This window comes from Tauraco erythrolophus, chromosome 6 (genome assembly GCF_009769465.1).
Source record: "Tauraco erythrolophus isolate bTauEry1 chromosome 6, bTauEry1.pri, whole genome shotgun sequence".
Classification (NCBI taxonomy): Eukaryota; Metazoa; Chordata; class Aves; order Musophagiformes; family Musophagidae; genus Tauraco; species Tauraco erythrolophus.
In genome coordinates, this window is record NC_141470.1 from 909,169 (window position 1) to 975,882 (window position 66,714).

A 66,714-nucleotide genomic window follows, 5' to 3' on the forward strand; every position below is an offset into this window, starting at 1 on the left:
TTCCTGGAGGGAAGTCCAGTTAAAGAGGAGTCTTGCATTCTCCCCAGTCTATTGTTCAGTCAGACTTGGACCCTGGCCTTTTCTGTTTATTTATTCAGACAGCCCATCTCCTTGCATACCAATCTGTATGTGTACAGTAAACACTGGAAGCTCACTGTAGTGGTAATAACACACTGCACCTACAGGAATCCGCATCTTCCTGGGTCAGCTGCTCATCTTGGTTCCTTCTGCCCTCTTTTCCCTGCTGCCAGGCTCATGCAGGAAGAGAGATGCAGGTGGTCTGTATCCTGTGCGTACAGATTGTCATTCCCCTGAACACCGCTGCGTACTGCAACTTGCATCACATGAAAAAAATGCCTTTCTGTCAGCAAAATGTCTTTTTCAAGGCTAACGGAGGTGACAGAAGAGTTCATTGCTTAAACTTACATATTTATAACAGCGGAAGACTTTTTTTCCGGTTAATTTTATGACCACAGGGTGTAGAAAAGGGGACAGTACGGAATCAGATTATGGCGAGTTAGAATTGACTTCATTGACTTTGCAGTTTGGGCTGGGGCTACATACTTGGCAGCAACATGGCTTAACTCATGTCAACCTGGTTATTTCTCTTTGTTTCCTCCCTGGAACGTGTACCATCCTTGAGCCACAGAGTTTTTCCCAACGAGACATCTGCTCTTCGCAGACTTTGGAAAACATAGATGTGAAAATAAATTCAGACACATCTGCAATTGTAGAGAAGGAGTGATTGAAGTGCAGAGAGTGCCTCTTGCTAGCTTCAGTTTAATACAGGTAAAAATAGTGGTGGAGGTGACTGAGAGAAGTCATCTTTCCATATGTTTTTCCTGCCTCTATGGTCCATCCAAGGCATCTACTTTTGGCTACTGTTGGAGACAGAAAGCTGAGGTAAAAGGGACCCATCCTGGCCATTAATATGTCACATTGCCTAGTAACCAAAGGCAAGCTGACTGGGGTCCCTGCTAGCCTGCCTGAGCTGAGATTTATGCCATCAGACAGGTTCCCTATTTCCAGTTGCTTGTAACAATTGTACTACGCAAGCATTGCTTAGTGGTAGAACCACTAATTTTTAAACAGGTTGACCATTCCTGGTGAAAATGGATCTGTCAGACAACATGTAGCTGCACTTGCTTTTGCCTCTCACTTCCAAAATCCCCTGCTTGGGCCTGAACATCACCTCCCCCTCCCTGAGCAATCCCATGCACTAGGTGCAGCCTAATACAGTGTCCCTTTGTAAAGCATGTTCCTCCAGGTGAACTCCACAGCCTGTTGCTTTTCCCATGTGTGCCTCATTTGGTAGACCTCCTGGCCCGTGATGTGATGCAGTGCTAGCCCAGGCATTGCTTTACTGAGGTCCCATTAAAGCTATTTCTCCCAAAGTTCCCTTAGCCATGACTTAGCAGATGGATTTTCTGTTGCAGAGGGAGGATCTGAGAGAGGATGCCTGCCTGGAGTAAATTACTGTTTACTTGGAATGTTTTTGCCATTTTGATTTCACGTTTCAGCAAGGTGTGAAAATGGTGGGGAATGGAGGGAGGGAGAGAGGGAAGGAAGGAGAAGAGGCAGGCTGTTTTATTTGTTGATTTTTTGTTGTTGTTTCGAAGCCCAAGTGTTGGCCCTGTGTCTGTTCCAGTGAGTTGGCACTACTCACACACACACACACAGAAAATCTCGGATTTCTTTTATGAACGGCTGAAATTCCAGTCTTGCCTGGCAGAAGGGTAGGATCCACATTAAGAACAGTCTCTGTGGAGAGTTTTTGAAACTAAATCAAAAACCTGAGAGACTGAGAAAAATCCTGAGAACTGGAGATGTGTCAAACCCATTTGCCCAGCTTCATATTGGAAGAATATGGAAGCATATCCTTCAGTTAGGATATGGCTTTTCTTCCACACAAATGCAGAGCCCTAGACATATATTCCACAGCTGGTGTTCAAACACCTGTGTTAGCTTTCTGGAGGAGAGTGTGTCTACACACACAGCCATTTGGCCACCATACAGTATTACTCTTAAGCAATATGAACACGTGCACATGGAATTCTCCAGTTCAATACATTTATTCTGGCAATCACAAGCTGAATTCCACAAGTGCGTTCCTATTGGCTTGCAAAGACTCATCCTAAGCAGAAGATTGATACATAGTCTGCACCTTCATTTAAGCAGCACTTTTAGCAGCCTATATCCTTCCTTCTGCTTTAAGGTGCCTTTGTGGTACAAAGGCTGTGTCTGATAGCAATAGATAATTTGGGATCAGAGGTGTCTGATAACACGGAGGAATGCTGCATGAACACGCCTTTTTACAAGGGTGTGTAGTGACAGGACAAGGGGCAATGGCTTTAAACTGAAAGATGGTAGATTTAGATTAGATATAGGGAAGAAATTTTTTACAATGCGGGTGGTTAAACACTGGCACAAGTTGCCCAGAGAAGTTGTAGATGCCCCATCCCTGGAAGTGTTCAAAGCCAGGTTGGATGAGGCTTTGAGCAACCTGATATAGTGGAAGCTGTCCCTGCTTGTGGCAGTGGGGTTGGAACTAGATGATCTTTGAGGTCCCTTCCAACCCAAACCATTCTATGATTCTATGATTCCATGAAGTCCTTCACTTTAACATCCACATAACTACCTCAAGCCATGCATATTCTGGGTATTTGCATCTTACTTTACATAAGTACATAGAGTATACTAGGTGTATTCAAATGCAGTCCACCTTTCCAATGCCCCTATTTGTCCACCAAGCCTTCTCAGCCTCTCTAGTTTTATCCTGCAGTAGAGCCTCACAGTACACATCACTTGTATGCTGTAAGTCACTGACACTCCTATGCCAGAAGAGAGCATCTGTTCAAGGAGTTTAACTGGTCAAGAAAGAGGGATATAGTAACAGAGTTATAACTCACTAATTCTGCCAGTCCCTTTCTCTGTGTAGACAAGCTCTGAACGGCCAAGGGTTTTCTTCTGCTCCCTGACATCCCCCAGCCTTCTTCTCCACAGCACAACCACATTCCTGGACAGACAAAATAAGATCCTTTAGCTACTAAAGGCATCTTCCAGTTTGGCTCAACCTCAGCAACGCTACATTTGTAAGAAATGACTTGACATTTACAGTGGGAGTCAAGAGCAGATGAGTAAATAAGCACCGAGCTCTAAACCTGTAAATTCAGACTATGGCATCTGGCTGCGTTCTGTCGTTCCTCCCATGATCAAGGGATCCAGGGTCACCCCTGGGAGGTGAGGCCAAGTTCTCAGTGACTGCACCAAATCAGTGGCATACGCTACACAACAACAAATGAGAAACTTGCTCCGAGGGGAAAAGGCATGTCTGCTCATCATCCCACCAACTGGGAGGGTTCAAGTCTCTCCCACATTCTTTCTGAATATAAATATAGGCAGAGCCACTGTGATCACTTCTGGTGCAACACACGATTTTTTCTTGGCCCCTGACTAAACTGTTTCTTGCGCCAGGCAGCTCAGGAGGTGAACGTGTCCTTCTGCTGTGTCCACACAGATCTGTTAACTTCAGCTGGCTCTGAGACCTACATCAAAGCAATGGTGCTGAATGCATTTAGGTGTTTTAAGGAGGAAAGCCTGTTTTCTCTCACTAAGAGAGCTTTACCCCGGTAGTGGCTTTCGCTGCGTCCGAGTGCTTCCGTTCCACAGAGCATAGCATGGTCAGTAAGTGAAGTGTAGGAAGTGAAAAAAACAGACTGAAGACAAGCAGATGAATCACAGCAAATCAGGGATGAATAAAGGAAGGCACCTCAGAAACCTCCTCTAATCAGATCAGTGTGATTTGGCTCCCATTCACCAACAAGAGTCACCTAACACCTAGTGATTCACTTGTTTTGCCATAAGAAAGACGTCTGACACCACGCGCATGCTCCTTTGGGTGTGCAGCTTTGAAAGACAGTATAACCCAAAGCTGCTGCCAGCAGACAGCTGACACATGAAATATCAGAGCTCTCTGCAGTTTGTAACTGAGACGTTGGTCACCTTGCCAAAATTACCTACTGCGGTGACCTCTTCACTGGCACAGCCTGCAGATCCTGACTAACCTGACAGAGAGCCTCATGGAGCAGGCTCACAGCAGGACGGTGTGCATGGCAGAGAAGCTCATGGTGCTGCTTTTGAGGTTTTCCTCACGCTAAGGGCACACACTGATGTTCTCCTGGGCTCTTAGGCTGGTGTCACTGTGTGATCCACAGAACAATGGGTTCAAATGCCTTTTTCCAATGTCATCAACAGAACAGAGTCAGTCAGGTCAAGCATGGGGAGTGAGGGCAGTGTCATTTTTGTAACCCAGTTCATCTTCCTTACCCAATTTGCTGTGCAGTCGCATAGATACTTGGTGGTAGAAGGGAGGGACAGTGCTAGGCAGAGCTAATGGCCAAAGCCAGTGTTGAGTGTGAGGTGGACTTTTTCAGCGGCAGTCACAGCTAATTTTGGAGAAACTATGATGTGAGAAAGTGCAGTAACAGGCTGAGAGCTGTGGTGATGAGTAGGACGGACCAAGAGAGGGATGGAAAGTAGAAGGTATTGCTTTCAACATGAGAGGCAAGGGCAATGACATTTTGTAGCACTATTCTGCATAGATATGAGTGGAGATTATATGTTTGAAAGCTGGAGGAAAAAATATCACAGTAATTTTGATACGAAGTGACTAAAGTCAGGCTGAAATATATTGCTCTGTGGATAAGTAAGGACATTATTGGAAAGAAGACATACAGAAAAGTATCTACAAAATGTAGACATTGCCTGAATATGAGGACCTAGAGAAAGAAAGGTCTCAGTTAAAAACAGTGCCCAAACACATCTGTATAGGCAGGGGGGTCTGAGGGGGCATTTATAATACAGTACAGTAAACTGGAAATGGAAGAGATAGGACTGAAGTAGAGAGTACAGCCATGCATTGGTAGTTAAACTGGTTTTGTGTATGTGAAATTACCTGGAGACAAGGCAAAGGAGAGGAAGGCACCCAAATGAAAAGGTCATTCCTTAGGAAGCTGAAAGAGGATACAATGACGGAGCAACTAAGGAGGTAGAAGAAACCACAAGAGGACCATTAGGGAAAACAAAAGGCAAAAGGACAGCTGTGTGTTTCAAAAGTGGCTGACACATCAGAGAAGATGGGAACTGCTCTGGGAATTCACTGAAACATGGTATTTAGAAAATGTAACATACCACTCTGATGCCTAAGGTATAGAAACTAGATTGGAGAGGGTTTAGGGTGGATGTATAGGATTCCAAGTAATGAATTTAAACATTCAGTTTACTGACCGTCGGGATGAAAGGCAAGAGGGAGATGGAGCGGATGGAGATGCTGGAGAGGCAGATGAAGTGTGATAGGAAGAATTAAAGCAGGAGGATGGAAAGAAGAGTCTGTTCTGCTTGCTTGTATCCTTTGGAAATTTATATTGTGGTTTCAAGCAGAGGTCAAGATAAGGAAGACTAGTTGGCACTGCCTTCGCCTGGCTCTGATTTGTGGTGTGACTGTAAAGTATCACATGCAAACATGCCTCAGTTCTTTTCTTCATTTAGATCTTCCCTCTCCGTGGGCTAGTTTGTTTGTCTTCTCCTTGGAGGTTTGCCACTGATGGGACAAACAGTGCTCTACAGAGGAGGAAGCTTTAGAAACACAGAAATTAGGGATGGGAAATTCCTCTGTAAAAGATCAACTAGCCCACTGTGACTAGTAGGCCAAGGGATAAACACTAGCGTGGGGCTTATTTAAAACATCACAAGAAGTCTCCCGGAGCAACTGCTCCACCAGCCAGTGGATCTTACAGCCAAGCCGTTGTAACAGTACTCACCCTCATCTTTTTCCCTCATTTCATCCTAGTTTCTCCTTCCTCACAATAATAACGCCCTCACTTCTGCAAACCTAAATAGTTGTTCTCCCACGGTGCCTACTTTTCGCTGCTTTGTGTCCTACATGCCGTGCACAGTTGCATTCAGTTCTTTCAACTCATATGACAGTGTCTCTAAATCAATCCTCACTGCTTCTATTTTTTAAAAAATTTAATTCTTTTATGTTTGCTGATGTCTTTTTGATGAGAAGATGTTCAGGACTGAATCCAGTATTCCAGGGGGTTTAAACTATAAAACCACTAACAGAGGCCTTTGTTACAGTTTCTGTTTATGAACTCTACTATCCCATTGTTTTCTTGTTTCTGTTTTTTTTTTATTTCCTCCTCCTGTCATCTCAAATTACAGGCATGTCTAATTTACTGTCTGCTCTCCTGTTATTTTAAGTCTGTTTCAGCATTACAGCTTCTGAGAATCCTTCTTCCCAATGAATAGCTGTGATCTGAATTATTTTTTGCCAGATGTAGCATAGCTGCATTTTGCCCTGTGGAATTACATTTTGTTTCCTCAGCATCATTTGTGCCAGAGCTTTGACTTGTAAAATTAACAGAATAATGTACCCTCAGCCTCACAGCTTGGAGGTGTTTCCCTCCTTCCTCTTCCCTCCCCAAGCTTGAAAACATAGAAATGAATATTAAAAGGCAATTAAAGAAAAAAAAAATTTTTTTTTGTTCTCTTTGCAGGAGTTGTTTAAGCTTCATAGCATCACTGATACACGGAATTTTCTCACTACAGCTCCAAGAGAAAGGTGAACTGCATTGCTAAACAATTTACACAATGTCACTGGGGACTGCCAGGCTTCTTGTCCTGTCTGAACTGGGATAGGAGGTTGCTGTTTCCAGCTCGTCCCCAGCTGTTTGCCCCACACTCCTTGCTAGAATCTGCAAGATGACTTCAAGGGTAGCTACTGCCTAATCCTTTGCATCCACTTCAGTTGAAGTCAAAAATAATCCACTTTTGCATCAAAAATAATCCACTTCAGTTGAAGTCAATCCTTCCTCACTTGCTTGTGTCCCTGCTCTCTCTCCCCTCCACCATTGGACAGCTGGAGCAAATACATGCTATCCCAGCAGATGGAAAGGGGAAGAGATTTTTGATGGTTAAGAATACCTGGTTCAGCTGCAACCCTCAGCTCTTTGAAAATTAGTGCCAGAATTAGGAACACTCTTCAGAAATGATGACTCTTCTCAATGCCCTCCTCATAGACCACACTGTGGGTCTCTTCCCAGAACTGGGAAGCACATGTGTCAAAACCAGGACAACGTGATGCTGAAAACCTGTCAGATCACACAGCCAAAGCAAAGGCGGTGTGTTGTGGATTCATCCCATCATCAAGTGCGTTATAAAGCAAACCAACAAAAGGTCGTATCTGTTAGTCACAACTCTTGTGGTTTGGCTCTCACTGAACAGCAGGCAGTGTGAGAGCAGGACATGTGTGTGCTCAGGTCTGTCTTGCTACGGAGCGCGCTGCGGAGAGGATGTGTGGTGCTGAGGCAGAGTGTCAAAAACAAAATGAGGGCTGTTGCTATTTTTCACGTATCTGTTCTTTATATAAATGTCTGTAGCAACACCACTGAAGTTGTCGATTTGCCTGCTTTTCACTTCTCTGAGACGATGCTATAGACTTCAACAAGGCCACAGAAGAGTCAATTCCTCTCACACAGAGTGCATGGCAATCCATTTTCACCACACATTGGCTTTGGTGCCGAAAGTAAATTATCACTCATCTCTGTAAGGCAAGGAGCTTTCTTTGGAAAGCATATTCTTCTCTTCTTGCTCTAACCAAAGCTAAGAGGGAAAAGGGAGCTATTAAAGGTGATTTTTCTCATCTGTCAATATAAACATAACTCTCTTCTCTTCAGATCCCTTTCACTGCAGCCCTATTCCACTCGGGTAAGATTTAGGGCAGGATTTACCTGCCCCAACTTTGAAAGCCAGGTACGTTTTGCATAATCTCGGATAGCCAAAGTTAGGTTAAATGAATCCCACCTAAGTCTTTTCTCTCTCTCTGCTGGGCTAATGCTTCTAATTGTCTTTCTTGTCTGCCCTTACCATATATAAAAGTACCCTTCCCAGTACCTATGCTCCCGTATAAGATAACTGGGGACCCTCACTACCAGTGACAAGGACTCTTCTTTTCCACAGTAACCTCACTTCTTTCTAATGAGGAAATCAAAGACAACCTCCCACTTTCTCCTGGTACAGTGGCAGGGATCTTTTCAGCTCTTTCTTGCTCTTCTCCCACAGGTGGAGTCCAGCGTACATCAGGATGGTCACAGTAAGTCTGTGTTGTGGCGATGACGTTCGTCAGTGGACATGCTGAAGCTAGAACCATGTGAGTATGGTGACCAGCTTCCTCCTTGAAAGCCCAGAGTTCCACAGCTTCGTATGTGTAGGTATTTCTCCCACACCTGAAACATATTGTCCAGTTTTGATCCATAACCTTGTGAGTTAAAATTTGGGGAAAGATGCCAACTTGTGTGCTGTTGGTTTTTTTTTTTTAGAAAACTTGAGAATTTCTCCAATGGAGCATGCTACCTGACCAGGTATGTCAGGTCACCATTCTCTTCACCTCCAGATTCCTTAGGATCTTTGCTGGCCCACGGAGAACAGTTGAACTATGATAAATCACATCTTTGCTCCTGCAGTCAATCTACCTGTAGTGGCGGTCGCTTCCTGGCCATATCATGAGCCACAGATCGAGACCACCACTCAAACTCCACTTCAGCAACACTGTCTCTGAAAAATTAGTGACTGTTGGCTTACAAGCAGGTGCAGAATGAATGAAAATACGCACTTTTAATTGTCATTAGATTAACAGACGCACTAAAATTTTGTGTGCTGGATAGGTATCAGCTCTCATCATCTGCCACATCAGTCTGTGACAGGAAACATGTTATCGTATGTGTTCCTATAGCTTGCAGTAAGTCCTGTCTGTAAGCCCCAGGTGCTGATTTCACGTTCATAATAATAAATCCTATTTGTACAACTGGTAGTAGCAACGGGCAGCAGGTATGGCTCACAGTACCTCAGTGAGTCTCTGTTTTACCTATCTAGAGAGAGAAAAGGAATGAGAACACTTCTCCTACACACAGCAAGCGTTCTCACCTAAGCTTGCTATGGATATCTACAGAGCAATTTAAAAGTGCTAGAGGATCCCAGCATGGGCTGATGCATTAACGTACTGGTTCCAGAGCAGCACCACCTTCTCTCATTGTAAGACCCAATGCGACTCTGTGGTAAAGTGGCGGTTTGAATTCTCTTAACAAGCAGTGCATTGGGTGACCAAGCATCAGCAGCACCATGCGTAAGCCGATTCCAAACCGCCTCTTAAGCAGTTAAACGATACAAATTTGCTCTCTCTCCTTTAGACGCTTAAAAATCTCAGAGTTTTAAACTAAAGAGTAGCTCTCCAGAAGTCAGCGTCGCTATTTGAGTTACACGTTCCATGCGATTGCTCGCTGATTGCAACTAATTGCGGCTTTTTAATCTCCTTAAGAGCCCCGAATTACAAGCGATTTAATTTTTTTTTTCAGCAGTTTCCTGTCTGATTGATACCTGCTGCAGACTGCGACAGCTGAACCGAGCAAACTGCCCGGGGCCGAGGCTGCCGGAGGAACCTCGAACCGTGAGACCGAAATAAAATAAGCCCTGTCTTCCAACGGCACATCCCCTTCCCCGGTGCTGCACGTTTTATCGGCCGTGAGGACCCGTTTCTTCATCTGCAGCTCGGTGTGAAGGCAAATCCCGCCTTTCGAGCCAGGCGGGACCCCGGGGAGACACCGCGGGGGGCGGCGGAGCGCCCCGGGAAGGACCTCCGGAGTTCCTCCATCCTTTCCCTTCCCTTTCTTTCGCTAAAGGTCAGAAGAATTTAAACTTCCTGACTCTGCCGGGACGGGACGGGGCGGGTCGGGTCGGGTCGGGGCGGGCTTCCCCCAGCCCGCAGCGCGGGGGGAGGCCGGGGGGGCAGCCCCCGCCATCCCGCCATCCCGGCCCGGCCCGGCCCGGCTCGACCCGGCCCGGCCGCCTTTTGTCTGTGCTGGGAGGAGCCAGCAAGGGGCAGACTGTAAAAATAAAGGCTGGCCGGCTGGTGGCAAATTTCGCCAGATCGCGGCGAGGAGGCGGCGGAGCGGCGCGGCCGTTCCGCAGCCCGGCGGGGTGAGTGGCGAGAGGCGCGCGGAGAGGGGCTGCGCGGCCGCGGGGGCTGCGCGCAACCCGCGGAGCCGGTAGCGCTGCCGGCATCGCGGCTGGCGGAGCGGAGGGAGGGGATGTTGTTTTTGCCGGGGGATGTTCAGCGGGGGGCGGCTGGTGGAAGGCAGCGGGCGGAGCCGGCTCCTCTCGCACGGCGCTGCCTCTGAAGCGGAGTGCGGGCGTAAAACCCGGGTAAGTTCTCCATTTAAAAAATATTAAAAATAGACCCTCCGGCTCCGCAGCGCTGCCGAGTGAGTCATTTCCAAACCGAATGTCTAGGTCTAACCCTTCCCCCAGGAGACACAATAATTTTGAAACCGAGGGTGAAGGGAAAGAGATTTTTCTCCCGTTTCTCTAAATACATTGAACTAGCACGTAGGCGCTGCAAGAGGAGGCAAAAGCCATGAGTAGCAGGCCGCCCGTTGAAATAAGTGAAGTGTAGCTCCGTCCCTTTCGGTGTTCCCTCGGGCCTCTGCCCGATGGAGATGCCACCCGTGTTTCCCCGACGAGAACTCAGAGCCTCTCTGCCCTGTTCACAGTGCTTTTCGTGGACATAGCCTGCTTTTTGGTTCCTCCAACTGCCAAACCCGGCCGCTGCCACCTTCTCTGCAGAACATCAGCCACAGCCGCGCGCCGTGCCAGCAGATACCCCAGTCGATGCCGGTCCTGGCTTTCTGTGCTGAAAAGAACAGCTATTTTATTTCTGCCTTTTCCAGTCATATGATGATTTGTTCATGCAAGTGGGCTGTCTTGACTAGAGGGATTTTTTGTTTGTCAGCAACAAGTGCTGGGCGTATTTATAGGCAATGCTGCAATTTTGTGGTAGGGAAGGTTTCAGTTAGGCAGAAGGCATCGGTACCTGGATCAGTGTGCAAGAGCTGTTTACATCTTGCTTGTAGTGCTGTATGTGCATGCATATTTAATGTATATATATACACTCACAGATCGTATTTCATGGTGAGACAGCATGCACAGGACACAGAAGCTAGCTGATGTGTTGGCTGTGTATTTTTTTTTCTAAAGCAGATGCCACAGTCCAACTGTGCCGTAGTCCCTAATGGTACAGATAGATTAGCAGAGACAAGATGTTGTGCTGCCCTGATAAATTGACTTTCTTGAAACTAGGAAACCACCTAGCTAGGGGCAAAATCCTGTCCTCTGACCCCTGGGAAGAACTTTGTTAGCATTTTGGCAACAAAAAATGACCTATAGCTGAAAATATGCGCAGTAAGTTATGCCAGCTATTTTACAGCCATGTGAAGGATGTTAGGTTTGAGAACATGATCTGTGGTAGCAATCCAAGTCTAATGGCATTTCTGTGTAGGTTAAGTGGAGAATCACGACGTAGAAGCATTTGCAATTTTATTTTATTTTTTTCTTTTTAGATTCGTTTTCTCCTGTTAAACCTATTTATACCTTTTACAGCCAAGAAAGACCATTGTGATTGATTGACCTGTCACCTGGGGTGCAGCGTGTGGAGATTCCCGCAGGTTTGCGACTTTTCTTTAAGCTGTAATATGTAAGAGATCCATGAGCTTAAAAGTACTACCAAAGTACTGAACTAAAAAAAGAAAGTATGATTCTCTTGTCTTCCAAAATATAAGAAAAAGCAGACTTTGCATCCCAAGTAAATGAAAATTTCACGGTTCATAGACAGTGTCTGGCATTCTTGTTAAGATTTTAGTGCCATGGACTTCTATAATATATTGAAGGAAGGAAAGTTCTTGGACTTGGGTTGAAAAACAGCTGCTTTTTGGTGAAGCTAGGAAGAAACTTTTCCAGAGGTGGATTATTCCATGGTTCTTTGTGATGGGGGTGTCCTGAATCCCTGACTGAAATAGCTGTCAAGTCACGTACGGTGCATTGCTCTGAGTTCTACATGGATCGTATCTGCAAGTTGGCAGTGCCAAGGGTGGACAGGGAAGTTCAAGTGCATTCAAGCTCATATGGGAGTCTTTTTTGCTGTGTCAATTTAATGGCAATATTTCCTTTTGACAGTTTTACAGCAGAGTTAAGGGGACAGTTTTGCATTTGTCTTCAGCCTTCAAGATAAAATTCTTTGTAATTATTTTTATGCAGTGTGTTTATGGGCTGTCTGATGTCAGCTGAGACTTGATAAGACTTCCAACGTTCACTTTCAAAGTTCAGCTGGAACACAGGTAGTGTTTACTGACTCTCTATCCCTTTTGGAAGAATTTAAATTCCTTAAATTTCCAGCAGCTAAAAACACAGAATAGGTGATATAATATTGGTTTGAAAAGTAAGTAGATGCAGCTTCCATTGTTATGGAAAGAGTGGAGGAATGGGACTTGAATTCATCATCAAGGGCTTAGAAGCAACAGGCAAGTAAGTACTAGAATTGCATCCTTTTTTGCAATTCATTGTCAATGAGTTCACTTTTCATATGTGACATTTCTAGACACCTGTAGTATATGTGGGTTTTTTTCCCCATAATGTGTGGACTTTTGTATTCATTGTTTCTGCTGGTATGAATTCAAGCCTGAGTATACACTGACTAAGTATGTGCTGGGTTCCAGGGCTTATTCAGTAGGGCATAACAACCTGGTTTTACTACACGAGATGGGGCTAAGTGCAACTCAGAGGATGGCAGACTGTGCTGAGGATTTTAGCAAAAACTCAGTTATACTAGTGCTGGCTGAGGGTGGGCTGTGATGCATAAGCGGGCTACTTAACTGCCATGTTTTGTAGCCCCAGGGTTAAAAAAGTGGGGTATACTTATGTTTTTAATAACAACGACAGGAATGTGAAAACAAAAATCAAACAAAAAGGAATAAGCGCGAAGTGCAAGAAAGCACAAAGATGATAGATTGTCCTGCTCGTTGCAGCAGAGAGAGTTCCTGAAATAATTGACATTTTGATTGATTTCGATGAAGTATATCCTGCGTGCTTTCTGATTAACATTCCTAGAAAATTATACATGTCATTACATTTAGACTGATATGACTTTTTGGCTTCCGAAACTGTGTTCTCACCCCTCTCCATGCCTTTCCCTGGCATCTTTAAGAAAGCATCCCTGTGGCTCTTCCTTGTCTGTTCCCCTTTTGTAACTTTATGAATTAGTTTGTGAATTCCACCACATTTGACCAAGGAAGGAAAGGGCTAAAAGGATGAGGTTTCTCTGAGCTTTGTGAAAATGTTTTTAGAACCCATGCTGAAGGAAGGGCTCTTGGTGGGGGTTTTCCCCTCCTGCATGTGTGAAATTCAGAAGGGAGCGTGATGTGGGAGAGCAGGGCTGGTTTAGTTCTGCTGCTCATGTAACTACTGAATATGAACAGTTTACTTGCTGAGCAGCTATGGCTTTTGTTCCTTTTAAATACAAGCCAACAGCTTCTCCGTATGCTAAGCAAAGCTACTGTGATCTCTACAGACTGTTCGATGCATTTTGTAGTTTGTTTTGAACGAGTTAATACATGTGTTTCCTGAATTTTGCAGCAGATGCTACTTGGGGGTTATTGGAAACAGGTTGAAGCTGCTAAGTTAGTTTCTGGATTTGAAAACACATTTGTCAATTCAATCCAAAGGCCTTTTCTACAGCAGAAAGTTTGATAGCTTAGTCGTACTTGTGTCATTTAAGTGATGCATTCCTGGCCTGTTTTGCTCTAGTAGGGATGTGCTTACTAGTGCATCTGTTTAATGCTATTCCTGACAGTGGAAGGAAATAGCTATTTATGTGCGTGTCATCTTTTTTCCTTGTTTTCATGTTATGGCTCGATCCCATATAGCTGTGCTGATTAAAAGTCATTCTAGTAATCAACAGAGTTTGACTGGTAGGCCTGGGAGTAACATAGGCCACTGAACTGGGGTCCTGAGCTCCTCGGAATACCATTTTGTTATTAAATCAGTTGTCGTTTTTAAAGTGTAACAGCTTGAGTAAAGCCTTGCTGTAGGGTTGGAGACAAAGCAATGGTGATTTTAACTCTGCTGTCTGAAGCGAGCTCCGTATCGGTGGGTGAAATTCGAAAGAGCAATGCGGATAAGCTTCCTGCTTAAAAAAAATCTGTGCTAGCTGCCCTGGAATGGGACAGCACTGCACTGAGCTCGTTTTGAAAGGATGGTTACTGTAGCTGTCATTATGGAATGCCTAAAAAACCCTAAGGCTTTCAGTTAATCCGAAAATGGTGATATATCTCCAATTTCCCCCCATTATCCCTTCCTCCTCTTTACTGGATGGGGTTCTTATTTAACCAAAGAAGTAAGTGTATTTTTTCGGTCCCAATCCAGTCCATCGGTTTTATGATTCTGAAACTCCGCTACATTTTTGCTTCTTCCCTTTCGTAGTTAGGTTTTTGGGGCGGTAGTTGCTTATACAGGGAATACAATTTGTTTCAACCAGATTAAATCAGTTGTTTGTGCATCTAATTCAAATTTGTCTCTAGCTTCATCCTGATCGGCTGATTCTAATGAGTTGTTCTCCTCTATTCTCCACCCAAGCATTTCGGAGTGTTTTGCAAACATGTGGCGCCTCTTAATAGCCATAACAATTTTCTCCATTTTTGAATGATGTGGGTCCAAAGAATTAAGTAATGTTTTTGAAATAACACGGAAAACCTGTGTTAGAGAACAGAATAACTTTGTTGTCTTAGATGCCACTCCTACATTACAGAATGTTTTTTTCTATATGTTCTTTACTATGACCTGATCTCTTTAGTTCACATTGAACATTACTGATGTCTTACATTTTTTAATGAGGAATTGTACTCTCATGTATATAGATGTGAAGCAGCAGTCTTATTTCTAACCAGCCGTCAACTCCGAAGAGGGTTGCAGTGGTCTCTGAATTACAGAGAAGCTTCTCAGACCGTGGTGGAATATAAGCAAAGGTTTTTCCCCCTCCTCTTCTCATAGATTTCCTCACACTGTAAGTAGAGTTTCACTTTGAGTTTCAGGTTTGCTTTAACCTCAGGAACTCAAAACATAACTAAGTGGAAACCACTGAGTTTCTTTTCAAATATTACATGGCTCTGCTATCAAAGTCAAGTTAGATCTGTTTGTGAATTTGTTTGGGATGTATTATGAGTAAAGGCATGATATGGGTCCACTTTGAAGAGAGAATATGCAAAAGATAGGAGAGGAAGGCCAGGATGGTCTCATTTATGGAGGTGGGTGTGTACTAGGAATATAGGGAAGGTGAGATCTTGTTTTGGGTAATCAAAGAGTAGCAGTAAAATTTTTGGCTATATGGGTGCATACCAGAGTGTCAGCAACTTTTCACTGAGAGGCCTGTTTTCCCATATTCTGTTGAGGACACTTCTTAGTTGAAATCTATCAAGTTTAACTGAGGACAGGTCAGGCCAGTAGAATACCTCCAGACTATTTATGGGATACCAAGTTGCTGCCTGCATGGTGGGGTAGCTCAGCAAAAGAATAATAATTTAAAAAAATTGACACCTTTTGGTATTGGGTCAGCTTTGGAAAGGAGAGGTAGATCAGATGAGCCCTTGTTTTCTCCAACTCTGTGGAATAATTTGAAAAGCTTCATTAAAAGAGCTCAGAGGGATATTTTTGTTTGGTGAATAGGATCCTTGCTTGGGAGGTGGAAGACATGGGTAAGTCATTGCACTGGCTTTGCAACTTCATTTCCTCAGTCAGCAAATGGAGATAATTATTTTTATTCTTATTAGCAGTTCTCCAAGAGCTCTTGATAAAAGGAGTGTTTTGCAGGACTGAGTGGCCCATCCTGCCGGGGCTGAGCCTGCCTGGCATATCTGAGATATCTGGATATCTGGGGCACAGCTGAATGAGGTGCTCATGGAGCACTGTCCTCCTTCCCACCTGGATCCTGCCCTTGGGCAGAGGAGCAGGGGCATGGCCCCTGAGCATGCCTCTGTTTTGCGGTCCCTCGTCATAGTTTCACTGCAAAATTTCAGAGCTGGTTTTGTCAGGGGGATTTCAGAAACGAGTGGCATTAATATATGGGTGGAAGAAGCTATCTTTTAAAGTCTGCACCTTGAATCAATCCTACTGACAAGACCAAGACCTGAAGGCTGTTCTTGCTTTCTTCCATTGACCTTCCTGAATTGGAATGTCTCTTAGCACAGGGCTGTGCTCCTGGTGCTAGCATGAGCATTCCTGAAGATATACTGTTCCCGATGTGAGGGGCTGCTCACAAGAGAGAGTATCTGCACTTTTCCTTGCCATTTCAGGAAAACCATATGAAGACCAATATTTAGATTTCTGTTGTTTTTGACGGGCTCTGGATTAAGCACTACAGTTTTCCTGAGTCAGATTTCCAAAGGTGTGAAGGTATGAAAGGATAAGGGTGTAGGAAGGACCACGCCTTGAGGTTGGGCCTCAGACTGCCTTCAAAATTTTCGACACTCTTACTTTCAGTAACTTCGACGTACATCTAAGACACAGCTTCTGATCAATGTTAACCAGAAAGGACTTTTAAATAAATAAATATCCGTTTGCTCGTCTTCTCGCCTTCTGAAAAGCAGACTTTTTTCATTAAGAAACTGAGCAATCGGGAGCTCTAAGAGGAACTGAATGTGTTTTAAATTTAACAGTGGCAAATGCTGTCTGTGTTTTCTGAGAATATTAACTAAGTTCATACATGTGCACGTGTAGTTGTGATGACCTAAAAGACTTGAAGTTACAGGTCATGGGCTGCTTTTCCGCTTCTCAGCATGGCTGTGTAGCAAATAAATGTGGGATTTTTGTCAGAAATAGTGTCTTCAGATCTTGTCAGTAACTCGAAGCAAGGATTTTGCCAATCATGTACTTTGTTAAGAATTTACTGGGCTAGATAAGAGGAATCTAGATGGTTCTCTGCGTATTTTTTGTGTCCGAGGTAGGATGAAACTGCTCGTTATGAGTCTGTAGACCTAGTACAGGGGGGATTTTTCTTAAGATTATGCTTCTTCCACACCCAAAATCATTTAAAAAAATTCTGGTGCACTTTGCAGTATCCAGTTTGTGTGGTTTATGGTCATAGGTCATCAAGGTCACAATTGCACAAAGCATATAAAGGAGAGGAAAATGGGCAAGTGGACATCTTTCTTCATGAAATGGCTGGGTTTTTTACTAACTAAAAAAAATCACTTATATCTGTATAATCTCTCATTCTCTGTTGCTCTGTTTCAGGAGACCTGGGAAATGTTTGTTTGGATGAATTGAGGATCCTGTGATTTCTCCATTCTTTCTTTCCCTCCCTTGCCATCGGGTTTAAAGTTACTTTTTGACTTGTGGCTTTTTGGTGTCAATTTGGTGTGAAGTGGTGTTGGTGCAAGTTTGCCTCTAAGAAGCAAGAACAGTTGTAGTTTTTGCTGCCCCGTCGCTTCTGTTAGTGGCTATTGTTCTGAGCCTTGCAAAGAAGGCATCGGAGGAATTTAAAACGGTCCGTTCTTTTGTTAAATCTCAGTTACCATGGGATTTTTGCTTGTTTGGCCCAAGATTATCATGACGAGTCATAATTTGGAGGAATTGCTGCCAACTTTTTCTTTGGGTTTTTCTTTCATTAGTAGAGAGAGAGATCTAGCTATATTGCCTGATTTTGCTTTTCCTCCAGACAGTCAGATGTATTATGGTGTGTGGGATGGAAAGGTCTTTTCATGAAATCATTTTATAATGATTTCTCCGTTGGTTTTCATGGCTAACAGAAAACAAACAATAAAAAATTCCTAGCTTGATGACTGTAATGTTTTTATAAATGCCTGCATCTATGTGTGTTGGAAAAGGATTTGTCTCCATGCTTAATTCTTCTTTTTAAAGATTCATATTAATCCTAAAAGTGTTTACTCAGATGTGATGAATTACAAGTGGATGAAATTACATTGTTGTCAGATTGACTCATCATCCTGCTTCGCTCCCCTAGTTGAGAACATTTGACTTCCAGCTCTGAAGAGTTTGCTCACTGGAAGACTTGGATTTTACACAGATGACGTATCTCTCTTGTTACAGATCTGGAGAGGTTTGATAACTGGGTTTTGAGAGGATGATCAAGGATAAGAGAAAAAAGAGACCAGGGTGTAGAACAGCTGGAAGGGAAGGAAGAGCAATACCTATCATTCTGACTTACTTATGGCACGCTTCTTGCCAAAAAAAGACGTGCAGGGTCATTAAACAAGATGAGGAGGGTGGAGAATGTTTTAGGATATAGAATCATAGAATCATTAGAATTGGAAGGGACCTTAGAGATCATCTAGTTTCAACCTCCCTGCCATGGGCAGGGAAACCCTCCACTACACCAGGTTGCCCAAAGCCTCATCCAACCTGGCCTTGAACACTTCCAGGGATGGGGCAGCCACAGCTTCTCTGGGCAACCTGTTCCACTGCCTCACCACCCTCAAGGTAAAGAATTTCTTTCTTATATCTAATCTAAATCTCCCCTCTTTCAGTTTAAATCCATTGCCCCTTGTCCTATCACTACACGCCCTTGTAAAAAGTCCCTCTCCAGCTTTCCTGTAGGCCCCCTTTAAGTACTGGAAAGCTGCTAGAAGATCACACCGGAGCCTTCTCTTCTCCAGGCTGAACAGCCCCAACTCTCTCAGCCTGTCTTCATAGCAGAGGTGCTCCAGCCCTCTGATCATCTTTGTGGCCCTCCTCTGGACTCACTCCAGCAGCTCCATGTCCTTCTTGTGTTGGGGACCCCAGAGTTGAACACAGTATTCCAGGTGGGGTCTCACGAGAGTTGAGTAGAGGGGCAGAATCACCTCCCTCGACCTGCTGGCCACGCTCCTTTTGATACAGCCCAGGACACGGTTGGCTTTCTGGGCTGCCAGCGCACATTGCCGGCTCATGTTGAGCTTCTCATCCACCAGCACTCCCAAGTCCTTTTCCTCAGGGCTGCTCTCAATCCATTCTCCGCCCAGCCTGTACTTGTGCTTGGGATTGCCCTGACGCACGTGCAGGACCTTGCACTTGGCCTTGTTGAACTTCATGAGGTTCTCACAGGCCCACCTCTCCAGCCTGTCGAGGTCCCTCTGGATGGCATCCCTTCCCTCCAGCGTGTCCACAACACCACACAACTTGGTGTCATCTGCAAACTGGCAAGCTGTTTGAAATGCCCTGATGCCACGTAAAGCATTGCCCCAGCAGCTGGAACGTGTGGCAGTCAGGGATTATCTCGGAGTGGCTGTATCTCTGATACAGTTACTGCACTTAGCCTCCAGGTCTTCGTGCCTTTATGTATTTTATATTCTCCACAGTGAGAGTGTTGCTTGGGTGCAGCACATGCAGCACCCTGGTGTCTCCCATCGCTCTGTGTAACGGGAAAAATAAAAATCACATCTCTGTAGAGCTTTTTCTATTTCTGTGGTTGATAAATGACAGGACTGTGGTTTTTAGAAGTTGGTTTAATTTTGTAGTCTCCTAAAATGTTTTAATCTTAAGAAGAAGAGACTGTAGTTGTGAGGGAGTTTGGACAAGATCCGTTTCTGAATATTTCTGTCTAATTCTATGAGAATTTTCACGGCAAACTGAAGAGGAAAACTGTTCCTTGCTGTGCTCAGCATTTTGCTAAATACTGTTTGTATTCCTCAATAGCTAAAATAGCCTGAATACCATGAGGGCTTCCTACTAACCTATAACTATGTTAATGCCTTTCTTGCCACAAGGGCAGTTTCTTTCAGTAAAGAGCCAAAAAATTTTACTCTGCAGAATGCACACCATGGACATTGCCAATAAAGTGCTAATGTAACTTCCCTGCAAAAATGAAGCAGTATTTACAAGGCTGCCTTGCTTTGGGGAAAGCTTTCAGTGGAAACTAGTTGCCATGAAGGGCTAATCTGGTCTGATGGAAGGATTTGGTCGGGTTTGGGTGCTTTGTTGTACCTTCAGGTGCACAGGATCTACAAACTACTCATGCCAAAAATACGTTTTCTAGTAAATGCTCTGTTACTTTGAGCTTTATGAAACTCTGAAAATAGTTTAAATAGGCTATGGGCCCGGGGAGAGGATGGTCCTTCTCACAGACTTTGGGTTTCCAGTCCTGATAACATGAGGGTCAGTTATGTTTGGATTCCATTTGGTGGCTACTCGGCATAGATAAGATAGGAGAGATTTGTATCTTTGAATCCTGAAGAAAGGAAAATAAGGCTCTGAATCTGGTCCTAAAACTGAAGATCTTGTCTTAAATTCCTGACGAGAACCTCAAACAAGGTTGACTTGACAGTAACATAGGATTGCAGACTGGGGTTGGGGGAGGAAGTGGGGAGAGGGGGGTCTTATCTGTTCTTTGCAGGCAAGACCTTGTTATTATCTGTCCGGGTGACTTTAGCAGGGATTAAGGAAAACAACATGTGTGTTTCCGTGAGCAGAAACAAGCACATTCCCTTGGTAAGAAGTGTTCAGGAAATTTGTCATGAGGCCCTGTGTAATGCTGTGGTTCTGCTGCTGTGGAATCAATCCCATAAATCCATAGCCCAAGCTCAGGAGGGACCTTCCTGATCGTGGTGTTTTACCGCTTGCACAGAATGGGCCAAAGAATCTGCACAAACTTGAAATATACGTATGTTCAGGCACAGAGGTCATTCTCCTGATTTACATTTCTGAATTTAAGCTTTCCCCTTGCACCTTAGTAAGTCAAATTAATATAAACGTGGCTTTATAAAATGATTTCGTTGCTAGGGATAAAAGATACCCGTACGCACTTACAGCACCTGGAGTAGTGATGGGAGGAGGCTTGTGGGCTAGCACTGTATTCCAGTCCTGTTAAATGCCCACAACTGATCGAAAGTACCACTGATATTGCGTTTTATAGCTCTGAAAAATGCATACTGCTTCCCCTGTGTGAAAATTGTTAAGCTGGAAATGTTGCTGCGCTGCTGGGAGAAGTGAGTCGTCACATATCCAGCTCCTCATGCTGTCAGCTTTGGAACTTGGAGATGGCAAATACTGGCACAAGCACTTGTTTTGGAACAGAAACATCCATTAGGCTTTGCCTCCTGGACACCCTTTGGTACATTGTGAGAACAGCCTGCCCTCGGCTCTCCAAGGTGCTGTAGCTTTTTCCCTCTGATTTCTGATCCAGTGACAATTGCCGATAGAGAATGTGCTGATGGATGGAAAATGTGTGGGCAACGTCGAATGAACTGTTATTTCAAAATGCACATGGAAGACCCTGCTGATTTGGTTGTACTAGTTTACATTTATTCTTAATTTCTAAACATTATTACTTATTTTTTTGTTTAAATTGGAAGAGAGCAGCCACCGAATCAACAGATTGCTGCCCTTTCAAGCAACAACCATCAAGGCTAAGCTCATGTCATGAAAGACTGTCTGGGCTTTGGCATCTCTAAAGACAGCCAGGAGTTGTCTAAAGACAGAAAAAAGTTGCGCTTGTAGCCGTGTTCCAGTTCCGCGAAGTTCTGTGCAAACTGTATTTAGCTTGTGGAGGAGTAACAACCGTGTTTGTTTTTTGAGTAACACCAAGAATGATAGTACCGCGTGTTTCAGTGCCTAAAAAATGAGGTGTTTTCTCCTTTAGCTTGCTTGGCAGCCGGGCACGTGGTGTCCATGGCATGTCCATGTCCTTCGTGGTTGATCAGAATCCGAGAAGGCGGTGCGGAGAGCGGGTAGCAAAGTGAGCTCAGCGCGAAATGGGGCTGGCAAGTTGGGAAGAAGGCTGTTGTCTTACGTGTAAAAGAGTTAATAATGGTTTGAGGAGTGGAAAAAGTTTCCTGAAGGTGAGCCCTAGTCAAATTAGAAGCTCTGTGCAGATAGACAACATTTCTTTGGCTGATCTCATGCTGAAGATGTAGCAGAAAAGAGATTTTGCTTTACGCCTTCTGTGTGCGGTTCAGTTACACAACTTTTTTGGGTTGGGTTTTTTTTTTTTTTTTCCCTTCTCTCTCCTTTCTCTCACATCTCTGTTCTCCAAACTGCCAACTACATCTGTCACTTGTATTCATCTGAAGTGGTAAGATCTTGAAGCGCAGAAGCTTTGTCAAGGGTGTTTTTTTTAGTGATTTTTATCCAAGCTAACTTCTATTTCTGTGCTTTACTTGGGGCTACATATTCATCTACGTGGAGATGATGATCAGAGTGGAAAATACAGGCATTTCATATTTGGCCTAGCAATTACTTCTCATTCTGTAGAAAACAAAACAAACATAGAAGTCTTACTTACTCTCAAAATATCTGGTTGTCAGACTTCTTTTGCAGAAGCTCCCTGTTGTATTCTTTTTGTAACGGACTGATAACAAGTGGGTTTATTCGCTTGCACAACACTTCTCAAAAAAAAGCATTGTGTTTGTCCGTTCATCCTTTCTTCCATTGTTCATCTTCTGTTCCTTTCTGGTGAAATACTTTTCTTTTTCTCCAGTTTCTACTATTTTATACAGGCTGAATGGCTAGCTGTATTTAAAGATATTTGTAAAGTGCCTCTGGCAGAAGAGTTTGGGCACCTCTGTTATTGCACCTCAGTGAACGGACATGGAAGGAGAGAACATGCTTGTATTTCTGGTGGCTGTGTTGGGTCATTATTTAAGGGGCAATGTGGCAAAGGGGGCTGCTGTTGAAGAACTCTGGAACATTTGTCCAAATTTGCTGTTAATGGGATAGAATATTTTCACCTCTCCCTTCTCTGTCTTCTCTGTTCCTTTCTTTTCGCTTTGCAGGGCTGCTTCAATTCCTTCATCATCTTGCGGCGCGTGTCCATGTCACAACCTGACGTTGTGAGGAACTGCTGGTCCAAGGCTGACTCTGTGCTTTTGCTGCAGGCCGAGTCCTTGGGTTTGAAGACTCACTGACATCACTGAAATTGACGCTTGGACCTTCAAGAAAAGAGACTTTTGATGGCCCTGCTCCACTCCACCTGACCCTATGACTGGAGGGTTCACCGTAGCTCCATCCTTTGCTCTTCAGTTGCAGAAGATGGGTTCGTTCAGAAGGCCCCGACCCCGTTTCATGAGCTCCCCGGTCCTCAGTGACCTGCCGCGGTTCCAGGCAGCCCGTCAGGCTCTGCAGCTCAGCTCCAACTCTGCCTGGAACAGGTGAGCAGCACCCACCTGGGCAGAGCTCTCATCACCCTGCGGCAGCTCCGCAACGAGGGCCACTTGTGTCTCGTCTTTGTGCTTCTGGCTGTTTATGGCTAAGCTCGTCTGTTTATACACATGCATGAATTTTTGGCATACCCAAGCTTTGCCGGCATTGAAAGCCTCCGTGGAGCTGAAAAAATTAGACCTAGTAGCGTTCAGCCTTGCTTTTGGTCAGTGTTTTTCAGAGGTGCTGTCTTGAAGTAAACCAGAATTGCTCATTGTTAATGGTTACACCTTTTAAGCACCATTCAGGAAAACATATTCTTAGGCCAGTAATAAAGGCCACTTTTTTAATGCCCATCAGGCATTTATTTGCATATCGTGAAGCTTTTACCGCAGTCAAGTTCCTCTGACAACTGCTCAGCTTGTGGCTTCTACCAGCATTTCCTATTGACAGCCAACTCCTGTCTGCAGTGTGTGTCACACAGCACTGGCAACTGGAAAAATGATGTGTGGGGTGAAGAGTGAGATGTCCTAATCTGATCTAATGATCTGGTGCTGCCAACAGCAGGTGTTCCTACCTTCCCTTCTGCCACATTGCATCAGCATCTGTGCTCTGTGCTCTGTGCCCTAGCTCAGCTTTCTGATGACACACAGACGTAGCCTGGCAAAAACATCACAGTTTTGTGGCAGGACCTGAGGTCTGTGAAGTGTGCAAGTGCTGTAACTGGCCCACAGAAGGGAATGCCCGTTAAGGGAATGACACCTCTTGTTAGCCATGGCAAGCTGTTAGACCTGCTAAACTGTCTTGTGTGCTGTTACTTTGTGACTTCTGTGCTGGTGAGAGAAGTATGAGTTAGAAGATACTCCAACAGCATCTTGCAAGCATTAACAGCACTTAAAGTTGGGTATGGCTGAGATGATCCTGGCTGCAGAACATCTTCCAGCACAGCCAGAGTCCTGCCAGATGCTGGAGACTGGGTGGTTCCTGCTAGCATCACTAGATAATGCAGTGTGATGTGTTTAGCAGATATTGCCAAAAAATCCATGTCTCCTCATAGCAATTAGCCTGCAGCACACAGCAGAGATCCGCCAAACGGTCGTGTTAAAGGTGTATCTGGTGTGAACGTGTTCTTTGTGAACAGTGTCCCTGTAACAGCTTTTGCTCGCTTCCTCTAGGCACCACTTGAGGTTGGTTCTGCTCTGCCTCCCATCAGAGGTGTAGGTAAATAAGTGGGATGATCCCCAGGGAAGAAAGAGTAGAAATATTTAAGTGCAATTAACCTCTCCACCCCACTGTAACCGCTCAGCTTTTGGTGGCTGGCTCACGTTGTGCTCGGTGTTAAATCATGCTGGCAGCTGTTATTTATGGATGTTGTACTGTCTCGTTTCTTTTTGGCAGTGTTCAAACAGCAGTGATAAATGTGTTCAAAGGGGGAGGCTTGCAGAACAATGAACTTTACACCCTCAATGAAAATATCAGGTAGGTTGCTGCAATGCATGAAAAGGGATTTTTCTTGCTGCTCGTTTAGTGTTTGGTTTTGTTCCCCTTCAGAACTTCAGTTAGAGGATATTGGTGGGAGGAGCAGGGGTCGAAGCAAACTTAAACACAACTTTGGGGTTTCAGGCTAACTTACTTCTTTTTTGCTATGGGGTGGAGTGAATGGCATGGAGTACTTGGATAGTGTTTCTCTGACTTGTGTGGATGTGTAGCTTTGACAAGGATGGGATGTGTGTTGATGTGTATTACAAGGATTTTGTTGCCTCCTAGGGAGTTTGCCTCTTCTGGCTGTTTTTTACACATTTTTATCAGGGCATTCGTGATGGTACTAACATCTCTTTTCTAAACTCAAGTTTCTCAGAACCATAGTGTGTTTAAAATGAATGCAAAACATAACATTTCATGAAAAAGCTTAATCTTCACACAATAATTGCAGAGTAAGACCTGACAATACAAACCCTAAAGATAAAAAACCTAAAAGCCTAACAAACATTTTCTAACACTGACACTGTGCTAGTGATGATTAAAAGTATCATTTTTTTTTAACGAGGTTTCATGATTATCTGTGGTTTCATTCTGATTATTTGGAAAGTTTAGTTAGCAATAGATAGGACTGTAGAGTAGGTAAATAATTTATTCTTGCCTTGGTTCCAAGTGCTGCTAAGAGGAACATTGTCAGAGCTCCTGGATGTAGTTCCTCCTCCCTCTTTAGGACTACATCCATATTTATTCTCGCCCCTCCCCCCCGCCCCCATCCCTATTGCATTTTTCCTGAATGCCAAGATTCAAATGGTAATTTGGGCTAAGCACATACTAAGCAGCAGTCTCAATTACCCCTTTCCCTACTTTCAAAATAAATGCAGCTTGCAGGGCATGAGACTGTCCTACTTGGTCTGGTCCCAAAGCTGAAAGTTTAATATAATTCCTTTTGAGAGCTGAGTGAGGGCAGTGTTTCATGCTTTAATGGTATTTTAGTGTGCTCAGGTCAGAAGTCTTCCAGTTAAGTTTCAGTACTTGGAGCAGTCTTAATTCTCCATGGGGTGAGTATTTCTGTACATAAAAAGAAAAACAAATGTCGTAAGACTTTGGAAATACCCTAACCCACAGCCTGTTGGCACGCTTAGGGACCAGCTTTGGGTTTTGTGACTCGCCTGCTGGGCTGCTGCTGGCCACAGTGGCTGCAGCCACTTCCCCGCTGTGCAAGTCGGTGCCCCTTCCCACCCTCGTGGGCAGGCAGCACGGCGGGCAGGATAATGGCTTTAAACTGAAAGAGGGGAGGTTTAGATTAGATATAAGGAAGAAATTCTTCACTCTGAGCGTGGTGAGGCACTGGAACAGGCTGCCCAGAGAAGTTGTGGCTGCCCCATCTCTGGAAGTGTTCAAGGCCAGGTTGGATGAGGCTTTGGGCAACCTGGTGTAGTGGAGGGTGTCCCTGCCCATGACAGGGGGGTTGGAACTAGATGATCTTTGAGGTCACTTCCAACCCAAACCATTCTATGGTTCTATGATAGCCATGTTCCTGGGCTTGGCCCCAGTGGCTTGACGCTGCTCTCTTCATGTTGGGTAGTGAAGTGGATCTAGACTGTCAAGAGCCAGGCGAAGAACTAGAAATCCTTTGTGAACTGTGTATGCTTTGCAAGCAGCGCTGATGGGGGGAGAGGAAATGCCCTTTTCCATGGACAGGCACTCCCAGGCAGCGCTTGGAAACGCTCACCTTGAAATACATGATTAATGTTCCTGCAGGTGCTCCGAGCATTGGTTACATCTCCAAATGTCATTCTCTAAATAGGCTGCTTGAACGTTTAAGTAGAGCATCAATGTCCATCTAAGGAGCAGAGGACACACGTCTGCACGTATGTTTGTGCACACACCTGCAGCCTTGCGCCTGTGCCTCTGGATGTAGCTCCCAACACAATGTTAGCTCTGTACGTGTGAGGTGGATCTCTAGCTGGACACTGGGCAAAAAGCCAGACCTGTCAGACGGTGAACTCTTGCATGTCATTAGATTGAGCTGGTGCATTTTCCTCCTTTGTAGTCCTCTGTTCGGCTCCGTGGTGGAAGTCAGCAGATGCAGTGCTTTAAGAGACTCACAGATTCCGCACAGCGCTTAGTGGGAAACGCCGGAGTTTTAAAGTAGGGCAGTGATGACAGGACCAGGAGACCAGCAGGTGGTAACATCTTGATCTGGATTGCTGCCACCAAGTTTTTATCTTGCCATGGTTTGATCTCATCTCACTGGATACTTTTTTCTTTTTTTTTTACTGCTCTGAAAGTCAGTTGTCACAGCAAGAGGAAATGTAAGAAATGCCATCTGGAGATGGTATTTCAGGAAGCAGGAGGTGACCTGACTGTGATTAGGAGCAGTCCCCTCCCTTGAGTTCTCTCTAGAGTGCAAGCCCCCAGCTGCTGGTCTACCTGTGCGAGGCGAAGTCCTGCCATGGGCTTGGCAATCAGCTGGTGGAAAGCCGCCTGCATTCTGCTGAAGCTTCTGGCAAACGGGCCCCCAAAGATTCATCTGGTTTGTCCATCTCACGCACATAGAAATGTGCTTTGAGGTGGGCGGGTGAATATAACCGCTCCGAGAGAGAAAGGGTAAAAAATGTTGGCGTGCGAATAAATGTAGAGGTGTTACGATGGTTAGGGAGGAAGGTTGCTGTCAAAAGTGACTTTCAGCAAAGATTAGGAAAACGTGGTGTAGTTTGTTAGTAAAAACCCAGTCTGAGAACTGGATGGTCCCTGATTCAAACACTGTTTTTGAGAATTCTTGATTATACTTCATTTGGTGAAAAGCAAAACTCTCAGAACAGCAAAAAAAGAAAAAAAAAGCAGTGTTTTGCAGCGGAAAGTGTTGGGCGCCAGGCAAATTTTAGGCGGAATTTACTGCTGCAGAATTTATGCTCACAGTCACTGAAAGTGCAAATGCTCTGAACTTTGTGAGGTTGTTTTTTTTTTAATTCTTCTTCTGATGTAGAAGTCCTGATTTTTATATCAACGTTTTGAAATATAAATATGTATTAGAATTTAAAACTTTTATCACTGATTTAAAATCCAACCGTTTTGATCAGAAATACTTGTTTAGAGTGGCTTCTGCCTGCATGCATTTAACACACCTCTTGTTAAATTTCTAGAATTTCTTTCCAGAAAAATATGCCCTTTAATTTCTTTATTTTTTTTTAAATGCAGTAGTCATGGGGAAGCCAAAGCTTCTGCTTGTGTGTTTACTTCATTGCTCCTCTCCTTATCCTCCCACCTTCAACTTCCAAGAAAAAAGGAAGTACAGCATTAGGGAGCTTTGCTATTTTCAGTGAAATGAAAGGTCTCTTTGTTTAAATAAAAAGCGTAAAAAATGATTCATTTCACACTAAATAACTTTAGATTATCTACCCAAATTTCAGTGCATTCAGGGAGGTATATGGTTTTTTGCTCGTTCTAGGTGTAAGGCTTGTAAATAGAAGACTTCAAGGAAGCTGTTTCATTCCTTCATAATTTGAGAATGGCCTTTGTGGGCATTTGTAGAATATATACCTAAATGTAAAAGAAACGTAACTGTGGCCAAAATGACACTTTCAAATATACTCACACATCTTTGGTGTTACTGGTAGTAAAGTGTGGATATACCTGTAGGAAATGTCCAGCAATGGCTGTTACTTCATGGCTGCCTTCCTTCTGTCTACAGACGGCTGCTGAAGAGCGAACTTGGATCCTTCATCACAGATTACTTTCAGGTATTACATGATTTGCTTGCTTTCTTTTGAGGTTTGCTCTCTTCACCTTTTGAGCCTATAAAAAATTAGGACCCCTTTTCATATGCACGTAGTTTCATTTTTGTTCTGCTGCGGAAGATGATGGAGGTAATGGGGTTTTTTAATGTGGGCCGTACAGCCTTGGGAGTAATCATATTTATGAGTGCTTATGCTGAATTAAGGATAATCTTCCTTTGCGCTTAAGAAAGGGTGGTAGTAGCCTGCCAAGGTCAAGAAGGAATTCACTTCAACTTTTTAAAGAAGATGGGATACCTTTTCATAGTTTTTTTCACCCTATTTCTGTAGCAGAGAGAATTCAGGAGTGGGTTTTCTGCAACAGGGGCCAACAAGGGGAAGAGAAAAGATAACGGCGCTCTGTTTTGGGGGGAGGGGGGGCAGAAAAGGAAGTCCCTATCAACAGGAAATCAACCTGGGTGCTGTTCACCTTTTTGTCCCACAAATATAAATGCAACCTGCGGAAAAGCGAAAGTTGAAGGATGAGGGAAGACCTGATCAATCACAAATGTGAATAAGTGCCATTGGCTTTTACTGGTGCTGTCCAGATAGACAGAGGTTCAAGTGTAACCACATGAAAGCGTGTTGGATGGTTTCGAGGGAGCACGGATGGCTTTCAGCGCTGTAAATTATTCAGTATAGTGTTGGTTAAAAAAAAGGAGGAGGCTGCTGAAGCAAGAGGGTTCTCTTCCCTTTGAGTAGAGCAGAGGGAGAGAGAAAATTTCAGGATTTTCTGAAGTGGCTGCCGCTGCTGCATTGTGTGCTAACAGCTTAGAAAGGGGAAAAAGAAGACGAGTGTTGTTTCCTATCAGTATTAGATTACACGACTTGAAAAAATCCCCCGTGCCGTGCTGTCGAGTGAGAAGCAGACTCCTGCCCCAGGGGCAGTTATGTTTCACTTCCTTAGACTCTCTCAGCAGAAGTCGTTTACTGGAAAGAGGCGGCTGCCAGTGGGATGTTTCCTAGCCCCCCATGAGCCGGGTCTGGTGGCAGCCCGACAGAAAGGCTGGGAGCCCCTGGCACAGAGTGCCTGGCTTAAGTGGGAATCTGCTTCTGCTCCTGCTCATTTAAAAATGAACAACAGCAAGTTTGCAACTAAATATAAGTGGCGAGTTGAAATTTGAAAGGTGTCCAGGTACATATATGTACCCGTTCACCTGCAGCTGCTCTTCTCCCACTGAAGCCACTGGCACTCAAATTTTAATTTCTGGGATTTTTTTTTTGCTCAATGGTAAAAGGAGTAACTTGTCATCTGTCAGACTTAGCCTGAAGTAAAATTCCTGGTGCAGGCAAGCCATGAGACAAACTGTGAGATAAAGGCTGTTGTAGGAAATGAGCCTTTTTCCCTGCTGTGAGCTAAGATGCAGACTTATTTCTGTTTCTAAACTGGCAGCGCGTGGCAGTGATAAAAGTTACCACTCCCTTCTGAATGTCTTTACTCAAAAATTTTGGGGCTGTGGAGTGGGGAGAGACTATTCCTGTGCCAAAGGGCCGCCGACGTTATTCCATTTGTCTGTGGGTTCAGTTTCACTGCTGATGCCAGCTGGTTTACAGCAATACTGCTGCCACCAAAATGAGCAGAGTGGAATCAGGCTGCTGATTTGACTGAAAAATAGCCTTGAAAGAAAAAATAAAGTTTTCAACTGCTTCCTTTGACTTGTGCTCATCACTTCTAACATGGGGGAGGTGATGGAAGCAGGTCACCGGGATGTGGAGCAGAGTGGAAGTGTGTCTTTTGGCAGTGACTTCCTCCTCCATCCGTTAAAGCCCACTGAAAAGCTATCCCAGAACTAAGTTTACTGTTCTCTTGGATTGAAATGGACCCTGAAGGCTCCACTCTCATGTGTAACCAGGCAGTTTTAAATATCCTAGCAGCAATTGGAGCAACTAACTGGATCATATAATATTTAGATTACATGTTTAATGTCATTTAACATTAAATGACCTAAACGTTTTCCATTTCTTACGCCAGAGCACTTGTAACAGGAACCACTAAGGTAATTTTTAAAATCATGTTTTCCATTGTTTTAAGAGTTCTGGCTTTTCTATTATGTATATTTTATGCTTGCATACACACACGATTTTTCTAACCGCTGAATATATAAGACTAAAATGGAGCAGATCTTTCATAGTCAGAAAAGTCTACCTTTATGATAAACTTTATTTGATGACTCACAAATTTTTTTCATCAACACTGATGCAAATTACTGGTTTTTAGCTCCAGAAGTTGCTAAAGGAATGTTTAGGAAACGGATGGGGTTTAGACAGCCTTTCTCTGCTACTCAACCGTCATCATACCAGAGTTACTGAGTCTGTTTTGTATTTGAAATAGAAATGTAATTCCTGTAAGGGTTTCAGAGGGAACTCAGATGTTTCATTCTGAAGGAGATTTGTGTTTATAAATCTGCTGCTTTAGCAACCCTATTATATATACAAGCCATCTCTTTGGATCAGACTCTGAGTGTAAATGCCAGATAGTTGGGACTCGTAATATTTGCTGCAGATCTGCCTTAAAGCAGTGCTTCGTGCTCCATTTTTTCCAGTACTGACTTTGCCCATGAACTGAGCTGATAGTTTCCTGCTGCGGAAAAGGGGCACTTTGTAGCCACCCCTCTGCCCAGTAACCCAGCAGGGCACCATCTGCTCCCACTGCTCGATCAGTTCTCTGCTGAACCACAACAGGGAGGAATCCTATGACCATGGAAAGTAAGAGGCTGGGATTTGTAGGAACAGAGCGTACTGGCGATTGGGTCTTCTCTGGGGCATCTGTAAGATTTTCAGATAAGCTCCCTTCATTTTCCTGCTGTCTGATCCTGGTGGTTGTGGAGAAAAAGTTTTGAAATACAAAACCAGCGAGTGTCGATGAATTGACGTGTTATCCTCCTGGTTCTGCAAACAGCCTGAAACAAAACCTTCGGAAAGGATGAACTGTTTCTTTTCACTCTCTGGGGGCTTGTTAATCTTGAAACTCACGGGGGAAAATGGAAACGCGAGCTATTTCACGGCTAACCGCTTTAGCAGAACTGCCTGGTTTATCCGTTTGAACTCCAAACTGTCTCCTCCCAAGGTGGAGAGACCCGATTGCTTCCCAGGCACTGGAACCTCTCCCAGCACCCAGGGGCTGCAAACGCAGAAAGTCAGCAGCCCAGAGTTGCTGCCTCTCCAGGCAGAGCTGGTAGGTGCGGGGTGGCAAACAGACTGTATTTCCTCGTTTAATCCAGTGAGAGCTTTGACGTGTTAAAACCAGAAGCAAAACTTACATAATTTCCAGCCTGCCGCAGTGGAGAGCTGCAGGAGGGGGCAAGTCGTGACTCAGAATTAAGCCCAGCTTTCTGTTTGTATGCAAAACCATAGAAACCACAGCGTGCAAGCACCCGTGTTGCTGGGGCGTGAAGCAAAGTCAGAATAGCGAGATGATAATGGACTGCTGTGAAAGCAAGCAGCAGCAAGGGGGAAAGCCCAGATCCAAGCCAAAACTGGTTTTGTCCTCTCCCTTTAGAGCTGTCAGATGTGGGACTGGTGAACCTTCCTCTGGACAGAGTCTCTCTTGCTGTGTCTTAGCCAGCAGTGGTAGGGGGAATCACCTACTCCTCCCTCTGCTATGGCACCATCAAGCTTTTGCTTGAGTCCCTGCTGCATGTCTTGCTGAGACTCCAGCCTATCCAGCAGCTCTGGTGATGCCTCGCTCTCCATTGGAAGGCTGCTTTGTAAAGCCGTGCTAACAGCTGAAAATGCCTCGTGTCCCCCTCTCCTGCTGAGTCGAAGAGAAGAACCTGGTGCCTGTGACATTTCTTCCCTTGGCGCCAGGTTTCCACTTCTGCCTGTTTGGCAGCAAGGCAAGGAAATACTCGTGTGGGTTATTGGAGTGGTGGCTATTGCTGGATGAAGGCAACGCTTGCTCTTCTCTGGCCAAGTGCTGCCCTGTGCCTGCTGCCCAGGGCTGCACCAGCTGGGCGTTGTGCAAGGGGAGAGAATTCACACTTGTGTGGTTTGCAGAGCTCCACTGTATGTCTGCAATACTCTTTAGGGTCAAGCTGCTCTTTATTATTGTATTTCTCTTCTCACTGGCTGGGAACCCCGGTTCATGTGGGTCTGCTAATTGTTTCTGCTTCATCTGGCACTTTCTAGGACTGAACTTTCATGGAGCAGCTCCAGATACTCCATAGCAACTGCCCAACTTTGTTATCACAGATGGGGTCACTGGGCAGCTCAGTCCCATTACTGCCAGCCGGGCAGTCCTGGGTGGCAGCGGCCGCAGTGACACCTCCTTTCAGGCTCCGTAGATGTGCGTGATTCACTGGAGACGGTGCCTGGCTCCTGCGGCTCAAAGCGTGGCGTGGGACGGCGTGCCATGCTCCGGCTGAGCGGGGCTCCCACTTGTAGCCATGACTCACCAGCGCAGAGCCGGGGGGCCCCACCACCGGATTTTTCCATAAGCTTCTGCCTCGCTGGCATGGCGTGGTCTAGATCATAGCAGTGCTGCCTACTCGGTCTGCCTGGTCTGCTCTCCTTCTTACTCTTCTGCCTCACTTTCTTTAAGTGAGCTTTCTTTCTTATCTGTTTTGAACAAAGCTGCCTCTAGAAAAGTAATTTTAGGATGTTATTTCATATTTATCTCGCAGTTTGTTCTCTAGGTAGGATCAAAATGATCTCTCTGCTTCTATCACTATTTCCGCACTTTCTAGAGAAAAAAAAAAAGGATGAAGGGGATGCTCCAGGTATGAGATGCTGCAGCTCGTATTGATTTGCATTTTGTAAAACACTGCCAAGAAATAGGTGGGTGTTTGTGTGCAACCAGCCATAACCTTGTAGAAAATACTTGCCAAGCAAGTTTGAGTGATGCCTTTTTTCTGAAATTAACATCAGATTGTCCAAGAAACAGCGGCTGTGCTCTTGCAGATCCTGTAAAAGCATGTTTTAACACTAGAACGAAAAGTCTCAGTTGACTGGAAGAGCCTGCTGCATTTAAGAAATGTTGTGATGTGTAGAAGAAAAACTGATTTTTTCACCCAGTGAAATGGGATCAATTATTTTGAGTTTAGTCTGGATCAGTTTATTCCTGTTCCAAGCTTACATTTCTATTTGATGAACTAGTATTAATTTGTTAATTTTTATGTGCCTTTTTAAAGGCATACTGGCTGTGTTCGACTTGGAGACGTGAAGGGAAAACAGCTTCCACCTTCAGTCACTGTGCTGGGGGAACTGGAATTGCTCCTCTGGGTATGGCTGGAGAAACTTGCCTCAGTTTCTCTAACAGGAGAGGGGAAGGGGAAAATATCTGTGCTGGGGAAAAAAGGAGTTATCTGGAAAGTGTCTATGTTTTACAGCATGGCATGTGATTGCCTTCAGATTTTTTTTTATTTCCAATGATTTCAGGCGCAGCTTGCTTTGCAAGAGTAGCGAGCACATGCACATTATGGGAAGGTCTTTGCTGAGCGAAAAATGAAAAGGACTTTTTCTGGAGCTTTGAATCCTGTTTTCCAAAACTCAGCACGTTTGAAAACTCACTTAAAAGCTTCCTCTTAGCTGCATTTCATGGTGGTATACCTGAAACAGCTGTTGTGGTTTTCTGCTCTGAGAAAAGTGGAGGGGTTTCGACCTACAAGACTTGATAAGCTGCAAAACATCTCTCTCCAAATTTCTGGACTGTGGGTACGTGTTGGGGGTTAACTCAGGGCTTTGTGTTTCTGCAGTGCATGCTCCACCCCAGAGAAAGGGCAGGCTGCAGCTCCCGTGATGAGCACACAGTGTCCCAAGAGCAGGTGAGGACCTCACCCTAGGGATGCAGGGAGAGCTGATTTGGGATGGGGAGGGAATAACTGCCTCCCCAGCACCCGTTCAGCTGTAGTTGCAAAGAGACAGAAGGTGGCAGCTAAACCTTTCCAAATAAATGCGCCCTTCAGGCTCACCTGGTGTCAGCCTTTATCTAGTCGTCTTGCAAATAAAAGATTTATTTTTCCTCTTAGCTCCCTGCCACCTCTGGCAACCAGGAATAACACAGTAAAATGAGAGTTGTAATCTAGACAAGGTTTGATACAGACCTCGGCTGTGGCTGCATTTATTAGGTTGTATTGATTTGTCAGCAAACCCTGTAGGGGTTTTAATGAAAATTTACCTGTCTGGCTCTATCTGAGGAGGTAATGTTCGGATTGAATCCTTTTCTAAGCCTGTGACTTTAGCAGAAAAGACAGATAAGTAAAATTTCCAGATATTAAGATAAGGAGAAGGGAAATAGAGATGTGGTGGTTGTTGTTTTTTTTTTAAAAAAGCCTTTCTCTTCCACAGGAAAAGGGAAAATTTGAGAGGATAATTGAAACATCTGCAGCTAAGCTTTTTTTTTTAGGAATGAGATGATGCAATCTATTTAGCAGATGGAATTACTGATAATACATTCATAAGAACATTATAAATTATTTACTACAGAGTAATGGTTCATATATCTATTTTTACTAGATAGAACTGTGCTGCCCATAAAGGTGTACAAATGCCTATTTTGTTTGCTGACACAGCTGTAATATTAAAAAAAACCAACTCTGAAAGTAGAAAGCATCAATAATACTAATTTATAAGCAAAGTAGCTGGAAAATTGTATCCATAATGCTCAGGAAGCATATGTAAATTGAAACCTAATGTTCTAGTGCAAATGGAGAAGGAATTCATATTTATTGAGAGAAACATAAGAAAATAAGCATGACACCATCATACATATGTATGTATTTGTCTTTTATTATATAGTAGTTTAAAATGACACAGTATTAAAGACCAGCTGTAAATTTTCCCTGCAATATATGAGAGGTAATTAGATTACCTAATTAGATTACCTAATTAGCTATCTAAGCTATAGATTGAAAAAGAAATAATTGAGGTACTTTGTTAATAAACTGAAAGCATTTGAAAGGATTAAAGTGCAATACCACTCCAAACATTATCTGATTGTTCAGGCAGAAAAATATTTACAGTGTGATTTTTACTTTTTTTTTGCCTAATAACTTTTTTGCATTCCAGATTTCTTCCTCCCTCCTTTTTCGCATTGTTTTTTCTTAGAGACTTTTTTTGTTGTTGTCCAGAGGCTGATATGTGTAGTCATTTATTTCTCCTGAACAAATCCAAAATTTGAATGGAGATCCCAACAACTTAATATTTCCCTCCAAAGCCTATATTTCTGCTGGAGAATCGTTGTAAAATAGCCACCTTCCATTAGCTGATAACATTTGGAAAGGTTGCAGGTTTTTTTCCTTGTTTTATTGGGGGGAATTCCAGACCCCAAAAAACTGCAGAAAGTGGACTTTTTTTTCAGAATAAATGTATGGCTTTTTGGCTAAAACTGAGTAAGCTGTTGTCAGGAGGACGAGTTACCACCAACCCTCAACAGTGCATGTCCTGCTGGAGGTTCCTCCACTCCTGCTGACCCGAGTGGGCACCGGTGTCGTGGCAGGAGTCAGCACAGACCAAAGCTGTGCGAGACGTGAGGTCTAGAGGGTCTAGAAGGAAGGTCTAGAAGGTCTAGAAGGAAGGTCTAGAAGGTCTAGAAGGGGCTGCTTTGCTACCTGCAGTATTGCCAGAGAGCTCTGCTTTTCACCTGTTGGCATCCACTGCTTGTTAGCTGTGGTTAATGAGCGTCATTTGTACGCTGTTTGCCAGCGAGTTCGGAAGGTCACATGCAGAAGTGCTTTGGGCTCCTGTCTCCACGTGGTCACGTGTGTGCAGCATAGCAATTTTAGCATGCTGAAATTCCTGGGTTTGGTTAGGAGTAGAGTATTGAAGTTTGTTCGTAGCTTGACTGTAGTGCGTGAGTAGGATTGCTTTTGCACTCTGCTAGAGCTGGTAGAGGTCAGCGTCTTGTGACTTGAATGAGCCGTCCAAATAATACACTTTCATCCCATATGTTGCTCCTAAAATGCTCTGGTTTTGTTACGTAACTCATTTAAAAGGAACCTAAATTCTACATTATTTTGGGAATAAGATCATGCCAAATATTTTCGGGTTTGAATTCTGAAAAAAAGCCAGCTGCTAGCAGGACCAAACTACCCTAATTACAAGCATGACCATTAATTATTTTTCACTTGTATGCACTATGTAATATTTAACCATTATTGCTACTATCAGAGCTTACCACTGGTGAATTGGATGGCCATTCCTCCTTATATCGTGACTGAACTCTGGGTACACATTAGGGGAGGCAGTTGGGTTTTTTTAAAGCAGTGGCTCAAAAGTACTAATATCTGGCTCATTTAAGACAAGTAAGCCATTGTAGCAAAACATGAGTTAATGCTTTAATGTCCCCGTGAGATGGGTCAACAGCCAAGGAAAGGTACCCACTTCCTCTCTGTTGTACACCACTACTCTTCTTTCACACCATGAAGAAGACAATGTCCATATAAGTCTTGTCTTGATTTGAGATGAAACTTTTAATGGAAGTTCCTCCTCCTACGTGTAGCACGTGAGGCGACTGGTGAGCTCATATGGCTTGTTCTTTCTTCCAAGCTTTTTTTTCTGAAATCTTGACAAAGATGCCAATGGAAAAATTTCTCTTTGGTATTGCAGTGGCATCCGGCCCCAAAGGGTCTCAGAGCTCACCTTGCATGAGGTGAGATTTCTTGAGTTCAGCCCCTGATTTTATTAATTTCAGTACTTTCCTACCTGACAGCTTTTTGAATATAAATTCTCCACCAAGAGAATGCATCCAGAGATACTTCCTTACTGACATGATTTGTAGTGGCCTCTTCAGTCCTTTAGCCTCCACCTACTTGCAAAAGACTTCTGGAGTCCTTTTGATTTGATAGTGTTGAAGGAAGAGCCCTTCCTTTTCTACACATTTCAGTGATGTCTGATGCTAACAAGTAGGACTCTCGAGTGGCGAGTTTTTCTTTTGTTCTGGAAAGCAAAGTATAAATACAAGAAGAGAATGTCACGGAGCAAGGTTTCCTTATGTTTGGGGAAATGAGAACGGAAAGCTTATCAGATATTTAGATGTTGTGAGCTGCAAACAGGCACATCGATGTCTTGATCTGTCTAGTCCGTGATAGTTATCTAGAAAGACTAGCTCCTGCGCTTCTTCCGCAGCTTGGGACTGCGTACAGAGGTGATCCAGCTGCTCAATACAGCAAAAAAAAGTGGCTTCACAGAAAGAGAGTAGGTAGGAATAGAGAAGTAAGGATTAGGAAGCTGAAGTGGCTTACTGTGCAGTCAGGCAGGCACTGAGCTCATGCAAAGGAAGAAGAGTGGGACGTTTTGGTGGCATTTGGCCCTTTGATCACCTCCATCATACGGCTGAGGTATAGCTTATGTGGCTGCACTTGTATGTTAAGAACCATTTTATTTTCTTGACTCCCTCTCTGTGACCCAGGACAGGTCCTTGCTTCCTTCTCTCCCATTTCTGCAAGTGTTTTATCTGCTGTCTCTGCGTCTGGCTGAACAAAACGGAGTTAATGAATATGCAGCACTCACAGTGAGACCAGGTCTGGTGGCGGTGCTGGGAGAAAGTACTATGATATGGCTAATCTTTAGATAACTGCATGCAAAGTGGATAAAATCTGAATAAAAAAATTATTCTTCCATGTTTATTTTAAATCTCAGAAAAGGCAAACGCATGTCTCTCTCTTCTCTCTTGGCAGAACCAGCTCCTTGCGAAAGGCTTGCTGTTTATAGAGGAGAAGGTTAAGCTGTGTGAAGGCAAGTATAGTAAGAAACCTGGTTTGGAAGGGAGTTGTGTTTTGATGTTGGGTCAGACAAGATGATTTGCGTGTGTGGAAAGCCTACAGCCCTTCCTGGTACTGCTTAGGGTGTCACACAACCTTTCCGGAGAAAGATTGCGCTGCAGCTGTTGCGATGCTTAAGGGATGGTGTTTGAATAGCCGCAGAGCTGCGGCACTCCTGCCAGCCACGTCTTGCTCGGGAGAGCAGGAACATGGGGCTCCTGTGGCAGCTAAGCCTGGGCTGGACACGGATCCTGATGCCCGACTTCTGAGAGCTGGCTTCTGCCTTCTGTTTCTCAATGTGATTTGCAGCTCGACGCAAGCATGATTTTGGCTCTTGTGACATGCTTTTGAGAGGCGAACTAACAGGCTTCGTGTAAATGTAAAGAAAAAGCAGTTGCTTGGGTGGGAATGATATCCTTCAGGAAAGAAGCTGATCGCACAAGAAGTTCTGTTCAGACTGCTGGGGTACAGCGAGCGCTGCAGAGCCCGTGGGCGAAGGCCAGCGTGGCACAGTGACTGTGTGTGGGGAGTTAGTCGTGTTTATTAACGGTTTGCTCAAGCAGAACGAGTGTCTGGAGCACACGTCTTTATGGAAAACCAGGCTGCTGTTTGATTTGAACCAGTTTTGTAGCTCGCAGGGCAGACCCCTTGCTAATCACCTGCTGTATCTGGGTCATTAAATGCCAATAGACACTTAAAATCTCGCATTGTCTTGGTGCTGGATTCCTCCGCGCTGTTCTTCACCCAGTGCCTTCTCCAGCCGGCTGGCAGGCCGTGGGACTTGGGCACTGAAGGAGCTGTGCTGTTGCCAGCCTCCTGCTTGGCGTGTGTTTCTGCAGCACTGGCCCTGTAAAGGAGGGGAAAAAGGCACTCATGCATTTTCCCAAATGTGGGTACTCGCCATGCAGCTGCCAGCTCTTCAGCTTGTCATAGGTTTTGTTTTCTGTATTCATATAAAACTATTCCAATATCTATTTTAGCATTATGAGAATTGACTTCCAATCTGTAATAAGCTGAGGGCTGCCTAGGAGTAGTTTGCAGCTGCTCAAGTAGTTCGGGTAAGATGAAGTTTCTCAGGCAGATGGCAAAAGCCTCTTCCTGTGCCTCATGTTTTTGTCCCAGTTTGAAGTGACACTGGAGCCCCTTTGCCCATGCAGGCTGGCATCACTGCAGGAGGTGACTCATGGGCACCTTTCTTTCATAAGTTGTAGGCTTGTTGCAGGTCTTGTGGTTACAGCAACAAGAACTTCTTGTACATACTTCTTGGTTAGGTCTGTCTTCCTGGAAAATTTCTACTGTCCCAGTACTCAGAGATGGAATAATGTTCCTGCTGCAGGGCATGGCAATGTTTCACTGTGTCTGTTTTTCAAATCGCAGCCTCTTATTTTAACATGATTTTTCTTTATGCAGTCTGTCAGAATCTCTTTCAATATCTGTAGGATTTATGATTTCTCGAAGAAACAAACTATTCCTCCTTTCCCTTCAGAAGAAGGAGTGATCTATGACATTTCATTCTGGCTCCACACACCAAAGCGTTGCCGTCCTGGGGAGGAGGCAGAGGAGGGAAACATTTAAACATTCAATTAGTCCATTTCCTGTTGTCTTTTTCACTTCCAGTTGGCAGTTTCTGGTAATGGGTAGCTGTTATGGGGGTGTTGAGTAGGTGCTCATCGGCCTGCGGTTCCAGTTTTGAAGCTGGTATCGTACCTGACACGGTGAATCCTCCCTGTGAGCCCTCCTGGTGGTCTCTGTGCTGGAAAGGAAACGTCTGCAGGATACGATCCTGCTGGATCTCTGCTCTCTGGCAGTGTCCTAAGCAGCACAACCTGTGGGCGAGCGCACTGAAAGCCCCTGTGGAAGTCTCCAGATGGGGAAAGCGCTTCTTCCGTACACAGTGCTAAGGCTCCTTTGAGTTGCAATTTTACATGTGTTCTGGTTCTTCAGCTGTAGTCACCTTGAGGCTGAGCTTTCAAAGCTGCCTTGAGCAGCCATCAGCCGTTACTGCTCCTTGAGTCGTAACTGCTTGTGAGCTCCGGCTGAGGCTCTGAGGAAGGTATTCTGGAAAATCTTTTGTCAGAAACCTGTGTTATTAAACCTGGGTCTGTATTTGCACCAGAAATTTCTGGGGAATGGATCTAAAGCTTAAAAAAACATTGCAAACCTTTGGTCTTTGGTATGGGAAAAATCTCCTAAAAAACTTAGACATGGTGAACCCAAATGCTGAGGAACACACAGCTCTGTAAGTCAAGTCTATGAGCATATTTAACGTGTCTTTTCAAATGATTATGTTCAGTAAAGCATTTTTTTTTTTTAATAATAAGCTTTTGATCACAGTTGTATTCATATTACAGGAACCGTGCGTTATGTAACTTTGTCTACTTTCATTTTAAATACCCACTTGCATTTGGGGAGATTTGTTCGAGTCGGAGTCATAGGAGGGGTGGCCACAAGTGGATTTCATTCGGGACCCTTCCCGTGTGCCACATTTGAGAGGAGCACGGTGGCTTTGTGGCTCGCCAGGGTCCTGATGTTGTGTCTGTGCTTGGGAGCGAGGGGATGCCGGAGGGGGCTCAGCTCTTGGGAGTTGTCTCCCTGACTCCGTTGCTGCAGAACAGTTGATGTTGGCTGTGACCTGCTGGTTTTCAGATTCGGCTGCTCACATGTGGCCGTGCTCCCACGCTAGTTGAGTGTGCTAACTGTGAGCTGGGAGATTACACAATCCTTTGCTGTGGAGTTAAAGCCTCTGGTTGAAGAGGGGCTTCACTCTTTTGTTGGAATCGGTCTCATGTTTTGCACAGAGCTGTCTTTGCAGTAAGCGAGAGAGCAATTTATGGTCACAGCCTTGTGTCTCTGTCAGTTAAGGCAAAGCTTAACGGAGTGATGTCCAGTTTTGGATGGAGACTGTGAATATAAGGAGTGGGTTTGTATCTCTTATTTGAGGAATTAGAGAGTAGTGGGAAAACTCAACTTGATTTTAGTGTCCCTGTCGCTAAAGCTCTTGCTCCCAATCTCTGTTTTTCTAGGTGAGGATCGCATTGATGTCCTGTCTGAAAACTGGGATCACTATTTTACGGAGACTCTTCCTACACTCCAGGCAATATTCTACCCAGTCCAGGTAATTTTAATTATAATTCAGTCTTCAGTCAGGTGAGACAACGTAACTCCAGTGTCTGCTAACGACACATGGAAATTTCTCTTCTGTTCCAGCAGCACTGTGGCTGTTTAGTCAGTGGCTAAACAGGTCTCAAAACCTTGAAACTAAATCTGGGAGAAAGTAGAGTTTTCCCAAGTCAGCATTAACTGTGTAAGAAGAACTGCAGAAATGTACTGGGCAAGCACAGTGTTTTGGGCTGAATTTATTCCCATTTGTCTACCCTTGAACACTGAAACTATGAGACCGTACCTTGTCTAGGCTGAAGCTTTGGGTCATTTGTACTTATAGTTCTTCCATTTTTAAATACTCCGTTGGTGCAGATGACAACAATGACAGCTTGTTTTCAGAGGGACAAATCTGAAGACTAGATCAGGAGCAAATGTGTTTAACTCACCCTAACTACTTTTGGAAGGCTCATGTCCCAGTTGTACCTTGGGTTTTCTAAGGCTTCAATAAGAGGACAAGTAAATCCATGGGCAGAGGATGAATGAACATCTTTATGTAAGACCTGTTTACACTGAGTGTTTTGAAAGCTGAGTATCCCATCAGAAGTGTTGAGCTGTATCATTTTTTAGTGTAGTTTTCGTCAGGGTTTCCATACGAGCAGTATAATTACCTCCTCAGCCTATTTTGATCTTCTCTTCCATCAGAGGAAAAGAAGAATGTACCTCATGAGGAGACTGACGTTCTTGGAAATGATAGCCTCCTCCTCTTGACTTTTGGCTCTTCCACAAGGCATACTTTCCATAGCCTTTTAAAATTATTTTTCACTTGTATTGTTTGAAAGGGAGGAGGTAAAGCTCAAAGGTTACCCTTTTCCTTGAATCCTATTAAAGCTGACATTTCCTAAAAGAGGAAGGACTTTGTAAAGACAGACACTAACCTTTCTACTGTGTTTATTTTTATTCTTTCCTTGCTGCAGATGCTTAAAGGTAGGTGTTTCACAGGTAAAACTGCTCGGTTATAATATCCTCCCCTCTCTCCTTTTGCAACTGATTCTCAGCCAGGGAGTGACCTAATCTATTTAAGCAGGGGTTTGTCTGCACTGCAGCTATCTGTGCTCTGTGAGAACAGCTGAGCTAACTGTGCCATACCCACTGATGCTAATAATTCTGCCACTTATCAGAAAAATCTTAATTTTTCTGATTAAATTAAATGTCTTTAATGAGAAACTGAACAAAAGCTACTGCACAGTGGATGAAGCTTTTGGAAGTAACTTGGTGGCAGTGGTGAAAGCATGAATATGGGATGCTGAGATTCTTTGAAAGCATAACTTTGTCTCACTGTATTTGTCTTGTCATGTTGTCTGAGTCACTCAAAAATATTTCATAGAAGCTGTGGTGTTAGGGAAGCGTTGCCATTTTACAGATGAGGAACTGAAAGATAACAGACGGCATATTTAAAGTGTTCTAGACACCAAAGTCCTACACAAATGTGTGGATTTAAACTGCCTGAATACATCCAAGAATTTGATTCTGAGTAAGCTGCGCTAGGCTACAACAGAGAGCTGCTGGTGCAGCAAGAGATAAGAAATTGCTCTTATCCCAGGCCAGTGCCCTAGTAACAAGATTGGGCTCTTCCTACAATTGGGCAACTGTATGTACCTATTTATACGGTGTGTCACCACCTGTGAAGAGGTGCAAATCTCTGTCACCAAGTCGCAGTTCTTCATGTGCTACTCTGGCAGATGGGAAAGTCAGTTTGTTGTTGGTTCCCCATCCTTTGCTGCAAATGTCAACATGATTATTTAGTTGTGCTCTTCTGTGGTCCCAGCAACTGCCCATTCAGAATGAAAGTCAGTCAGCCAGCCAAATGTGTGAGCGTGTGTTACCGAAGGTAGTAACTAGAAATAACTTCCTATCTCAGCTAACTTTAAACCTGAGGCTCGTAGCTGTTGCAGAAATATGACCTTTAAGCAGCCAAGTTGGTTAAATTGCTGTACAGAGGGAAACTATGTAAACAGGTCACTGGCTTTTGTGTAGTTGCAGCTGCTGATGTAACTACTTGATGTGGAAAAAGAATAGAGGAGCTTGTTTTGTTTGGCACAGCAAGATGTTTGCATTTTGAAATGGGGTGTGAAGCTGGTGGGACTAAACTGCATGATATAAATAAAAAGTGGGCAGCTGCTGAAATATGGTTCAGAGATATGCACTGGTCTTTTCTACACCTCCGTGTTTCTAGGCACGCAGTGATGGTTTAAGACAGCAAAGTGCTTTTATTATGGCCAAGCTGCCCTCCAGACTGTTTGCTTTAATTTGTATTTACATATTGATGATGCTGTTAATTATGACATTAAACCCATTATGAATTAATGATTAACTGCTGTTAATTGCTTCCAGCTTAATATTTGCCATGTTGAGTGTCTTACAGAGACCATAAACTGGTTCCCAAACAGACCGTGGGGCAGAGATTAACGTGCTGGGAGGAACAAGGGAAACTCTTCAGGCTGAAAAGTGCTGGGCAGGGCTGGGAGGAAAATTTCTGCTGTTAACCTGCAGTGAGGCAAAAGAAAGTTGTGCGGACACTGAGCATAGCAGAGGGAAAAGCGGTGACACCAGAATGCCAGTGGGGTCCAACTGTGTTTAAATATGCTGAGAAATATTACAGCATCTTCATCCGTTCAGCCTGCTCACTTGTGTTGTTGATGTAAAAAAGTAACTGGGAGGACACGGAGCACCTTGCAGTGGAAGTCAAATCTGTTGCTTTTTAAAGCAATGTTGGGTACAAGCGGTCTTGCTAGCTTTGCTCTAGCCTAAATCCTTAAATCTGTAATGGACTAAATTGTGGATTTTTGTCATATCAGCGAGGTCTGAAGTGCAGACGTTGAGCAAAAAGAGGATCCGACCCAGACCAGAGGTAGGCTTAGTTAAGGAATACTCTGTACCAACCTCTCTCCCTACCAAACCTTCTTTGGTTTCTCCACTCTGAGTGGCAAAAGCATGAGCTGCATCCATCCTGGGCTTCGGATGTTTATGATCAAATCGGACGGTGGTTGGGTTTTGTGAATATGTAGTCTTTCGGTGAAACACAGGCCCATTTTTGACTTTGCTCCAAACCTAGTGGCGCCTCAGACGAGGTGTTACTCATTTCAGAATTTGCGTGGGACAGAAACTGAGAGGGAAGCGACCAAAGAGTACCAAGAATCCTCAACCTGACCAGCTGTGGGGTGCTTTGCCACAGCAGCAACAGGCAGGATAGACTCTTTCTGTCTGTGTGCATACATGTGTTGGTGTGATGCTCACACGTCCCTTTACCAACTCTTGCCTTTTGCCTTCTGTGTTTTTTAGGGTCAGGAGTTGACTATCCGTCAGATTGCTCTTCTTGGCTTCAGAGACTTAGTCTTGCTAAAAGTAAAGTTGGAAGAAATTCTTCCTCTGGTCCAGACAAAGCTCCCAGCTTCCATTGTCCAGATGCTGTTAATTCTGCAGGTGGGGAGCCTCTGCTTTTCTTCGTCTGACTCCACTTGGGAATCTCAACCTCATTGAATTAATACAAACCCTGGAAAGGAAAGTGGGCAGGGTAGAGGGTGTGATGAAGGGGAAGTGATGTGTGCTTTTTTGGGAGTGGTAAATGTAGAAATGAGAGCTGAATTTGAATGTCCTCAGCTTTCCTGTGAACAGGTAAGGATGTTGCTGTGAAAGGGCCAGGTTCTGCTCTTTTGTGCTTGTATTTTTCTTGATACCTCTCCTCCCCAGCTGGGAACAGTCTCAGGACTCTTTTTTCACATAAATTTTCATCTCCCAGCTTCTCTGAATGCCTCTTTGTGCCCTAGTTCTCCTGGTATCTCAGCTTTGCAATGACAGGGCGAGTCTCCATCACAGTGGATTGTGGAATTTGAACGAGCTGTGGCTGCTGGCTGCCGGCCTCTTGGCTGGCTGGGATGCTGAGCAGTGCCCGTGAAAGAAGGAATGCCTTTTGGCAGCAGGCAAAACGCTATACATCTTCAAAAGGCCTCTCCTAAGAGACGCAGACCTCCTATGAGGACTATTGTCTTTATCCAGACCTCAAGAGAATATTTTCCAAGCATGCCAAACACAGCCAAGTATACTAGCTGTTTTATCTTTTTATATCGCCCAACCTGACAGTCCTGCAAAATACCATATTACAGGTGGCTGTTTGGGTTCCTCTCACTTTCATTTCTTCTCCAGTAGACCTTATAATGAGCAGCAAGGAAGGAAACTTTCGGAAGTACCATCAAAACTGCAAAGTTTTCACTGTTCTTATGTTCCTGGTGACCCAGACTGTAATAGCAGGAGATACTAAAGTGCTAGCTCAATTTCCCTGAAATATTTTAAGAAAAGAATATTGAGGGCAAAGAGAGTCTCAAAGTGATGCATTTGAGGCAGAAAAACTTGTTGAGGCTTTGCAGGAAGTTAGGTCTGTGAACCGTTTCTGAAATTACTGTTAAATTGGTTAGTGTTATCTACCATCTTCACAGCTGTAAGCTGAACTATAGAGGGTGCTTTTCCTGCAGTCCTGCCTAGGAAAAGAGCAGTGCTTTGCATGAAGTGTGGTAAGGTTTTTCTACAAAGAGATATTTCCTGGTAGAACTGCCCTGGTATAATTATCTCACTGTAGTTACACGGTGCAAATCCCCAGTGCGAGCGTACCTCGTGCCTTCCCATCCCTTGGACAGAAAAAAGGCAGCTGGCTGCTCGATGTCCATAGAGTTATGGCTATGACTTGGACAAGGAGGTTGACCTGAATGGCGCCCACACCTCCATTTGGGCTTACCAGCTGTGCTCCTCCAAATAGTCCAGCGATGTGGTTGGGATATTCCAGTGCAGAGACATTTGACAGACCCCAGGCTTAACTCAGAACTACATAAGGGTAACGTTGACTCTTTATGTTTGAATTTCAGAGTGTCCATGAGCCTACTGGCCCCAGTGAGGGCTACCTACAGCTGGAAGAACTGGTCAAGCAGGTGGTATCACCATACTTGGGTTTGTGTGAGGATCACAGCTTCTCTGGTAGCACCTGCTTGCTTGGTAAGACATGTGCGTCGTACAGAAGCTCGTGTTGGGGTACACAGGTCAGTTACTGACAGTGAGACAGTACATGGCTTCACGAGAGAAAGAAACCAAAGGGTAAAACACCCTCGAGAAGGTCCTGATTGCTGTTTGTAGATTTTTGTGACGGGCTTTTTATATTCCATGACTGTGTGAACTATTCCCACCCCACCACTGCATACGCACGTACGTGCAAAATCTCCCCTCTCTATGGAGATGGGCTGGATTTTAGAACTCCCTGGTCCATGCCTGACGTACTGCTCACTCCGGGGAGAGACTGCACCCAGTCCTTGGCCTCCTGCTCTCTGCCCCTGCTTGCTGGCCTGCTTTGGCTGCCTGCATTCCCACGCTCACTGCTGCATCAGCCAGCCTTCACAAACAGCAACACCACTGGATGCTCCTTCTGAGGGATTACAGGGTTTTTTTTTTGCACAGAGGCTTCCTTCCATCTGAGGACTCTGTTTAAAAAAAAAAATTGAAAAAGCTGTGTTTAAACTGTAGATAAACGGGTCTAGGTGAGAGATGTGGCCCTTCACTTCAGGAAGAGTGGAAATTTATAGTGGAAAATTTCTCCACACATGATCCAGGAGCTCTGCTGACATGTGTGGCCATCCAGAAGAGATTGGCTAGCTAAGAAACAGGCGTAGTGATACTGATTTGATAGCCAAGAAGATTTAAACAGAATAAGTGAAGAAAGCTCCAGTCTCCCTCTGTTTTTATAGGCTTTAACCTTTGCTTCAGTGCGAATTGTAGCAAGCTGGAGACACACAACCTGTCTGTACTACACCTTAGCAGCCCAAGGGAAAAGATGGGTCTTGTGGTAGATGGACTTATCGGGACTCAGAGGGTCTCTGCCTGGAACAAACTCATGGCATCACTTTAGGCAAACTATGGCTCAGGATTTTTGTTCTCGTTGTTGCTGGGCGATTAAATATCTTTTATGCACGTGAACATGGTTATACAGTTCAGCATTGATTTGCAGACCTGATCCTGAGGCTAAATCTAGATCACGTTCCCCCGTAAAAGTTGAGCTTTGACAAATTTGATTGTTTTGCTGTTTATGGACATTGGCATGCTGCTGGCGTAGTTTGAAAGGTAGCTGCCTGACCTGTGCTGGAGTTTCCAGCCATCCTGGATTTCCACCAGCTGAACAAGTCATTAGTGTCATTAAAAAAAAAAATTCACACAAACTGGCCTTGTAAATTTTATGTGCCTGAAAATCCTTGTGTTTACTTTTATTTTAGCTGTCATCTATTTGTGTGTATTTCCAAGGTGGCCTTTTGCCCCTGCTCCACCCTGTGCTGAGTGGGAGGAAAGAAGGAACTTGTGTTTGCGTTCCACGACATTGACAGCAGAGCAGCACTTTTCTGCAAATAATCTTGGTGTTTTCCAAGTGCTGCTGTGCTGGTGGTTTCGTTTCCTTCAGTCCCACTTCTAATCAGACTTCTTTTCCTCTCTCCCTCTTCCTGTCACCTTTTTGCTGTCTCAGAACCTGTTTCTTCTCTCACTGGGCAGCCTGTAGTGACCTTGAAGCCTGGTGGGTTCTCTGTAGCAGCTTTTTGGAAGCGTGCTGTTGGGCTCTGGGTACACTTGCATTCTCAAGGAATGCCCTGGAGGCCAAACTGCCATCTGGGCTGGAGCCTTCAAGATGAAACGTGACTGAAGGTGTCTGATCACAGCTGTGAATACGCAGAAGGCTTTGGTCTGCAAGGCTGCTGTGTCTTAATCTCACTTTGAGGTGAGATAGGAGTGCAGCAGGGATCAGTGCGAAAGGGACAGGACATCTCACAGAGGGGGTTCGTAGAGGGCAGTGCTCCCCCCCCCCCCCCCGCTCTTCTGTTACCACCCTTCTTGCTTTGCCCGTGTGAATTAGCCATCACCTGCGTTGTAAGGATGGAGTATGCTGAAGGGATCCAGTTGTCTAAGAGACAGTGTTTAAATTTGGAATAGGCAAGAAGGTAAAACATTCACTCTGTTCCCCCAATTTATTAAACCTAACATCACTATTGATTTGAGCTTGCTTGCAAAATATACTTTAAAAACTCCTCCCAGTTTATGTTCCTGGCCATAACACACCGAAATAGAAATAAAATCCGTAGTTAAACTCTGCGTGACAACTCCCTTAAGAGACTGTCTTTTGTGGCCAAGAAAGTAAAGAGGGAAAAGTAAAGCAATAAATGAATATTCAGAGTTTAGCCTGATTTTTACCTGATTCTCATCATAAAGGAGTTTAATTTTGTTGCATGACAATCATCTGTGGATATTTTTTCCTCAAAAGAGTCAGATCACCCCTCCCTTGAAGAGAATAAACATTGAGAAGTTTCTCACTGTTCATCTCTCTCTTTCCCTACCTGGTCAGTTGTATGTAAGCCATTCCTACACCTAACCTGTTCTTAAAAACTTCCACTGAGGGAAGCTCCTCAACCACTGTCTGCAGTTTCTTGCAGCCCTCACCCATGGCATTAGAAAGCATCACTTAATGTCTTAAGAATGTCTTCTCTACTGTTGTGGGGAGAAAATAAAAGCAGAGACCTATCAGGTCTTAACTGAATTAGCAAATTCAGAAGTCTCTTTCCTCAGTCAAGCTGAAGACTGAGTAGCCTTAGTAGATGGTGACCAAACTGCCTTTCCTCTTCTGGTGTTAGTGACACAACACCTGGCCTCCTGTAGCTGCCCAGGCAAGCCCTCCCAGTCCTAGTTCTTCCAGCTATAACTTCAGGAAGAATGGTTGTTGGTGAGAGGACAATGAAGAGTTCTTCTAACTTCTTCCATTGAGCACCACTAGCCCTGTCACATGTGCTTCCAACACACATTTCACTGTATCCTACCCATTTTGCTGTGACAGCAGGATACAGGACCGTTCCTGTGCTGCTGTGAAGCTGGATAATTCCTGTGGCTATATCAAATAAAATTTGAGCACTTTGTCCTTTAACCTCTTTAACTAATTTCACACCACCACCACCTTCCTTCTCCCTCGTCTGTCCCAACTTTTGTGAAATTTTATGGTCAAGCATTGACAGAGATGAAGATCTAGGTTATCAAAGGCACTCAGATACTTGAACGGTTGGATTTCCAAGTCCACCAGTGAAGCGTTAGCATTGTCCTGGGTAAGACTGCCATAAGAGTTGTTGGAGAGGAGTTTCGGTAACTTTCAAAACTGGCCTTTTCTGTCACTTGATTAACTCTTCTGCTGTCTCCTGCAGTGTTTCACATTCAGCTGTATCTGAAGCACAGCGTCTGTTTGAGCAGCACCCGTATCATCTCAAAAGATCACGGTGGCAAGAAGAGCATGGTGAAATGCTGTTTCTGGCACAGAAAGTAGCAGCTTGACTGTAATGGAATAGAAGAGAGGAGAAGGGTTAAAGTTTAGTTTCTCCAAACTGAAGCATGCACTGGGTATAAACTGTTATTGATCGCTTGCCAACTTAAAAAACATGCCATGTGAATGCTGACCAAACGTGAGTCTCCTTTTAGCAGAAATATGCTCAGGCTGGTAACCAGCGGAGTGGTTTAGGCGAGCAGCAGCTGTGCTGCAGCAGCCCGAGCCCCAGTGCGTGCTGCCCGTGTGTCCATCCACATTCCTGGGTGGGTTTGCAACCTCTGCTCAATTCTGGGCTCGACTTGTTGCGGGGACTCTGGGTTACTGTATTACTTCACTATAGTCACTGAGGACCTTTCCTTTATTTTTGCACACAAGAGGTGGTGTAATGCTCCTGTTTCCATGCTGATATAGGTCTGAGGGGAAGAGTGTGGTCTTCTGGTTTACTGTCAGTGTTTCCTTCAATACCAGCAGGTTCTTACAATCTCCCCATCCGGGTTCTGATGATATTTCAAAGCTGAACGATGTCAGACTTGGAAACACTGGCCTGTGCATCAGCTCTGTGCAGTCTGCTGGTACATAACACCCCTGCAAACATGTACACAAGTACATACGTCGTGTATAAGCCTGTGAAACGATGAATACAGACAGCTGATGAAACTAATGATGCCAGTTGACCGTTTCACCACAGCAGCCAAGGACGTGACAGAAAAGGATCTCAGGATCTCTTTGCCAGCTCACGTGAAGGCAGGGTCGCCAGGCTGGGCAGGAATAATTTTGCATTATTGCTTCCTATATTGTGCTTGCTTTCAGTGGACTTTAATCTCTCAGGTCATCAGGTTTGGCTCTTTCAGCAGCACTAAAACTTTACACACAAAACTGGCACTTTTTTCTCACGGCAAAATTTTTATTTGTTAAGTGAACATCAGGCCATGGCTGCGATTTTTCTTTTTCCTGTGTATCCTGGCTTTTTGGGAAGGGCCGCAAGTTGTCCCGGTTTAAATGAAGCATGTTTTAATTTTTAATGTGTTGTAAAGGAACAGAAAATAACAAAGATTCAGCCCTTGCCTACGAAATCTGCAGCTGTAGAGTCTGGAAAATAGGCAGCATTTTGCACTGCTCAGTTCGGTTTAACCTCCTCAGACCTCTCTGGATAGCTAAGACACCTCTGCATCACTGCAGCCACTGCAGGATAGACATAATGTAAATAGTAAGTCATGGGATGGGGGAGTGCAATGAACCATTACCTCAAAAGGCTGCTGAGCTCGCTCTCTTCTCTCAGGAGCTGAACAGCTCGTAAAGGTGTCCGACTTCCTAACATAGACCGGAGACAGGCACATTTAAAGCTCTCAGCCTGGGTCGGTCACGTTGCAAATGTATAACTGCCCCCACCACTGGTTTCTTTCTTTTGGTATCAACATTTCACTTTGTTCACAGAAGTCAGAAACAAAAAAGCCCTGATAAGTACTGGTGAAGGTGCAGAAGGAGCTACTGCCAATGACACCAGTGTCATTTTCATAGAATCATAGAATGGTTAGAGTTGGAAGGGACCTCAAAGATCATCTAGTTCCAACCCCCCTGCCATGGGCAGGGAAACCCTCCACTACACCAGGTTGCCCAAAGCCTCATCCAACCTGGCCTTGAACACTTCCAGGGATGGGGCAGCCACAACTTCTCTGGGCAACCTGTTCCAGTGCCTCACCACCCTCAGAGTGAAAAATTTCTTCCTTATATCTAGTCTAAATCTCCCCTCTTTCAGTTTAAAGTCATTGCCCCTTGTCCTGTCACTACATGCCCTTGTAAAAAGTCCCTCCCCAGCTTTCCTGTAGGCCCCCTTTAGGTACTGGAAAGCTGCTATAAGATCACCCCGGAGCCTTCTCTTCTCCAGGCTGAACAGCCCCAACTCTCTCAGCCTGTCTCCATAGCAGAGGTGCTTCAGCCCTTGGATCATCTTTGTGGCCCTCCTCTGGACCCACTCCAGCAGCTCCATGTCCTTCCTGTGCCGGGGACTCCAGAGATTTTGGTCTTGTCTATACCATTACACATCTATACTATTACATTTTCCTAAGGCACTCCAACACTGCAGCTCGCTGTGGCTTGAGCTGCAGATGACACCTAAAGAGTATATTTACTGTAACCGGCCTTGAAAATTATTTGCTCACACTTAAGCCTGAAATGAACCATTTTGAATGAATGTATTACAGCAGTGAGGCAAAGTGTTGTCATAGCTTGGCCGCTGCTGGAGTTTTGGCTGCTCGCCTGTTCCTCCCTGCAAAAGCATCGCGTTAGTTTTCTGCTTGTCTTCCTCACGCAAGCTTCCAAAACTCTTTCATAACCTTCGGTGTCGTGTGCTTTGCTCTGCATTTTGTTACTCTCTCTCTTCTGCTCTGCAATCTTTGTGGAAATATTTTATATGCTTTAAAGGCTTCTGACTTCATGAAATAAGACCCTACACTTCAGGGAAGTTGGTGGGAAACAGGGAATAGACCGCATGAGGTGTTTAACACCACGTGGCAATGCTGCATGGTGGTGGGAGACATTCGTACTGTCTGCTTAGGGGGAGAGTTACAGTGAGCCAAGGCACAAGCTCAGACCCTTGCTTTTCCTAAAGCTTCGGTGTCACAATAGAATCACAGAATCATAGAATGGTTAGGGTTGGAAGGGACCTCAAAGATCATCTAGTTCCAACCCCCCTGCCATGGGCAGGGACACCCTCCACTACACCAAGGTTGCCCAAAGCCTCATCCAACCTGGCCTTGAGCAATGCCAGGGATGGGGCATCCACAACTTCTCTGGGCAACCTGTTCCAGTGCCTCACCACCCTCAGAGTGAAAAATTTCTTCCTTAGATCTAATCTAAATCTCCCCTCTTTCAATTTAAAGCCATTGCCCCTTGTCCTATCACTACACGCCCTTGTAAAAAGTCCCTCTCCAGCTTTCCTGTAGGCCCCCTTTAGGTTCTGGAAGGCTGCTAGAAGATCACCCCACAGAATAGAAATGGTGCTTCACGATGCGGGGCTGGGGACTGCGCCTTGGGCTGAGTTTTAAACCAGGTGTTTTTTCCCTCTTAACATTTTTGCTGAGCGGATCACAGACCCTGCACCCATCAGTTGTGTGGCGCTGCCTTCACACGAGTTCTGCAAGTCCTGCGTTCCTCTCCTGTGCCTTCATGCTGGCCTGGTGTGGGCTGTTGCTGTGCACTGTTAGGTGTTTTCAGTCTCTAGCCCCCAAACAGACATGTTTTAAAGTGAATGAAATGTTATTTTTCTTGTACAATCTTCAAAATTACAGTGGGATAATCTAGCAGAACTGCCTTTCCCTAGGCAGCTGGAGAGGCAGCACAGTGTAAGCACCAGGAATTTCATGTTTGCACCAGCTAGCGACATCTCCTAAAAGAAAACTTCCAGAGAAAGGGTTGGCAACTCAGGTCCTCACTGAATGCTTCTTTGGGGACTTGTGCCACTTCAGTGTTACTGATTTGAGTGAACCTGCGCGTGAGAGCTCCTACTCGGTCCTCACCCCCCTGAGTGAGAGAGGAGACCATCAGGATGCTGAAGAAAGTCTATTTGCTGCACTCGCTACTTTCTGGCTCACCTCTCCCACGGGCAGCAGCACCCTTGCCTAAAAGCAGGATGGGAGGTGTCTCCTTACCAGGGGAGAGGCAGACCTCCTTCCCAAACCCCCAGCCATGGGAACTGATGAGTAGTAGTAAGGAGGTGGGATGCTCTGTGGCTGCATGCTGAGCCCTCTCTGTTCCCTGAGGCCAGCCTAGCACTTCTGGCGATGCTTCGTCTGCGCCCTGCTGACTGTTCCTGCTTCCTTTTTCTCTTCCAGAGAGACGGTACTTCAGACCCCGTCCCAAGACCGGTGCACTGAATTATTCATCTCACGCGGTGACGAGTCGGCAGCCCAGCGAGATGGCCCTGACCCCGCTGACAGAGCAGGAGGGGGAGGCTTACCTGGAGAAATGTGGTAGCATCCGTCGGCACACTGTTGCCAACGCTCACTCCGATATTCAGCTCCTGGCAATGGCCTCCATGATGCACACAGGGATGGTGGTTGAGGAGTCAGACAGTACCGACAAATGCCTCCTCCTGCAGCCCAGCTTTAGCCACAGGCAGTGCTCCAGTGAGCCCAGTATTGCCGACGGGCCCGAGGGAGTCATGGCAGCAGGCAGGCAGGACCCTGCGGAGCTGAACTGCACATCGGTCAGCTAGAAGAACTCCTACTGAGGAGAGGAGAACTCTGTGCACTGAGCTGGACAAATTGTCGTGTCAGCCTGGGTGGGAAAAAAAAGAGAAAAACTTGAGGTTTGCTCATGTCATTGAAATGGCCTTGAGGGATCTTATGTCTCTTTGGGAACGCCCTCTAGATTTGTTTTCTTGCCTGTCTGGGATCGTTGTTGATGGAGGTACCAGGCTGCTCCTAAATGAGCACCAAGGGCTGCAAAGATTTTGCTGTTGCCTAGCACAGTCTACCTTCTGTGAGCTTTCTTCCTCTACTATCCAAACCCTTTGGCCTCAGGTTTTCTTCTGTTTCTTTGGTATGATACAAATTAGCCTCTTTCTGCTTTTCTCCATCATTCCCAGCTTTGTGTTGCTTGTTTGCTCTTTGTTCCTGCAGCGGAGAGCTCTGTGCTGAACGTTCTGTTTGCCTCTGGCACTACGGTGGTGATGGCTGAGGACTGCATTTTCTCTTTCAAAGTTGAACTCAGGGGTGAAAAGATTTGCATCCTGCAGAAAGATCTGCTCAGGTGGCTTGTGAGAGAAGGACATCCTTCACTTTGCCTCCCATTGGTGTGGTCAAATCCGAACAAATCACACTTCTTTTTCCCCAGACCTGAAGAGAACTGCGTATACTGGCAGTCCCCAGCTGAGTACTTCATATGTACTTTATTTGGTTCCAGTCATATCTTTGGAGGTAGTGATGTAAATTGGGTGCAAAGGATGGGTGGATGTGTAAACTGGGGCAAAATACGGTCCTGAACATCCTGGCATTTGCCATCAATTTGCTCTCAGAATTTGAGTGATGGTAGGGCTACAATGAAAGGAGATTTCTAAATGAATTCCTTTGGGAAGGAGACGCTGGGCAGAGTCTACACTTGTGTGGGAGACATAAAGGTTCTTCTCAGCGCTGGGCCATTGTGATTCCAGACCAGGAGGTGACGAACAGGATTTCATCCTTGGGCTGCTCTGGTACTTTTAGCACTTGCAGATTTCATGAGACCAAAGATAACCAGGCGGGCTGTAGAATGGAGTCCTGTCTCGGTAGTGTATTCCTGAAGTGCTCCTGACCTCCAGTGGTATCTGACTCAGTGCACTGTGGCTTTTAAGATGAAGAGAGGGCTCTTTGCAGGCCTTGTTTTTGTTTTTATTTTGAGGATGAGGAGCGGGTCCAGTTTGCAAGTGTCTGTGTCAGGCACTGCAGTCCACAGTGTCTGCTCTGTAGCAGCACTTGGTACTCAAACGCTGCTTCTGTGGGAGCAGCACCAATCTGTTTGAGCTGTCCCCCAGGATGCTCTGCTGATGTCTTGCTAAGCAGATTTGCAAGTGTGATTACAGGCTTAGAGGTGAACTGAAATGCTACCTTAAATGTCAAATCCCGTTAAAAATATGGATATAACACCACTGCCACTCGAGTCTAGTCCCCGTGATACTGACTGTAAAGAAATCTGTCTTGACAAGGAAACAGAAGGTTAGGATGAGCCTTCAGGAGTTCTTTTTGCATGCAGAAGTCGCCCTGCTTCTGTTGGGCATTAAGCATCTTCTGCTCCACCGGCTGCACCGAAAGTACAGCTCCGACCTGTCAGGATTTGGCCTTAGCAGCATGTGCTGCAGAAAGGAAGCAGATTATTATTTGGTAAAAACATCAGAAATAGCAGCAATGAGCATGAGTCATGCGGCCTTTGTAAACAAGAGTCTCCTGTGGTCTGCAGATGTTGAAAGAGATGAAAGGACCTGCTTTTTCTTGCAGCCACGTGAGACACTCCGGCTACTGGCCTTTGTGGGAACGTTGAGTGTTGTGGTCACCAGCTGCTTACGTGCTGAAGCCCAGAGATTTAGCTGAGCTGACTGCCTCGTCCTCCGAGTGTGCACAGTCCGGCAGCAGCCAGGCAGATGTGGCTTTAAGCAGTCTTCCCCGATAGATCTTGGATAAATCGCCCTCCTATTCATAAATCGGACTGGCCAGGCCAACTCACTTGTTGTCATCTGCCCTAGGTCTTGGGTTGTGGTGGAGCTTCACAGTCTCTGTGGCGACAGCCCAACCCATAGACCATGCTGATTTCACTGTGGCATGGTCCCGCCGGCGTGGGGCAGATGATGGCATCGTGCTCAAAAGGAATTTCTTCGGCCCCTTGCAGTGATTTAAAGCCTTCTCGTAGTCAAAGTAGGGCGTGTGGGGAAGTGATCACCCTGCAGCGTTTAGTTCACTCCTACGATGCTTTTCTTCTGTTTCTCCTCTAACCCGTTTGCCCTCTGTAAATACCCAAACCATTTGGATTAGGGAGCAGTGCCCTCTTTTATGGTGAAAATTAGAATGATTTATTTATTTCCTGACATATTTTTGGATCATCTCTAGGGCTAATAGGAATCCAGTCCTCATTTTAACTTGAATTTCTTTTGTTTTACATGTATGTATAATTTGAATTATTTTGATTTTGTGTCTGTTACTTTGCAAAAATTTGCACCAAGCCACTCTGAATCATGCACTTCTGCAGTTGTTTTGGTTTTTTTTTAGGGAGAATTAAAGCTGGTGGCTTTCCTTTGTGAACTGAAGTAAACAAAACTTGTTCTGTAAACCACACTGAGGGTCTGTTCATGAGCGCCACTTTTACAGCCACGTGAGATGCAGACGCCTCTGCAATGCCATACCTTTTACAGGCAGACTGGGGGAACCTGGAAGTGGTCGGAAAGCTGTGCCCTGCAGCTGCCGTGATGGCAGCATGAGGCTGGCACCTCATGGGGCAACTGGGACAGTGCTGAGCCGATGCTCTCGGCAGAGGATGCTCTCGGCCTGCAGAGGCTCAGTCCCCTGGAAGCAAAGAGCAAAGACTCTGTCTCCAGCCCAGCATGAGAAACATTTGCATTTTGGTACAGGGTTCTGGTCTGGGGTTAACCTTCTTTGTTGCTCACCACATCACACAGCCATGACAGGGGCACAGGGCAGGTCTTTTCTACCTTCATGGCCATCCACTTGGGAAAACCTCCTGGACGAGCTGTCAGAATGGTGGTGTCTCTCACCACCTCCCAGAGTCTGTCTGTTACCTTCTAACTGAGTAATTACCTAGATTGAGTCACTTCGCATCACACCGAATCTGTCCTCTCTTTTTACTCTCTCTCTTCTTTTCAAAGTGATTTATTCTCTGTGTCCATACAATTCTGTCATAAGCTCACTGAGGGGCCCTCAGCAGGAAGCTATTCTTAGTACAGCTGACCTGTTTTTATTGCCAACAAGCAGAGCTGCTTCAGTCCCCAGCTGGGTGGGCAGCAGCCTGGTTTGTTATTTGTTTTTTTTTTTTTCTGTCTGAAGAAATCTGGGTGATGGCACCGGTGGAAGCAGGTGGAGTGCTGCAGAGTCTGGATTGATGCCGAGGTAGGGTATTGCCCTTTCTTTTTAGGTCTGAATGGCAATGGATTCACCTGGAAGGAACAGTCTTTTGATGCTTATAACCCTGAGTCAACCAACTGAAAATGTTTGGCTCTTACAGGCAGCCGGTGTGTCCCAGAGAGCAGAAACTGAGTGCCAAGTGAGGGACAAGTTGTGCTGTTTATGATGTACGTGCTTATGTGAACTTCCTAATCCTGCTGTAGATCCAGAGTAGCCAGTTTCCCTAACTGGATTCCTTGTTCCTTCCCAACCTGGCTCCTTCTCCGTGCCAGCAGCAGGGCTGCCGGGCCGGGCACACACTTCATATTGCATGTGGGGGTTTCCAGCAAGACAGAGGGGAGGTAAGTGGTGTAGAAACTCGGCCAAAGTTGGTGACTCTGATTTGCACCAAGATGCCAGAGATTGCAAGTTACAGAATTGCGAGTTCTGTGCTAAGAGCCAAAGGTGCTGCCTGTGAAGAGGGCTGCCGTGGCATACACGCTCACATTGGCACGCTCTACGGATCTTTCTCATACTTAGGAAAGGCTGAAGAAGGGTGATTTCCAAGTATTGGTGCTACACAAGTGAAAGTGAGCACCTCCCCTCATCACAGCTGAAATTTAGAGGCAGATAAAGATCCATTCAGCTGTGGAAACTGCAGCCAGCAGAAATGAGTGATTGGGGTTTTTCCAGTGATTTTAGTGGAGCAGAACCTATGGGTGCCATGAGGCTGGGGCCCCTCCTCACCCAGCCAGCCAGGCCCTTTCCATAATCTCCAGTGTGGTTTGGTCAGCAGCATGTCTTCAACGGGCTGTGGATGGGGTGGGAGAGCTCATCCTCCTCCTAACCTATCCTTTGTGGTCAAGCACCCACTCCCGAAAGAAAGAAATGCACGCGTTGTATTGAGCCACGAATTGGGTGTCTAAATTCCTGAAAGAGGTGGGGGCCAGGCTGTCCACACTCCCTGGCTGCCCCTTCCCAGTACAGGATGGGTCTCCAGAGAGCCAGCACTGCTTCACGCATGGAGCAGCCTGGCAGCAGAGCTTGGGAAAGCAGGTGGGAAAGCAAGACTTATCCTGGCACAGATGCCCCACAGTGCCCAGGGAGTTTGCTGGGGGATGCAAGCTGGAAATTCAGCCCACGTCAGCTTGTTTGTCCCTCACAAACACTCCAGCTCCTTAGGATAGTCACCACAAATTTTCCTCTTAATTCAAAGTGGGAAGAGCATGACTAGTGTTTGGTATCTCCCTGAGCAAAGAGGAGTAATTAGACATCCTATTCATTTTTCAAATGTGGAAGGCAGATGTGGCAGCATGACAACAGCTTAAATGGGATTTTGTTACTTACCCACCTATGTGGAGAGTGCTTACTGTCCCCCTCATTATCCCAACAGCTCCCAGTAAGGGCACAAAGCGCATCACTAAACAAACAAAAGCTTCAAAACCAAAACGCCAGCTTTTAAAGCAGCTTAGCAGCACAGGAACAACATGTTCTCATTGACGTGGGACTCAAAATTGCGTGCAGTAAAATAGCTGCCACTTCCCACCTGAGAACTGGCTGCCCTTCGTTCATTACTTGCACCTGAAGATACCTTGAGTACCATGTTAGTTCTATCCAACCATTATTTCCACCTGGGAGAGCAAGTGCTGGATCGTTGTGCCAGTTTACATCTCCCCTGTGTGCAAGTTCATCCCTTCCAGGGGATGAATCCTGCTCCAAGCAGTTCTCCAGGTCTAGCAAAAGTTGTCCCAAGTACACAACGAGGGGTATATTAGTAGTTTGGGCTGAATTTCTCCAGTCCAAATGATAAAAAGAAATAGCAATTCCAGTGAAGAAATAAGTAAACTGAAAATTGTCATTATTAATGAGTAGTTGCTGGTTGTGTATGGCCAACACACTCTCTGGGCCACAAATGCGGGTGTACGTGTAGGAGACACATCTGTATGGGAGAACATACGGGTGAGGTCAATGAAGAAGAAATAAATGCAGGTAAAGGAAATAGCTGATGATTAGATTAGTCTTTTCCCAGATAATTGGTGTAACAGAAGGTGGGGTAGAGGCGTAATTATAGTTTAGTCATCAAACTTTTCAATAAGCAAAAAGAAAGCAAACTCCTTTAAAAAAAAACACAAACCAAAACAAAATACAATGGCTTGAAGGGTCTCACCTACCCATAACTCCTGCCGTAGTACAGAGCAGCTCTGCAGTGGCTACAAACCACAGCAATGTTAGAATCATAGAATGATCATAGAATCATAGAATGGTTAGGGTTGGAAGGGACCTCAAAGATCATCAAGTTCTAACCCCCTGCCATGGGCAGAGAAATCAGAGAGTTGCTGTTTGAAGTGTGTGTCATTAGGCTTCAGAGTTAACTCCCACTTAGGCCAAGAGATAGTTTGTAATTCTTGTGGCATAATTAATATAGACAGTGCAGTAACAACCTTGTTACATCAAAAAATAGGCTGGACTCATAGAACCATTCTTTCTCATTTCAAAATTTACGAAGACAGCTGCATTGACTTACACCCAGGAGTTTTCTGCAGTTGCTAGCAGAATTGAAAATTTTTTTTTCCTTCTTTTTCTTTTTTAACCCAGAAGTATAAGTTCTGTGCGAATTGATTGGGCTCCTCAGAGAGCAGACAGGCCAGTTACTAAATGCTCAGGGTTCAAGTCAGTACTGCACCAGGACTACCTGGGAAGTAACAGAATTTGTATTTATTAAATGACATTGAGAATCCAGAGAATCTGGGCCATACATCACCTACCCTCTTAGACTGGTTTACATCCGTTACTGGTCAGCAAGCCCTCTTTTCCACTGTAGGATTTTAATCCACTTCACACTAAATGCTTATTGATTAGCATATATCCATGGTTCTTGGAGCAGAAACAAGAACTCCTCCCTTGTCTCCTCCATATCCAGCTCTGAGGGGCAGCTTCACTATTCCAAGTGTTAAACCTGCTGTCTTTCTTCCGGCTCATCTCAGGCCAATGAATTATAATTTATTTGCATTATGGTTGGAGATAAGAGATGGGAGGGTGGGAGAAGCTGTTCTGAAGGAGAGGAAGGATAGTACATCTGAAAAGTCCCCCTTAGGTGGTATATGCACTGTATTTACAAGAAACACCCTGCTCTAATCCCTTTTTTTTTTCCCTTGGTGGGGTGGGAGGGGAGCTCCGATGCACATTTGGGACTTCAAAGCTCAGGGATTCAGAATGACTCTCCTTTACAAATTTGAGTGAGTGCTGGGGAGGGGAGAGAGGAGGGGATTTCTTGTGATTTTCCCCTATCCTCATTTTTTTCTCAGAAGGCAGTGGTGGGCAGCTATTACTGAGCATCACTGCATTTGGTCATGCAGATGGAGCTTCTCCTTTGCAATGGATAGCATCAGTCTCTCTTCTGGCTCTTAAATGTTAGAGATCTTTCTTCTCTGAAAGCCCAGCATCCGCCTGGAGACATGCTGCCCACTGCACCTGTTGTCCTGGTTAAAAGTGGTGACTTATTCTTACCAGCACTGCAGCAAAAAGCAGCTCCCACCATCTAGTCATTCCCCCATAAAAGAAAGCATCCCCTAGTCTTTAACTCCAGCTCTTTGAAAGGAAAATAAGTGCCAAAGTGAACAAGGCTTGACTGCATTTGCCAGCTTATTAAAACATGTAAGCTGGTGTGAACAAGGTGCCCATGCTTGTCAGCTAAACAAACAAAAAATTCCATCTTCAAAAACTTATTTCTTTGACTTTCCTCAATGCTTCATCTAATCCACTGTGTGTCTGCATCGTTGTCGCCATCCTCCTTTGGTCAGGGTTTACAATGTGGAGTGGAAATTGGTTAAGATCTGCACCCCTCCCAGCTTTTTTTTTTCCCTAATTGTCATGTTTGGCTGATTGGCAATGGCTTTAAACTGAAAGAGGGCAGATTTAGATTAGATATAAGGAAGAAATTCTTCACTCTGAGGGTGGTGAGGCACTGGAACAGGCTGCCCAGAGAAGTTGTGGATGTCCCATCCCCGGAAGTGTTCAAGGCCAGGCTGGATGAGGCTTTAAGCAACCTGGTGTAGTGGAGGGTGTCCCTGCCCATGGCAGGGGGGTTGGAACTGGATGATCTTTGAGATCCCTTCCAACCCAAACCATTCTGTGATTCTATGATTCTATGATTGACCTGCAGAGCCAGCAGTGCCTTCAGAGGGCAGCAGCTGGCTGCTATCCACACCTCCCCTGGCTTGGCAGCAGTTACCAAGACTTCGCTCTCTATACGATGATAAGGGAGGGTGCATGCAGCACCGGGTGCCCCCATCTGTAGGGGCTGTGGAGGGGAGAGCGGAGCAGAATTAGGCCTTTGAGGAAGTGGATATTTATTTTGCAGATGTGTTGCTCCTATGTTGCTCGTTTGGAGTTGCCCTTAGTGGGGGAACCTCAAATGGGATTTTGCAAGTTTTAGAGGAACGCAAATGTGTCTTTTGTCACTTGCCCTGTCTCTTACCTAATTTGCAAGCCAGCCCTGCCTTCCCTTTGGCTGTGCCTGGGACAGCCAGCACCTCTCACCTCCTGTACCCCTCTGCAAGCATTGGCATGCTGTGGTGCTTCCAGCTCAGGAGCTGTGCCCAGCCTGTGCTACGAGTAGAGATGCAAAGTGGCTCCGAAAGCACATAAGTTAATTTTGTTAATGCTGGAGAGGATGTACAGGGTATTACTGGAGAAAATGTGTTTTTGGGAGGAAGGGCAGAACCCGTGGGCCAGGCCTGAAAAGGCTCCAGGTGCTCAGCATCACAAACAGCCTCCTGTGAAAGCAAGGTGTGCATGCAGAAGATGAAGCTTTTGGGTTAGAAACAGCCGTGTCCATACTCAGTATATCCTTTCAACCTGCCTCCTATCTTCCACCTTCCTGCTAATAGGTGTCCTTCTTCTCACTGAAGAAGTTGATAAAACCATGTTTACCTCAGTATTGCAGATCTGCTCTATCCAGCAAAGTGTCCGTAGATGTAACCGGTGGAAACCAATGAACAGGAGTTCATGGCTGCCCTATAGGACTCACTGCCACCCTGCAAAGTTTCTCCAGCCGCAGGGGTGTGTGAAGTGCAAACTGAGAGTCCTAAACCAGTTCAGTTTTTTTTTGGGTGTGCCTTTAAATCATGAGAAGTTGTGGGTATCAAATGCTACCAGCAAGCTCTGCAAGCACCACTTCATAAAACACACAATTGTGTCAAAATGCTGGCTGAGATGCAGCTTCTGTAACGTCAAAGCAGCTGGTACCTACCAGGCAGGGCAGCCTTTAGTGAAGGGGGCAGCCACCTGTGGAAGTGGGACTGATGCCGTTAATGCTGTAATCTGCTTTTGCTTCAGACCCAGATAATAGATACTGAAATCTGCACCTCTGCAGGCTGCCCGTGAGAAACATACTGTTAAAGCCTTGGATGGGGGAGGTCAATTTTTTAGGTCACTGGGCAGCAGGGGACTCTGTTATGTGGGAAAACTATCTGTTAGCCTTTCAGGGATTTGGCATGCAGCTGGATGCAAGTTTATCTCGTGGCCTTGAAGGGAAGCAAGTAAATAGGATGGTTAAATGAACCGTAACAGATCAGCTTGCACATATATGAAGTACAATCAATAAAGTGTAACAACAGGCACAGATATCTCCAAGGGTTGAAGGTCACACTGCAAAGGGAAAAACTCCTGTTTCTGTCTTGCTTTGCGTCAGAATTGCTTGTTCAGAGACATTCCTTTCTGTTCTACTTGCCATCTGTTAAGAGAACTTTCAACAAATTAAGCAAGGATCAAACCCTCTCAATTTTGGGAATGACTTGCAAGAAAATGACCTCCTAGGATGGGGAAGTTTTAGATGTCTTTAAATCAGGCTTGTGTAAATAGTCCTCCAACCAGATAGAGGGCAGGAAACTTGACTGGTAATGTGCTTTGGAAGACCCCAGCCATAACTTTGTTTGAAAATAATGTGTGTGTCCCCCCCCTACTTTCCTCCAGCAGAAAAAAAATACAAGGAAGCACTGATGATTCAGCCAGAAGCAGCTGGAGTGGTCTGCTGTGCTTTCGATGTGAATAGCTGGACAAATATATGTAGGTTTCTGCTTAGAGCCTTGAGGGTTATGTCTTGTCTAATCCTGGAGAAGACTGTTCGTGCGCTGGGTGTCCTTGTCCTGTTGGACAAATAGCTGATGGTGCAGGTGACTTTCAGGATTTTAATGTAATGTTGCAGTAGGAATTTGTGCGGGGTTTATGGGAGGGGCTGCAGAAATGGCCCCTGTAAGTAGCTGTGAAAAGCTTCCCAGGCTCCCCAACCGCCCGTCCCCTCAGCCCGGGCCGAGCCCGCAGCGCCGCTGCCAACGCCCGATGCCAGCCGGGACAAAGTTGCCGACAGGCGCTCCGGCCCTGCGGGGAGGAGAGGGGCGGCGGGGGCTGCCCCTGCCCACCCCGGGCGGCTCTGCCCGCGCCGGGCCGGCGGCACCGGCCGGAGATGGCCGCGGCGGGAGAGCGCGGGGGGAGAGCGGGAGCGCCCCGTGCCGGGTGCGCCGGGCCGAGGGATCCGGAGAGAAACGGCCCCACGGCCCGCGGGCAGCGCGGGGGGGCGGGAGGAGGTGCCGGGGCGGGGAGTGCCCGCAGCCCGCGGTGAGGGGCAGCGGCCCCCGCAGCCATGGCACACTGCGGGGCACAGACCCGCCGCAGCGCGGGGAGAGCCCGCGCCGGGGCGGAGATGCTGAGCCCGAGGGAGGGCGTGGGGAATGGGGCTCACGGCGGAGCAGGGCGTGGGGAATGGGGCTCACGGCGGAGCAGAGGCGCGTCTGGAGTCCGTGGGAAAACCCACGCTGGAGCGGGTGGCAGCTCCCTAAGAAGCCATGACTCTGTGGTAAAATCCTGCACCGGAGCGATCCGATGGGTCAGGATCGCATCCTGCGGGAAGGACTCACGGTGGAGAAGTCTGTGGGCTGGCCCGTGAGGAGGGGATCCACTGGAGCAGGAAAGGAGTGTCAGGAGCCCTCCTCCTTTGGGAAAGGAATGGCAGAAACAACGTGTGATGAACTGACCTGCAGACCCCCATTCCCTGTCCCCCCGTGCCACTGGGACAGGAGGTAGAGCTGGGAAGAAAGGAAGGGAGGGAGGGCAGGTGTTGTTTTCAAGATCTGTTTTGTTTCTCTTTATCCTCTCAAGTAACTGTTAATAAATTAAACTGATTTGTCCCCAAGCCGGGTCTGTTTTGCCCGGGGCCACGGTCGGTGGGTGCTCCCTCTGTTCCCGTCTCACCCTCAGCCCTTTTGTGACATTTCTCTCACCTCACCGAGGGAGCAGGATGCGGCCCCATAGTAGCTCAGCCGCCAGCTGGGCTGAACCATGACACCAGCGTATTGCTATGGAAAGGACTTTGGCATGGAGAAACCCAAGTGTCAGCCCAAGGAGCTGTTTCCAGGAGGTGGATCACACTGGAGGCACTTGCTTAGGTAAGTCTAAACTCACTGTGTGAAGTTTATCACACATGAATGTGATACTGCAACTAGGAAAACTTGTACATGTCACTGTTCCTTGGCAGTCCCACGGATCCGTAACACTGTTGGGAAAGCCCAAGTTCACATCCGGCTGAAACTACCACTGTATTACAGGCAGCAACAGAAGCAAAGTTGAGTCTTGGAGAGAAACAAGTCCATGCATGCATGAAGGAATGCCAAAATGGAAATAAAAATGCTCGTCTCAGGCGTACTGTTATAGGACCTGACCAGCCAAACTCATGGACTTCACACGACGCCTTTGCCTGACCCCCTGCTGCTGTGCAAGCGGCATCCCCGGCTGAAGGCAGAGCGGAAAACCAACGAGTAACCCACACTGGGCGGTAGCAGAGGAGTCAGGACTCTGTAGAAAACAATCTTCTCTGCAGATCAGGTGAGATAAGGTAAGGTTTGTCTTGTTTTTTTTGTTGTAGGTTGGTTTGTGGTTTTTTTTCTTATCAGCTGAGTTTCATGGAAATCAGTTCTGTTTGCGGGGCATAAGAATTTTTTTGACAGTTGATTGCAGGATTTAGGATTTAGCTTTTAATAAGCTGAGAGAATGCAGGAGGTTTTTTCCCCAAACTGTTAGTACTCAACTGCTAAAACATGGCTCCATTTGCGCCTTGGCCCTATGACTGCTGAGCGGGGTAAGTCTCCGGGACGAAAGCCACCGGAAAACATACGTATGGCCTATGGATTCATTTTGCTACAGGCTGGCACCCGTCAGGTCTGGCTGAGCCAAGTCAGACCTGCTGGTACCTCAGTGAGAAGTGATCAGTTGGCATCTTCAGGGCTGTGAGCAGAGCTGGGCTTTCCCCCTGCTCCAGCATGGGGCGACTGTCTCCCCAGGGGCTGTGTGCCAGCCGGAATAACCATCCGCCGTCGCGCGGGAAAGCTGACTGGGACAAAGGAGCAGGTTGAAACCACTAAACTCGGGAACCTTCATGGGTTGTATCACCTCGGAGATCAGTCAGAGCACAAACTGAAAGGAAAAAGGAGCGGTTGAGGCTGAGACTGCAGCGAACAGGGAAATTATTTTCCTGTTTCACAGTTTCCTCCTCTCACATCGTTTCATGAATTTTCCTATTCCATCTGAGAGGGTAAAAAAAACCCAACCAAACCCAGCCTTTCAGGGCTGTGAAACCTGAGCGCGCGTTTCAGCGGAACAAAGAGGTTCTGAGACTAGACAGCGAAGCAGGGCCCTGGATTTTTAGCAGGAAGATTATATTCGTGATGCTGTATGTCAGGCTTTACCTGTTCATCCTCCATCATAAAATACCACGGTAAATTCATTTTTACAATAGCACATTGTTTGGGGTTTTTTTGATATAGAGAAAATTGCTGTCGTTGAGAAGAGAAGCAGTGATAACAACAGTTCTGCTTGGAATAAAATACAAGTGACGATGGATAGAATGTCTTTCTGCTTCCTTGCAGGCAAGAGGAAACAGAAGAAGAGAAAACAGGAGAAACAAGGACGGTTCTGTCTGTGGGTTGTTTTTTTTATTGCTATCTGCGAGCTGGTAAAGACTGGAGAAGTAGCAGAAACTCTTCACACGTTTTGAGCCCTGACAAGCTTAAAGGAACTGTTAAATGGATGTGTATTTTTATCTGTGAGGTTAGATTAAAAATTAAAACCGATAAAGAAAAAGACATGAAATCCTGAAATTTTTCTATTCCAGGTCAGTAAGACTCTCGGTTCCTGTAAGGGTGTTGGTGGCACCAGGGTGCACTCAGCCCAGCCTGGCAAAGCCACCCCTTCCAGATGGAGCGGACAAAGGCTCAGTGGTGGGAAAACAACGAGAGTGAGACAGTGGCGACAGTGAAGTGTGTTTCCTTTGGTCATTTTTCCTGCTAGCATTAACAATTTCCTCTGACTGGCAAGAGTGTGGGTTTGAGATTTGGGGTTGATGTGTGGGTTGGGGATTTTTTTTTTGGTGTTCTTTTGTGTTTTGGGTTTTTTTTTTTGAGCCAAATGTGTGACAGGCAGAATTCATCAGCCACCTTACTCATTTCATCCAGACAGGACAGTACGGTACTACAGGGACAGTAGCTTCCCTGCTCACCATTTTGATCCATTAACCTCCATTCTATTGCCTTGCATTTATTGCACATGCTAATATCATACTCAGTCCTCATCGGGGCTAATTTAGTTAAGTTTTGTTGATTTCTGTAAATGCTGTCTTGGAAGAGGCCGAATAGACA

The 66,714-nt window shown here is 45.4% G+C and overlaps 1 protein-coding gene across 1 annotated transcript; it reads left to right on the forward strand.

Moving 5' to 3' along the window:
* Positions 1-22,848: 22,848 nt before the first annotated feature.
* PRR5L (proline rich 5 like) lies at positions 22,849-53,658 on the forward strand. Its single transcript, XM_086613788.1, has 8 exons — positions 22,849-23,018; positions 24,406-24,486; positions 28,181-28,229; positions 37,877-37,934; positions 40,984-41,075; positions 44,402-44,542; positions 45,976-46,102; positions 53,276-53,658. The coding sequence occupies exons 1-8, from the start codon at positions 22,849-22,851 to the stop codon at positions 53,656-53,658; spliced, it is 1,101 nt and encodes a 366-aa protein (XP_086469914.1).
* The last annotated feature ends 13,056 nt before the right edge of the window (positions 53,659-66,714 follow it).

Bases quoted from the DNA above. Each gene is read 5' to 3' on its own strand.
- PRR5L (XM_086613788.1), top strand. From the start codon at position 22,849: ATGACTGGAGGGTTCACCGTAGCTCCATCCTTTGCTCTTCAGTTGCAG. The intron at 28,230-37,876 runs GTATTACATGAT...CTCTCTTGGCAG, and splicing joins TCATCACAGATTACTTTCAG to AACCAGCTCCTTGCGAAAGG. The intron at 41,076-44,401 runs GTAATTTTAATT...TGTGTTTTTTAG, and splicing joins CAATATTCTACCCAGTCCAG to GGTCAGGAGTTGACTATCCG.